The sequence below is a fragment of the Macaca mulatta genome, chromosome 8, assembly GCF_049350105.2.
Source record: "Macaca mulatta isolate MMU2019108-1 chromosome 8, T2T-MMU8v2.0, whole genome shotgun sequence".
Classification (NCBI taxonomy): domain Eukaryota; kingdom Metazoa; phylum Chordata; class Mammalia; order Primates; family Cercopithecidae; genus Macaca; species Macaca mulatta.
In genome coordinates, this window is record NC_133413.1 from 67,004,974 (window position 1) to 67,077,062 (window position 72,089).

The 72,089-nt window shown below is 39.2% G+C and overlaps 2 protein-coding genes and 1 long non-coding RNA gene across 3 annotated transcripts in view; 1 reads left to right on the top strand and 2 right to left on the bottom strand.

Annotated features, from left to right (window-relative positions):
* Positions 1-14,344: 14,344 nt before the first annotated feature.
* Positions 14,345-40,489, bottom strand: LOC144330791 (short-chain dehydrogenase/reductase family 16C member 6-like). Its single transcript, XM_077943642.1, has 6 exons — positions 40,169-40,489; positions 35,527-35,658; positions 28,057-28,156; positions 27,127-27,271; positions 16,006-16,131; positions 14,345-14,471 (listed from the first exon to the last, which is right to left on the bottom strand). The coding sequence occupies exons 1-6, from the start codon at positions 40,487-40,489 to the stop codon at positions 14,345-14,347; spliced, it is 951 nt and encodes a 316-aa protein (XP_077799768.1).
* An 810-nt stretch (positions 40,490-41,299) lies between these two features.
* On the top strand, positions 41,300-45,274 carry LOC114680253 (uncharacterized). The gene is made up of 2 exons (XR_003732359.2): positions 41,300-41,434; positions 41,989-45,274. It is a non-coding gene; the product is annotated as an uncharacterized LOC114680253 (long non-coding RNA).
* Positions 45,275-70,189: 24,915 nt separating this feature from the next.
* PENK (proenkephalin) overlaps positions 70,190-72,089 on the bottom strand; it is a 5,718-nt gene continuing 3,818 nt past the window's right edge. Inside the window, exon 4 of the mRNA XM_015145390.3 lies at positions 70,190-71,174. Coding sequence (XP_015000876.1) covers positions 70,509-71,174 — 666 coding nt within the window. The 3' untranslated portion in view covers positions 70,190-70,508. The remainder of the gene's footprint in view (positions 71,175-72,089) is intronic.

Consider the following 72,089-nt stretch of genomic DNA (forward strand, 5'->3'; position numbering starts at 1 on the left):
AGTTTACAGACCCAGAATTCCTTTAATGAAGGGAAAGCCAGATTCCCTTGAGGAAGGACCCCAGTATACCACCAAAAATATATACTGTTAATCTTTCTGCAATCCTTCTCCAAGGAGACCTCTGGCCTTTTACCAGAGTAACTGTGCATTGCAGAAAGGGAATTATCAGACCTTGGAGAACAACTGGACACTGGCTCTTTTTCATCTTCACTTGCTGGCCATTTACTTCCACTGATCCTGCCCTTGGACATCAGACTTCAGGTTCTTCACCCTTTTAGACTCTGGCTTCCCAGACGCTCTCAGGCCTTCTGGCACAAACTGAAGGCTGCACTGTTGGCTTCCCTGGTTGTGAAGCTTTTGGACTGGGACTGAGCCCACTACTGGCTTCTCTCTTCCTCAGCTTGCAGATGGTCTATCATGGGACTTTGCCTTGTAATCATGTGAGCCAGTTCTCCCTAATAAACTCCCTTTTATATATACATATATCCTATTGGTTCTTTCTCTCTGGAGAACCCTGATTAGCACAGATTTTGGTATGTTATATAATGTGTTTTTGTGATGGTTGGTCATGGTCTTCTGGTTCCATGTTTAGCACATCCTTAGTTACCTCTTGTAAGGTAGGTCTGGTGGTAATGAATTCCCTTAGCATTTGCCTGTCTGAAAAGATTTTTTTTTCTTCTTTGATTATGAAGCTTAGTTTGGCTGGATATGAAATTTTTGGTTGGAAATTTTTTCTTTAAGGATGCTGAATGTAGGCCCTTAATCTCTTCTGGCTTGTAGGATTTCTACTGAAAGGTCCCCTGTTACCCTGATGGAGTACCCTTTGTAAGTTACGTGCCCCTTCTCTCTAGATGCCTAAAATGTTTTTTTTTTTCTTTCACTTTGACATTGGAGAGTATCTTGATGGTGTGTCTTGGAGATGGTCATCTCTTAATGTATCTCACAGATGTTGTCTGAATATGTTGAATTTGTACGTTAACCTCTCTAATGAAATTGAGGAATTTTCATGTATAATATCCTCAGAAATGTTTTCCAAGTTGCTTGCTCTCCCTCTCTTTCAGGGACACCAATGAGTCAGAATTGGTCTATTTACATAATCCCATATTTCTCAAAGGTTTTGTTCACTAAAAAAAGTTTTCTTTATTTTATTCTCACCAAATTAGTTTAAATAACCAGTCTTCGAGCACTGAGAGCCTTTCCTTAGCTTGCTCATTTTGCTGTTAGTACTTCCGATTGTGTTATGAAATTATTGTAGTGAGGTTTTCAGTTCTATCAGCTTGGTTTAGTTCTTTCTTAAAATGGCTATTTCATCTATCTCTTGAATAGTTTTGCTGGATATTTTGGAATGGGTTTCAATTTTCCCCTGAATCTCACTGATCTTTGTTGCTATCCAGATTCTGAATTTTATCTCTGTCATTTCAGCCATTTCCTTCCGGTGAAGAACCCCTTGCTGGGGAACTAGTGTGGTCATTTGGAGATAATGAGACACTCTGGTTTTTAGAATTGTCAGAATTCTTGCACTGGTTCTTTCTTATCTGTGTGGGGTGATGTTCCATTAAGTGTGGTGTAATTGGAGTATAATCATTGACTTTGATTGTAGATATTTTCACAGGGCCAAGGCTTTGTCCAAGACCTTTATCTGTGGTTAACTTCTTGTTCTTGGTTTCACAGAAGGTATATTAGCAAACCATTTTTGGTGTTGAAGCTTGGGCTGTGATCTAGTACACGGCACTTGAGCATAATGGCTGGTAGGTAGGTTCTTGTTTAGCTGTGTGGTTCCTCTGTATTTCTTTGCATTTGTAGCCATGCCCCCTCTCAGTATTCTGAGAGTTTGGGCTCCTTTCCCACTTGAGTGCTGGAAGATCTTGGCTTAGGACTTTCTGGCATGAGCTAAGGCTCTTTGATCCCTCCCCAGCTTGGGGCCAGCAGGGACAAGAACCTTGACAGTTATAATAGCAGAGGACCTTTCACTTTTCTCTTGGAACTCCACTTCAGAGAAACACTGAGCTGCTGTTAATTGGAAAGATAAGCCTGAGATGGGGCAATTGTTGTGGGCCCAAGCCTGGGGGCTCCACCTGGTGATAAGCCAAGAGGATGGGGGATTCACAGGGAAGAAAGACCAGCCTTTTCTTTCTAGGGTGGCTGTGGAATGCTGGAGATGTGAGTATAGCACTTAGGGTCTTTGTTGCTTTCCAGGTCTGAGGTCAATAAGTGCAATACCACTGCAGTGACAATGACAGAAGGGCTTTCAGTTGCCTGTGGGAGCACCACACCAGAGAAGTGCAGAGCTGCTGCCAATGTGAATGTTAATCTGGGTGGGGAGTACTGCAGGCCTGAACCAGGGATTCTTTCTGGTGAAGAGCAGGGCCCTAGGGACTCACAGAGAAGAGTGACTGGGGTCCTTTCTGTTTGGCAGCTGCAGCATGCCAGAGGTCCCAGTGAAGCAACGAGGCCCTTCCTTCCCCAGTCTGAAGACTGTAAGGACCGTATTGCTGCAGCTCCAATGGCAGAGGAGCTGTGGGTTGTCTACGGGATTTCCTTCCCAGAGAAATGCATAGCTGCCAGTGACTAAACTAATCTGATGGCGGCAGGGTAGTTGTGCTGGAGGCCCAGGTCAACAGGCCCTGTCCAGTGAGTAGCAGCGTCCAGGGTCCCATATGGAAAACAGTCTGGCCACTTTTCCATAAGGCAGCTACAGATATCTTTTTCCACCCCTTTACTTTCAGTCTATATGTGTCTTTTCAGGTAAGGTGAATTTGTTGTAGGCAGTATATAGTGGGATTATATTTTTTTATTCATTCTACCAGTCTGTATCTTTTAAGTGGAGCATTTAATCCATCTACATTCAAGACTAATATTGATATTGAGGTCTTGTTCCTGCCATATTGTTAATTGTTTTCGAGTTATTTCACAAATTCTTTGTTCCTTTCTTTTTCTCTTTTTGTCTTTGTGGTTTGATGAGACTTTGTTGTGTTGCCATTTGATTCCTTTCTCTATGTCCTTTGTGTGATTGTTCTTTATAAGAACTGTGAGTTTATATTTCTCTGTGTTTTCATGGTGGCAAATATCAGCCTTTCTTTTCATGTTGAAGACTCCTTTGAGCATTCTTGTAGAGTCAGTCTGGAGGTGACAAAGTCCCTCAGTGTTTGCTTGTCTGGGAAAGACTTTATTTCTCCTTCATTGATGAAGCTTATTCTGGCAGAATATAAAATTCTTGGCTGACAGCATTTTTTTTTTCTTTTAACATTTTGAAAATCGCATCTCATCCTCTTCTGGCCTGTAAGGTTTCTGCTAAAAAGTCCACTGTTAGTCTGATGGGATTTCCTTTATAGGTGACTAGATCCTTTTCTCTTGCTAATTTTAAATTCTTTTTTTACTTTGACTTTAGACATTCTGAATATAATATGCTGTGGTGGAGTCTTTTTTGCAGTGTATTTATTTTACTGGGAATTGCTGGGTCTCTGTATCTGCATGTCTGACTCTCCTGCTAGTCTTGGGGAAGTTTTCATGAATTATTTTCTTAAATAGGTTTTCTTAACATCGTGATCTCTCTTCATCCCCAGCAATACTGATTATTCATATATTCTGTTGCTTTATGTGATACCAGACATCTGAAAGGCTTTTTAATTCCCTTATCTTATTTTTGTCTCGCTAGATTATATCAAAAGATCTGTTTTCAACTTCTGACATTCTTTTGTCTGCTTGGTCTAGTCTATTATTGAAGCTTTTGAATGTATTTTGGTTTTCCTTCAATGAACTTTTTTTAATTCCAGAATTTCTGCTTGTTTTTTAAAAATATCTGTTTCCTTGGTAAATTTCTCATTTATTTTCTGAATTGATTTTCTGACTTTCTTGTATTTGTTTTCAGATTTCTCTTTCATCTCATTGGGCTTATTGAAAATCAATATTTTGAATTATTTATCTGGCATTTCAAGGAATTTTTTTGATTGGGATCTGTTTCTGGACAATTGTGGTCTTTTGGTGGTGTCATATTTCCCTGCTTTTTTGTGTTTTCTATGTTTTTCTGTTGATATCTGTGCATCAGTTGTAGCAGTCACTTGTTCCAATTTTTTGAAATTGCTTTTGCAGGGGAGAATTTTTCTTGAAAATATATGTGAGTTGGTTGAGTAGAATATTTTGACTTTGATTTGGTTGCTTGCAATAGTGTGATCTTTGTATGACTTCTTTGCTAATACACAGGTCAGTGGTATCTTGGTATCTGTAATTTCCTTGGTGGCTTAGGGTTAGCTGAGATTGTGGTAAGTTTTGCTGGGAACTTGGATGCCAATGGTGCCAACCTTTGGGCCCAATAGTGGAAGCAATGGGATGAATATGCCTGTTTTTAAGCCACAGAGCAGCTTACACTGGCTCCATTTAGTGGATCCTAGAGGGCTTATTCTTGAGTTTCTAGATGGCTTGCTTAGAAGGTAGTACCGGGATTGGTGGGCCAAGTGTGTAGGTAGGTTCTGAGGCTGCTGGACAACTGTTGTGGCAGCAGTAGTGGTGGGGAAACCCATGGGTATCCAAGTGGTACATGTTGGTGTTCCTCATAGCTGCAATGGGTTGGGCAGGCTAGTCCCCTGTTCCAAAGCTGCTCATAGTAGGGTGGTGAGTATTGTCCTAAGTGTGCTTAGGAGTATTTCATGCCCTCTGTCCTTGAACTGGCTAAGTGATGGCTGCAGCTGCATCAGCTTGAACTTGGTCCATGGGTGTGACAGAGCCCAGCATTAAACTCTCAAAATGGTGCCCACTGTGGGCTTGTGACCAGAAGGGGCAGAGCCCCCCTTATATGAGCAGCATGGGCAAGAGGCTGTGGGGATTGTGGTTGCTCAAGACTCACAGCAACTTGTGGTAGGGCAGTGGGTATTGTCCTAGATATGTAAAGAAGAACTTGATTTTTCTTTTCCTTCCTTGGCTGGGTGTGGCTATAGCCATATCAATTCAAACGACCTGAAGATGGGGTGAAGCCCAACCTTAAATTCTCAGATTGGCACCTTGGGCCTGTGACCAGGGAGAGCAGTGTCCTTCTTAGCCAGGCAGCATAGGCAAAAAGCTGTGAGTAGTATGGTCTGCTCATTTTTCATTCTCACAGCAGCCTGTGGCAGGGCAGTGGATATTGTCCTAGATATGCATATGATAGCCTAGTTCCATGTTCCCCTTTGGCCAGGCAGCAGCTCCAGCCACATCAGCCCGAATGCAGCCAAAGTGTGGGGTGCAACCCAGTATTAAACTCTCAAAATGGCAGCTTGGGCCTCAAATCAGGGAGAGTGGGGTCTTTGCCAGGCAAGCATGTGAGCAAGAAACTTTGGGGAGTACAGTCCACTAATGTCTTTCTTTCAACAGGAGCCTACAGCAGGGCAGTAGGGACCCTCTCAGGGATACATGGGAGCCCCCAGTCTCCTCTCTACTTTCTTGGAGCAGTGCATCAGCTGCAGCCATGTCTGTAGATCTTCATTATCTAGGCTCTAAAAATGGCATCTTTTGGAGGCTGGTCTAGTCACAGATGCCTGTACGATTGTGTGTTGATCCCCTTTCTGAATCAATGCTCTGTTCTATCTTTAGAAAGCTCTGTATAATCTTTTAAAAGCTCTGTATTTCAGGCCCAAGGCCCAGTGGGCCAAAGGTTTCCCCCATAGCTGAGATCATATAAGCCAACCCTTGGGGGTTTCTCTCTTACTGTTCCTTTGCATCCAGGAGACTCTCTTGGCTCTCAGTAGGTCCATGGTTGGGCAGCCTGCCTTGAACTCTTTCCTTCCTTACTTCTAGTGCTCCCTGTCTCTTTTCTGGTAAATCTTAGTGTTCTCTCCTAGATAATCTGTCCAAAATGTGAGTATTTACTATTCTGGTTCCTCTTTATGGAGGAGGCATATGTACCTGTGTCTAGTCAGCCATATCGATCCTCCTCTGTCTCAGAAATATACACCACAATCAAGTGGGATTTATCCTGGGGATGGAAAGATGTTTCAACATATGCAAATCAATAAGCATGATACATAACATCAACAGAAAAAAAGAACAAAAACCATATGATTATCTCAGTAGATGTAGCAAAGCATTTGATAAAATTCAGCATCCCTTCATAATAAAAACTCTTAATAAATTAGTTATAGAAGGAACATACCTCAACACAAAAAGGGCCATACATGACAAACTCACAGCTAACATGCTACTGAATTGAGAAAAGCTGTAAACTTTTCCTCTAAGAACTAGGAAAAGACAAGGACATTCACTTTTATCACCATTATTTAACATAGTACTGAAAGGTCTAGCCAGAGCAATTAAGCAAAAGAAAGAAAAGGGCATCTAAATTGGAGAAAAGAAAGTCAAATTATCCCCTCTTTGCAGACTAAATGATCTTATGTATAGAAAAACCTAAAGACGCCATCAAAAAACTCTTAAAACTGGTAAACAAAATCAGTAAGTTGCAGGACATAGAATTGACATACAAAAATTAGTGATGTTTCTATACATCAATAATGAAATAGCTAAAAAAGAAATTAAGAAAACAATCCTACTTATAATAGCTACAAAAAATAAAAATATCAAGGAAAAATGTATCTAAGGAGGCAAAAGATCACTTCAATGAAAACCACAAAAGTACTGATGAAAGAAATTGAAGTGGGCCAGGTGCAGCAGCTCATGCCTGTCCCCATGATTCAGTTACCTCCCACTGGTCCCCTCCCATAACACATGGGGACTTTGGGAGCCATAATTCAAGATGAGATTTGGGTGGGATACAGCCAAACCATATCACTCCTCAAAAAACTAAAAACAGAACCACCATATGATCCAGCAATCCCACTACTAGATATTTAGCCAAAGGAAAAGATATAGGTATGTCAAAGAGATATCTGCACACTTGTGTTTATTTCTCCTCTATTCACAGTAGCAGAAATATGGAATCAGCCTAAATGTCCATCAGTGGATGAATGGATAAAAAGAATGTATATATACACAATGGAATACTATTCAGCAATAAAGAGCAATGAATCCCATCATCCCCAACAGTGTGAATGAGCTGGGAGGACATTATGTTAAGTGAAATAAATCAGGCACATAAATTAAATACTGCATGTTCCCATTCATATGTGGAACCTAAAAACATTGAGCTCATTGAAGTGGAGAATAGGATCGTGGTCATTAGAACTGTGAACCCTGAAAATCTGAGACAGGTCTCAGTTAATTTAGAAAGTTTATTTTGCCAAAGTTGAGGCTGTGCACCTGTGACACAGCCTCAGGAGATTCTGATAAAAAGTGCCCAAGGTGGTTAGGGCAGTTTGGTTTTATACATTTTAGGGAGATGAGGTATCAATCAACATATGCAAGATAAACATTGGTTTGGTTTGGAATGGTGGGACAACTCAAAGCCAAGGCCAGAAGACTTCAAGCAGGGAGGGGGCTTCCAGGTTATAGGTAGATAAGAGACACATGGTTACATTCTTTTGTATTTCTGATTAGCCTCTCCAAAGGAGGCAATCAGATATGCATTTATCTCAGTGTGCAGGGGGGTGAATTTGAATAGAATAGGAGGCAGGTTGGCCCTAAGCAGTTCCCAGCTTGACTTTTCCTTTTAGCTTAGTGATTTGGGGTGCTAATATTTATTTTCCTTTCACATTTCCCCCCTTTTCTTTTAAACTGTCTTTTGGAGAAAGCATTTTAGAAGAAAATGAGTCTCTGGTTTCATCTGATCTCTCATAGCTAGGATGGTTTATTTCTAGATGAGCAGGTCCTGAGTTATTAGGAAAGCTCATTTTTAGCAGGTTGTGAAGTCTTACGTTCTATACAGAGAAAATAGGAGGATGAAGGGAGAAAAACAATAATGAAGAAAAGAACAATTCTGGAAAATCAATGTAGGTCACATTACTCTGAAGTCCATATATCAGTAGGTAGGTATGAAAGTGGCTTATGTATGTAAATAGGTTGCTGTTATGTTTTTCTGAAGTTTAAGTTGGGTAGCTTTAGTTCACAGGATTTTACAAAAGCACAGCTTAGTTTTTGGTGACTCCAAATTAGGAAAAATGAAGGAAAAGAGAAGGGAAAAAATGGAAAACATTATTTTGCAGACTTGTGGGCAAGAAAAATTAGAATTTGGTCCAAAGTGTAGAAAATAATAAAAATTGAAACACATTAGGCAAGTCTAGATCTAACATCAGGTGTACTATGGTTTTTGAAACATAATTTTTCTCTCTCCAGCTTCCCATTTTTACTAAAGACAAGTCATGGTAGGACTGATTTGCCTTACTATACTTGGCCTGATTATTTGTATATAGTGCAGCAAGATTAATTTTTTTAACTTAGGCTTTAAAATTGACTATGATCCAACTTTTTTCCGTAGAAGGAATCTCACATAAGACTTTGTAAAAGCTGAACTCAGCCATGGATTTGTACCATCAGATACTTATGAAGGGTTAATCCCTCTTCTCTTTAGGTTTCAAGATAAACTTGGGGGTCCTGGGCCTGTCAGAAAGTGACATTCTTTACTTACAACAGGTCAGGAACCCTGTACGTGGACTGTGTAGAAAAGCTATGAGGCCAGTTTTTCCAAGGGGCTTTTATTGGCTCCATAAGTCAAGTTTGATTCCTTAAAGGAAAACAAACCATTCCAGTCAAAGCCATGGTAAAATAACCAGCTTCTCTAGTTGTGTCCTGTTACAAATTAAAACAGATTCTTATTGCACTTATGCAAATAACTGTATTGCTGTAAGTTAAGAATACTCACAAATAGTTTCCAAAATCTGTAGAAATCAGGAAGAAAGAAAAAAATATGCTCCAACTTTTGTTCATAGGAGTATACTAAATTGTTAAAAGCTGTCAATAGCTCAAAAGAAAGGTTTTCTTGACTTTGAAAAACAAAAGATTAGCAACATTTTAAGCAAAAAGTTAAAAAGATTAGTTCAATCATTTATTAGTTCAGTTCATTCAGTTAATTCCCGTTCTGCCTGATATTCATGAACATTTCAGCTCTCCATGAGTCCTGAAAATTTTTTTCTTTGTTCTGATGTCACAATCTCCATAGTTATCAGAAACCTCAATTCAAGAGCATCTGTTAGAGTTTTTATAGCTTATTATAAAACCACCTTCTAAAGAGGACAAAAACAAGACAATTGTCAGTGGATGACAAAAGTTTTAGGGCTGCCATAATTAAAGACACAATTGACAAGGAAATTTATTACTCCTGTGGCACACAATAATTTAACATAGCAATAATAATAATCATAATTTTTTTTTTGAGACAGAGTCTCACTCTGTCACCCAGGCTGGAGTACAGTGGTGCTATCTTGGCTCACTGCAAGTTCCGCTTCCTGGGTTCATGCCATTCTCCTGCCTCAGCCTCCTGAGTAGTTGGGACTACAGGTGCCTGCCACCAAGCCCAGCTATTTTTTGTATTTTTAGTAGAGATGGGGCTTCACTGTGTTATCCAGGATGGTCTCAATCTCCTGACCTCATGATCCACCTGCCTAGGGCCTCCCAAAGTGCTGGGATTACAGACATGAGCCACCGTGCTTGGCCAACAATTATAATTATTACTAATAATGTAAACAAAGTCATATCAGAATTACAGAAGTTTCTCATAGTTTCGGAACACACACCAATAACATATTTGCACAAATACAGCCCCCAAAACCAAATACCATTTCATATTTGACAATGCTTCCTATATAATTTTTGTACCAAATAAGCCAAATTATGTTATTTTTGGACTTTAGGGAACCTAACATCTTAAAGGATTAATTAGGTCAGTAAAAGACATAATTTATAATTTGATTTTGAAAAGTCTGTCAAATATCAAAGGTTTAAAACACTTGATATCACAAAATAGGATCACAGATCACTGTAAAATAAGTCATTCATTTAACCAAAGTGATAACTCAAGGATTTCAAAAAGGTGAAAACTTTCATTTTTTGAGAGAGGAGACTTAAAGTTCCAAATGAGAAGCCCTAGTAAGAACAGTATGAAACTAATTAAATTTATTCTTCAAAATTTTATAAACAATCTATAAAATTTTAATCTTGACCATAAGATATCACTTCCATAAACCTTTTATAACCTTTATGATCTTTATTAAGGGGTCAGTTAATGCTTCATAAAAACCTTGTTAATCTGACATAGGGGCCTGTATGCTGGTCTTGTATCAGTGTGCCTTTGACATTAATGATTAATTTATAGAGAAACTGAATTTATTTTATTTATCAAAAATTAGCCCTTACAATCTCACATGCCCACCTCTTTGGCAATAGTCCCTGGGCCTTGAAGAGTTAATAGCTTTAATTTCTGGCCCCGTGTCTCAGGAATCCAGTTTATTTTGATTTGCACCTTCTACTGGGCCTGCTGGAAGATGAGGCTTTAATTGCTGTCAGTGTTTAAGATTTAGCAAGACTTGGTGTTCTTTTTAGACTCAAGCAGTCAAAGCCCTGTAACTTAATGTCACAAGTACTTTAAAGGCATACACAGAAAGATACATGGTCATAATAATCTTGATTAAATCCCAGCTACTCAGGAGACTGAGGCAGGAGAATTGCTTGAACCTGGGAGGCAGAGGTTGCAGTGAGCCAATATTGCACCACTGCACTGCAGCCTGGGTGACAAAGTGAGACACCCTCTCAAAAATAAAATTAATCTCAGTTTTTCCCTAAGCAAACCAAAACTCAATAATAATGACATAGGAATTGTTTCGATACCCTGTAAAATCTGTTAGGCCACTTACCAAATGCAAAAGAAAAAACCTTCTGCACTACATAGAATATTATGTTGGAAGAAAACATTTCCTGTAGACCTTTAAGAAAACATTGTTAGCATCAGGCCACAACGAACAGAACTTGAGGAAAAAAACTTATATGAGCTGAAAATGAGTTAAGGGGAGTGTTACTATTTTGCACCTTTGAAAGGGAGAGAGAAAACTGAAAACACTAAGACACAATAACGGTTGAACTTTGTGTTTAAAAAACAAATCTCTTGGTGACTCACACCTGTAATCTCAGCACTTTGGGAGGCTGAGGTGGGCAGATCACTTGTGGTTGGGAGTTTAAGACCAGCCTGACCAACATGGAGAAATCTCATCTCTACTAAAAACACAAAATTAGCTGGGAATGGTGGTGCATGCCTGTAATCCCAGCTACTCAGGAGGCTGAGGCAGGAGAATTGCTTGAACCCAGGAGGCAGAGGTTGCAGTGAGCCAAGATCACACCATTGCACTCCAGCACGGGCAACAAGAAAAAAGCTGCATCCCAAAAAAAAAACAAAAAACAAAACAAAAAAAAAACCACAGAAAACAAAAAACAAAACAAAACAAAACAAAACAAAAACAACTCTTATAATTTATTAAGAGCAAATCAATCCCTTAAGAAAATTTCATTGTTCTATCCAATTATTTAGCATACAAGTTTTTTTTACATCAAACCCAATCTCTAGAAAGATCTATAATTTCCTTTTAGTTATAGACAACTTGTTTCTTGGTTTTTAAAAAAATATATCCACTTATTGTGACTTACACAGACCATTCATGACATGCTTGGACCTTCTGGTTCCTCCTGAACATCTCTCTTTCTTAAAAAGCCAGTCATTTTATTCCAGGACTAAATCTGTACAAGATTATTTCTCATATAAAATTATTTCTCTTTCAGCTTTCTTAGTAAAAACTCTTTATTTTTATAACTTTTTAAACATCTCTCTTATTTTCTGGTTCCTTGTTTAATACATAACCCTTAATTAAGCTTTGAGGCTGGGTGTGGTGGTACACGCCTGTAATCCCAGCACTTTGGGAGGTTGAGGCAGGCAGATCACATGAGGTCAGGAGTTTGAGACCAGCCTGGCCAACATAGTGAAACCCTGTCTTTATTAAAATACAAAAATTAGCCAAGTGTGGTGGCACACACCTATAATTCCAGCTACACAGGAGGCTGAGGCAGGAGAATCACTTGAACCTGGCAGGCAGAAGTTGCAGTGAGCTGATATTGTGCCACTGCACTCAGCCTAGGGGAGAGAGTGAGAATCTTTTCAGAATAAAAAAATAGCTTTGAATTAGACAAAAATTGCTCACCTGTTTAATAAAGGACACAACTTGTTTTTAGAAAGTTTTTCTACAAATATATTTTATTGGAAAATACCCAAATAATGAAATAGTATTGTTTAATTTAATATAACTTTAGTTTCTAAATTATGATGAGTTTTTCTGTAAGTATTTATCCCATTACATTTACTTACTTATTTTATTTTAATCATTTACCTAGATTATTTATGAAAACTGCCATAGTCATTATTTAAAGTTATGAAGCTGCCATTGCAAAATTATAACTGAGACAGTGAAAAAGATTTGACATAACTGACTCCATCTTGCTTCTAACCTCCAAGCTGTCCTTGTTGATTTCTGGGCAAATTTGGGAGGAACTTAGTTTATAGTTTAGCTTTGAAACAAAGGTGATAACAGTTCCTTCCCAAAATAAACCTTACTGCCTGCAGACTAGACTGTCTAAAGCCACAAGATTAGCAGTTATGGTAATCCTACTAAATTCATAATGTAGCTATTTTTATTAAATTAATATCAATGTCTTATTTATTAAATATTACACAGCAAAGATCATTCTGTCTTGAGCTGTGTTTATAGTTTTGTATCCCTATGCCAAATTTTGACATCTTATAGTATTTAGCAGGGATAAGTATGAAATAGCTTAATTAATAAATGCAAACAAAAATGTATGCTGGCAATTCTTAAGACATTTTTTAATATTATTATACTTTACCAGTAATCTTAAAGCTAGTTTATTTATTAAAGATTTCAGTTAAGTTGCATAAACTTGAAAAAGCATTTGACCAGTCTTTTCTTTTTCCAACATAAAGTATTTAATTAAGGTGCTTTTATTTTCTTAAGCCAATTAATTAGAGCTTTTTAAAGTGGTACTGAAACATTGTGTACACAACACATAAATACATAGACATATTAGGCATGCCGATAGAAGTACATCTTATAGATTCAGCTTTGCAAGTAGCAGGATACATTCTTGGCTGAGTGAAGCAAAAGCTGATATGTCAAGTCTTCTGACACCTGAATGAGGGGTTGTGGATCAGTTTATTTAGAAGTAAATGGCCCTTCAAAAACCACTGCTGGTTGTCAATTGAGCTAGGTAAAAATATGTTAATGCTCCTGCAGCATTAAAGAAAAGTTAAACTGTGCTTTGAATACTCCATTTAAGAAGGCAGAGAGATATCAAAATTTTAGAAGGGTTTTACTCACAAACCTGTTAAAAGATAAGTTTCATTTTCTTACAAATTGCTTGTTTGGAATGTTTTATTTTATTTCTGTATTAAATTAAATTTTTTTCTCACTTTTTTTCATCTCAAGTTAAATTATGCTTTTTATTTGCATGAGCATAGACATATTATGTCCCAAATACTAGGATAGATCTGATAAAATGAGTGCTCACTTTTTGGTCAACTGAATATATACTTTAATTTACTTGAAATTTTCAGTTTTTGGTGTTACCAATGCTCAGTAGGTCTGGAGCCCAATGGAGATAAAGCTACACTATTGTATAGTGATTACAGCTCAAGAACTATTCCCAGCCCAGAAGTGAGATTGTTAGGAATGTTTGCCACATAGCTGGCACATGCTGTGCCCATTTCTCACGAGCATATTATGTCATGTATTCAACTACATCAGCTAATATAGCATTTTGTTGAATTAAGTATGAAAATGTTTCATTTTCAAACCAATAGTGTATATAATTCTAATGTGTACTTTTTTAGTGGAATAAAAGAGCTAAGAGCTTGATATATTCAGATGCAAACAAAAATGACAAGTTACAAATGTATTTTATCAAATATTCAGGTTCAATCCCACTAAGAGCCTTGAGATGAACATCTAATTCTACTAGGAATGAAAAGGCAACACAAATATGCCTTTACTTTGTGAGGCAAACATTATTTTCCTTAATTATGAAACTAATATGTATCTTTAAAGATGATGTTGAAAAATTGTCAAAATTAAAAAACTGACTTATAAGGTCATTATTTATAATTATCTCTCTTCCAAAGGTATTATATATTGTCTATTTTAAAATTAAACTAGGGTCAACTTACATTAATATGGTTTTATAAACATATTATGTTCAAAGTCCATTGAAAAGACTGTAATGTCCTCATTTATAAAGCTAAAAAATGATAAGAAAAACTGGACAGATAACTTGAATGCTTAGAAAAATAATTGGTGTGTAAACTATGTCCAGGAAACACAACTGACACTTTTGAAAGCTTTAGTAATCCTTGGTAGACTGCAATCCTTTAAGCATTAGGAGGAATTACGAATAATTCATCCTTGTAACACTTTGATTCCCATGTTTGAGGCTTGAGCTATTGGTGTTTCCCTTCAGTTTCAGTCTGAAGTTCATTTGCTTTCTTTCTCCCTTTGAAAGAAACCATGCAAGTGTCCACTCCGAGGTACTCACCAAGGGCTATCACCATTTTTGGAGACATTATTCTAGAAGAAAAGCAGAGAAAAAAATTATGATCCTTTGAGAGGAGTCAAATAAACTACTTTGCAAAGAGTAACTGCAAATTATACAAAGTTCAAAGTGTCACTTAATGGGAGGATGGAAGAGAAAAGTGCTGTGTCACCCCCAAGTACCATCACCATCCTCAAGGCCAATGGCTCTTGACTCTGGCTACACCTTGGAATCACTAGAGCCTTGAAAAGCCCCATTGCTCAGGCCGCAATTTATCCCTGTATCACACCCCTGAGTTCTGTGGAAAGAGTACATATATCCTTATTTACTAGACTAACAAAAGGTAGCAAAAACTAGAAAAATCTGGACCATTTAAGCAGAATCTCTGGAGGGTAGGACCCAGGAATCTGTAGTTTTAAATGTTCCCTGGGTGATTACAATGTGCACCCAAGATGAAGAACCATTATTTTAGTTCCTTGAGGATAGAGGCTGTATCTTCAGCTCAGTTATGCTCAATTCAGCTCGATGTGGCAAATATTTATGGCATGCTAATTACACATTAGGTATTGTCCTAGGCTGCAGCAAGGAGCAGGAAACAATTCAGACAATATTTTCTGTTCTTAGGGATCATGCAAGGTAGCAAGTAACTACGGGTGTGATGAGTGTGCCAAAAACTAGGGACAGATGTGATGGAATGTACAATGTGGGACTTTGACTTAGCTAAGCAATCAGGTCAGCTAAGGATAAATAGGAAATATGTTGAATAGATATAAATAGTAAAGAAAGTACTGTATTTAAGTACTGTGTTTATCAGTAACATAATTTTGTAATAGTGAATCTCTGCTTGTGCTTTCTACTCTGCTACTACTTATAGCAAAGGAGTAGTATTTCTTGAGGGTAAGACCTTAAGCTCTGTAATCAAATTGGAAACTTCAGTTTGAAACTTAGTTGCGCACATATTATTAGTTGTTTAACCCTGCAAAAATTACTGTCTTTAAACCTCAGATTTCCTAAATTGATAAAACTCACGCAAAGCTATCAGCACAGTAGCTAGCATGTAGTAGTCACCACATAAATGCTAAATGTGGACCTGGGTGGAATCCATTAACAAATACCTGGAACTCATAGCATGGGCCTTGCATGAAGTTGCCGGAGCTATGTCGCAAAATAAAATGAAGAAATTGTAAAATGCCCTTAATATTTTTCTGGCAACATACTTGTGGTTTGTTGTCCCTTGTTTTCAAAGTAGAGCTCTACACTAATCAAACTAAATAGTTGACCAAAACCAAAAACATAAAAAACAAACAAAAAACCCTAAATAATTTGTTACTTGTTTGTGTTGAAACAAAAAATGTGTGTTTTGCAAGACCTAAATAATTGTTAAATTTAGTCAGTGTCTGAAGCAACCAAGACACAGCAATAATCCGATAAGTTGTTTTTGCACTATTAAGGTTCTTCCTCTTACCATTAAATAAATATATAAAGTAGCTTCATATGCAAAAGAGGTAGCAGTGATTGGACAATTGGTTCACAATAACCAGAATGATAGTGAGATCATTATTAACTTACTGTTTAAGAATCAATGTGATATATATAAATTTGGGCATCATTAAATAAACTTGTTCCTCTAAAATAGCATTTACAATTTTTTTGGCCACATACTCCTGCTCCAGTATTGGTAACAGAAACGGATACCTGGAATAACAATAACAAATAGTGATATTATCAGACTGGTATTTTTTGCTGTTATCATAGGGCATTGATTATGAAATTTCAGATATGGAACTATAACATACAGCTGTAAACAGTCAAACAAAGGCCAGGTGCAGTGGCTCACACCTGTAATCCCAGCACTTTGGGAGGCTGAGGTGGCTGGATCACCTGAGGTCAGGAGTTCTAGACCAGCCTGGCCAACATGGAGAAACGGCATCTCCACTAAAAGTACAAAGATTAGCCGGGTGTGGTGGTGGGCGCCTGTAATCCTAGCTACTCTGGAGGCTGAGGCAGGAGAATGTCTTGAACCTGGGAGGCAGAGTTTGCAGTGAGCCGAAATTGTGCTCCTGCACTCCAGCCTGGGCAACAGGGTGAGACTCCATCTAATAATAATAATAATAATAATAATAATAATAATAAAACAAAAACAAACAAACAGAAAAACTAGTCAAACAAAATGCAAATCTTAGGAATTGCCTTGTGTTTTCTCTTATGATCAGTAATAGGACTAATGCCAATATATTTAATTTCCTGCGGTAAACTTTCTGCTTTTGTTGATTTTCTGCTGTGTGATGGTCTAAACATGGAAGTGATTGCTTTTAGATTTTTTTTTTTTTTGAAAGGAGTCTCACTCTGTCACCCAGGCTGGAGTGCAGTGGCACAATCTCAGCTCACTGCAATCTCCGCCTCCCGGGTTCACGCCATTCTCCTGCCTCAGCCTCTTGAGTAACTGAGACTATAGGCGCCTGCCACCACGCCTGGCTAATTTTTTTTTTTTTTTTTGGTATTTTTAGTAGAGACAGGGTTTCACCGTATTATACAGGGTGGTCTCGATCTCCTGACCTCATGATCCGCCTGCCTTAGTCTCCCAAAGCACTGGGATTAGCTTTTAGATTTTTCACTTCTTTCTTCCCTCTCTGTTCCTCCCAAACATCCCATAGGTGTATACTATTAAGAAGCAAAATTACAGCAAGGCGTGGCCCAATTGCTAATCCCAGCACTTGGGAGCGTGAGGCTGAGGCGGATGGATCACCTGAGGTCAGGAGTTCAAGACCAGCCTGGCCAACATGGTAAAACCTCATCTCTACGAAAAATACAAAAATTAACTGGGTGTGGTGGCCCATACCTGTAATCCCAGCTACTTGGAAGGCTGAGGCAGGAGAATCACTTGAACCCAGGAGGTGGAGGTTGCAGTGAGCAGAGATTGCCTTACTGCACTCCAGACTGGGTGACAGAGCAAGACTCCATCTCAAAAAAAAAAAAAAAAAAAGCAAAATAGCAAATATTATCTTACCAAAAAAAAAAAAAAAAATCTCTTGAACGTGTGTGATGTATCAGTTTAGATAGGTCAGTTACAACATTAAGCAGAAATAGATGTTTGTAAAATCAATAGTTGAAATGGATCAGAATGTAAATAAATATCACGTAAGTTATTACTTTGACATTTTATACTTTTAAATTATTCTGCTTAATTAGTTGAACCACACTCGCCTCAAAAATTCTGTTTATTTCAGCTGATTTTGGGAATCTGATCAATTTTCCACAATTGAATGTTGACAGTTAGTCTTTATATTTTATTCTCCTAAAAGTTTTCCAGAACTATAGCCTAAAGGGCTCTAATGCTTATTTAAAAATAGAATCTACAGATCATTGTTTAATTCTCTACCATTTTAGGATTGTGAATCTTTCTTTTTCTGGAGAGTTCTTTTTTAGTTTGTTTATCTAAGGACAACAATTTTATAAAAGTTATCACTTAATGTCACTGACTTCTCTGGCTACCATGCCCCTTTATCCTGGCTGGTCATCTTTCTGTGATCTTAACACTCTAGCTTTTAATAAGACTTAGTCACATATTAACAATTCTTACTAATATTGTTTTAATAATAATGTTAGAAACAAACTAAATAGCTTAAAAACACATGTAGAGTATACTTACATTAGCTATGAGTACATATGTGTATATACATAGGTTTATTATCAATGCTGCTGATATAAAACATGTATAGTACATGATTTACTACTACTAATAAAATATACATTACTTTTTGTTATAAACTCCATATAATCAATCACTTTTCACAGAATGCTTTTGTTAATTTTTGTTGAATTCTTGCATCACATATATTCTATCACACAAATATGACACACTTTGGTTAACCATTCATCAGTTGATGGATATTTGGATTGTTTTTACCTTTTAGCTGTTATGAATAATGCTGCATAAACATTTGTGTACAAGTTTTTTGTGGGGACATGTGTTTTCATTTCTCTTGGACATATACCTAGGAGTGGAATTGCTAGGCCATGTGTTAATTCTGTGTTTAACATTTTGAGGAACTGTCAAAGTATTTTCCAAAACAGTTGCACCAATTTACAGTACCACCAGCAATGTGCAAGGGTTCCAATTTGTCCATATCCTCACAACACTGTTATTGTCTGTCTTTTTTATTGTGCCTTCCAAGTTAATGTGAAGTTATTCATTGTTTTTAAATAACAGCTTTATTGAGAAATAATTCATATACCATAAAATTCACTGTCTTAAAGCATAAAATGTGGTGATTTTTAGTATATTCAGAAAATTGTTCATCACTATCTAATTCTAGAATATTTTCATCACTCCGCCAAAAAACTTCATACACATTAGCAGTCATTTTCTCCTTGTCCTTTCCTTCAGTCCCTGGCAATCAATAGTCTATTTTCTGTCTTTGTAGATTTGCCTATTCTGGCTATTTCATATAAATGGAATCATACAGTATGTGGATTTTTTGTGTCTGGCTTCTTCTTAAAATAACATTATCAAGGTACATTTACGTGGTAGCATGTATCAAATTTCGTTGCTTTTTATGGTTGAATAATATTTAGTTGTATCAATATACCACATTTTGTTCATTCATTCATCACTTGATGAACATTTGGGTTGTTTTCACAATTTGGATATTGCTGCTATGAACATTTGTATAAAATATTTCATTTTCATTTCTCTTAGGTATATGGCTAGGAGTTCAAATATGGTAACTTATTGTTTGCCTTTTTGAAGAACTGTCAAACTGTTTTCCAATGTGGCTGAACCATTTTATAATTCCATTGGCAATGTATGAGGATTCCAGTTTCTCCACATTCTCATCAACACTTGTTATTATCTGTCTATTTGAGTTTAGCCATCTTAGGGTGTTTGAAGTACATTCTCGTTGTGCTTTTGATTTGCATTTCCCTGATGATTGATGATGGTGAATATCATTTTATGTACACATTGAACACCGACCACTTATATCTTTTTTTTTTTTTTTTTTTTTTAATGGATTCTCACTCTGTAGCCCAGACTGGAGTGCAGTGGCACAATCTCCGCTCATTGCAACCTACTCCTCCCAGGTTCAAGTGATTCTCATGCCCCAGCCTCCTGAGTAGCTGGGATTACAGGCATGCACCACCACACCTGGCTGATTTTTTTATTTTTAGTACAGATGGGGTTTCACTATGTTGGCCAGGCTAGTCTCGAACTCCTGACCTCAGGTGATCCACCCACGTAAGCTTCCCAAAGTGGGATTAGAGGCATTAGCCACTGTGCCTGGCCATCTTTTTTTGAAGAAATATCTGTTCAGATCTTTTGCCATTCTTAAAAGTTGGGCTTTTAAAAATTGTTGAGTCATTAAGAATTATTTATATATTCTGGACACAAGTCCCTTGTTAGCTCTAAGATTTGCAAAAATGTTTTCTCATTCTTTGAGTTGTATTTTTACTTTATCGATGTTCCTTGAAGCATAAGAGTACTTAATTTTGATGAATCCAGTTTATTTATCTTCTGTTGTTGCTTGTATTTTGATGTCATAGCTAACAAACCATTGCTTAATTCAAGATCATGGAAATTTACATCATTTTTCTTTAAGAGTTTTATGATTTTATCTATTACTCCTAGCTTTTTGATTTATTTTGAGTTAATTTTTGTATATGATGTAGGGGTTGAGGTTCAACTTCATTATTTTGCATATGGCTATCAAGTTGTCCCAGCAGTATTTGTTAAAAAGGGTATTATTTCTCCATTGAATTGTCTTGACACCCTTGTTGAAAAGCAGTTGAGCAAAAATGTAAGAGCTTATTTCTGGACTCTTGGTTCTATTCTATTGATCTATACATGTCTATTCTTAAGAAAGTTTGACATTGTCTTGATTAGTATAGTTTTATAGTAAGTTTTGAAATAGGGAAGTGTGATTCCATCCAATTTTCTTATTCTTTTTCAAGATGGCTTTGGCTTTCTGAGTACCTTGCATTTCCACATAAATTTTAGAATCCACTTGTCAATGCATGCAAGAAAGGCAGCTAGAATTTTGATAGGAATTGCATTCAATCTGTAGATCAGTTTGGGGAATATTGTGTTTTAATAATATTAAGTCTTCCAATCCGTGAACATAGGATTTATTTTTATTTAAGTCGTCTTTAATCTCCGTTGAAGATGTTTTGTAATTTTCATAGGATAAATTTTGTGCTTTTTTCGTTAAATTATTCCTAAGTATTTTATTATTTTTGATGCTATTGTTAAATTGACTTGTTTTACTAATTTCATTTTTGGATTATTCATTTCAAATGTATGGAAATACAAATGAGTTTAGTACGTTGATTTTGAATATTGATCCTTTGCTGAATTCATTTTGTAGATGTAATTGTGTGTATGTGTGTGTGTGTGTGTGTGTGTTTGCATATGTATTCTTCAGGATTTTCTATATACAAGATCATGTCATCTGAGAATAAAGATAGTTTTGCTCCTTTTTTCCAATCCAAATATCTTTTATTTTATATTTTGTCTAAATGTTCTATTGAACAGTAGTTAAATCGGAGTGGTGAATTTGGATAGCCTTGTCTTGTTCTTGATCTTGGGGGGAAAGCATCCAATCTTTCAGCATTAAACATGATGTTAGCTGTGGCTTTTTCACAGATGCCACTTATCAAGTCATGGAAGTTCCCTTTTATTTCTACTTTCTTAGTGTTTTTATCTTAAAAGCGTGCTAGATTTTATCTAATGCTTTTTCTGTGTGTTTTGACATGATCATGCAGCTTTTGTTCTTTGTTCTACTGATATGATATACTGTATTAAATTCTCTTTAAATATTAACCCAATCTTACATTCCCAGGATAAATCCTATTTAATCATGATGTATTAATGTGATAGGTTGCTGGATTCCATTTACTGGTATTTTTATTGAGGATTTTCGTGTTTATGTTCATAACAGGTCTTGATCTTTGGTTTTATTTTCTTGTGATGTCTCTGTGCAGTTTTAGTATCAAGGTCATCCTGCCCTCATAGAGTGAGTTGGGAAGTGGTCAGTCCTTTTGTATTTTTTTGGAGGTTTTTGAAATATTGGTGGCTATTTTTCTTAAAAAGTTTTATAGAATTTCCCATGAAGCCCTCTGGATCTGGGATTTTTCTTGTGGGAATTTTTTTTTTAGATTACTAATTTAATATCTTTAAGTCTATTCAGATGTTTTTTCCTTCGTGAGTCAGTTTTGTTAGCTTGTGTCTCTCTAGAAATTATTCCATTTCATCTAAGTTATCTAGTTTCTCGGCACATAATTTTTTGTAGTATTTCCTTATGGTCCTTTTCCTTTCTGCAATGTTACCAGTAGTAAGGTCTTCGTTTTTATTCCTGATTTTAGTGGTTTGAGACTTCTCTGTTTTTTCTTTCTTGGTCAGTCTAACTAAAGTTTTGTTAATTTTGTTGATCATTAAGGTTGTTGGTTTCATTGATTTTTCTCTAGTTTTCCACTCTCTATTTCATTTATTTCTGCTACAATTATTACTTATGCTTGATTTGAATTTAGTGTGCTCTTTTTTATAGCTTCTTAAGGTGGAAGATTAGTTTGTTTATTTAAGATGTTTTATATTTTAAAATAAAATTTTCCCTAAGCACTGCTTTAGTCATATTATGTAAGTTCTATGTCACATTTCCACGTATTTGTAAATTTCTCAAATTTTCTTCTGTTTTTCATTTCTAATTTCATTTCGTCTGGAGAACATACTTTGTATGATTTCATTCCTTTGAAATTTATTGATGGTTGTTTTATGGCTCAGCATATAGTCTATCCCAGAGAATGTGTTATGTGTGCTTGAGAAGAATGTGCATTCTGCTGTTGTTTGGTGGAGCATTCTATATATGTCTATTAAGCATACTTAGTTTATAATTCTCTATGCCCTTTGATCACAGGAGCATCCTTTAATAATTCTTTTCTGAGATGGAGTTTCGTTCTGTTGCTCAGGCTGTTGTATAGTGGCACAATCACTGTTCATTGCACCCTGGACCTCCAGGGCTGAAGCCATTCTCTCACTTCAGCCTCCTGAGTAGCTGGGACTATAGGCATGCAGCACCACGCCTAATAAATATGTATTAGAGACAAAGTCTTACCATGTTGCCCAGGCTGGTCTCAACTCCTGGGCTCAAGCAATCCGCTTGCCTCAGTCTCCCAATGTGTTAGGATTGCAGGCATGAGCCATTGTGCCCAGCTGATAATTTTTAAAATTACGTTTTTTTTCCTGGGGCATATAATATGCATCTTTACTTGTCAGAACCAATTTCAGATTTATACTATCTTAATTCCAGTGAGATATAGGAACTTTACTCCTATATAGCTGTAATGCCTCTCCCACTTTTGTGCTATTGTTGTTATACATATTATGTCTATATGTGTTATAAACACATTATTGTAGTTATTACTTTGTAAGTTTTACGTTTTAAAGAAGCTGATCACAAGGTCAGGAGATCGAGACCATCCTGGCTAACCCGGTGAAACCCCGTCTCTACTAAAAAATACAAAAAACTAGCCGGGCGAGGTGGCGGGCGCCTGTAGTCCCAGCTACTCGGGAGGCTGAGGCAGGAGAATGGCGTGAACCCGGGAGGCGGAGCTTGCAGTGAGCTGAGATCAGGCCACTGCACTCCAGCCTGGGCGGCAGAGCGAGACTCTGTCTCAAAAAAAAACAAAAAACAAAAAACAAAAAACAAAGAAGCTGAGAGAATGAAGGAGAACAAGTATATATTTATGGATTTTGTCATATCAACCTCCTTCATTTCTGGTTCTCGTCATCTCTTCCTGTGGATGTGAGTTACCATCTGGTGTCATTTATGTACTTCAATATAATTTTGTCCCCACTCATGTCCTTTGTACTGTTATTGTCAAAAATGTTACATTTCTATATGTGGTAGGCCAAATAAAACTATTATGTGCATTTTATTTATACAATTGTATTTATAATCAATGAAGAGAAGAAAGGAAAAGAAATAGGCATTTGAACTGTCTTTTAAAAATTACCTACTTTGTCATCTTTACTGTCACTTTATTTCATGTGGATTCAGATTACTCTCAGGAGTCACTTGTTTTTATTCTGAAGAATTTCCATTAATATTGCTTGTGAGGCGGTATGCTAAGCAATAAATTCTCTGTTTTGGTTTGCCTTCCTTTTGCTTTCATTTTTGAAAGAGACTTTTGCTGGATATAGGATTCTTGGTGCGTAATTTTCCCACCAGTACTTTGAATATGTTATCGCACTGCCTCTTCGCTTTCATTATTTCTGTTGAGGTGTCAGTCATTAATCACATTTGGGTTCCTTTGTATATGATAAAACTTTTTTTTTTTCCTTTTGCTAGTTTCAAGATATAGGTTTGCTTGCATCTTTTAACATTTTGACTATGATATGTCTGGGTGTGGAACCCTTTGTGTCTACCCTACTTGGAGTTCACTGAGTTTCTTAAATATGTAAATTAATGTTTTTCATCAACTTTAGGAAGTTTTTAGCCGTTGCTTCTTTGAATATTTTTTCTGCTCCTTTCTCTGTATATTCTTTTTTTTTTTTTCTTTGATAGAGTCTTGCTCTGTTGCCCGGGCTGGAGTGTACTGGCTTGATCTTGGCTCACTGCAATGTCCACCTCCCAGGTTCAAGTGATTCTCCTGCTTCAGCTTCCTAAGTAGCTGGGACTACAGGTGCATGCCATCATGCCAAGCTAATTTTTTTTTTTTTTGGTATTTTTAGTAGAGATGGGATTTCACCATGTTTGCAAGGCTGGTCTCAAACTCCTGAGCTCAAGTGAGCCTTAGCTTCCCAAAGTGCTGGGATTACAGGAGTGAGCCACCACGCCCAGCATCTCTGTATATTCTTTTAATGTTACTCTCTTCACGTATGTATTTATTTGTTTAACAGTGTCCCAGATTTCTCTGAAGCTATTTTTTTCTTCATTTTATTTTCTCTCTTTTCTTCTGATTACATAAGCTGTATCCGTGTATCTTCAAGTTTACTCATTCTTTTTTCAGCCAACTCAAATCTACTCTTGAACTGCTCTTGTGAATCTTTCTTTTCAGTTATTTTTCTTTTCTGCTTCTAAATTTACATTTGTTTTTTTCTGTTTACTATCTATTTATTGAAATTTGTTGAGACATTGTCATCATATCTTTTTCACTTCTAAGTTTACATTTGTTTTTCTTTATACTTTCAATCTGTTGAAATTTGATGAGACATTGTCATAATACCTTTTTTCATTTTTCAAACAAAGATCCTTTTAGATCTTTGAATGTATTTATAATAGCTTTCTAAGGTTTCTTTCCTGAGTCCAACATCTGAGCTCCCTTAAAAGCAATTTCTGTTATCTATGTTTTTGCTTCTATGTTACCTATGTTTTTGCTTCTATGTTTATGCTTCTAAGTCATATCTTCCTGTTTCTTTGAATAGCTCATAATTTTTTGTTAAAAAGTAGACATTACAGATAACATACTTTAGAAACTCTGGATAATACTCTCCCATAGGGCTTTTTGTTATGGTTGTTGGCTTGTTTATTTATTTAGTGACTTGGCTGTACTAGTTCAGTGAAGTCTATCTCCCTCTTCTACAGTCAGTGTGTAGTTTTGGTGTCATTCCTCAGAGGATATAATCTTGGGCATGCACACTATCTTCCTGACTGTCAGAGATGACTGTGGTTTTAGCCAGACAATCTTTTACTGCCTCTTTTGTTTGTCTCTTAGTCAAGCTTTGGCTGGTCTGCTTCTACTATCACACCCGCCTCTTAACCTCCACAATTTGCTAGCTGGTTGTCCTGTTCTTTTTGTATTCTGGTTCATGGTCTTACCCAATTGAAGTCAGGCCCCAGAAGCAGAGAGATACCAGTCTTTGAGGAGGGCCTTGACATTCGCCTGGCACCTGGTTACTCTGTGCTATGGAGCAGGAGATAAGGGTAATATAAAACTTACTCTTCCATGACTACTTTACCCAAATTGTCCTTATCAATCAGGATGTAAGAGTTGGAGGTGGAGATGACCGGAACCATTCTGGCAACCAGCTATTGCCACTATCCTGTATGGATCTTCCACAGTCTGGAGCCTGGGATAATGGGATCTGCTAATACTCATTGCCTGGGAAATCTACCTAAAACAAGTATCCTGCCTTAGGAATCTGGGGAAGATGGAACCTGCTACTTGACTGCTGAGCTTAGTGGAGCAGTTCTGTCACAACAAGGAGCTGTTCTGGGAAGAAGAACTGCCTTCTTCACCAAGAGTCCCTTTCTGGATCTTCCCTTCATAAGATGATCAAGCACTGTCTGGCTGAGGTTATTCACACAATATAGGCCTTCTCCTGCATGGAGCTGTTAAAAATGGGATTTGCCAATGTTCCAATGGCTGTCAAACCACCCAGAATAGCATTTTCACCCCCAGGAAGAGTGAAAGAACTGTTACTTTGTTGTCAAGTCTGCTGAAACCATTATCCCAAAAGGCAAGAGGGATTGTCCCAAGCCCTAGAGCTGTGGTCTTTTAGTGTTCTTACTGAATTTCCATAGATTTTATTCAACAAATGCTTCTCGATTTTTTGCATCCCCTTTGATCAATCTCCAGAGATTTTATTTATATATTTATTTATTTATTTGTTTGTTTATTTTTTGAGAGTCTTGCTCTGTCACTCAGGCTGGAGTGCAGTAGTGTGATCTTGGATCACTGCAACCTCCACCTCCTGGGTTAAAGCGATACTCATGCCTCAGCCCCCCGAATAGCTGGGATTACAGACGTGCGCCACTCCCACACCCAGCTAATTTTTGTATTTTTAGTAGAGACAGGGTTTCACCATGTTGGCTAGGCTGGCCTCTAACTCCTGACCTCAGGTTATCTGCCCACCTTGGCCTCCCAAAGTGCTGGGATTACAGGCATGAACCACTGCGCCCGGCCAATCTCCAGAAATTTTGAATGATTGTCTTTGCTAATTTTGACCAGCTTAATAGATGTCTCTTTGGGGAAAGCTTTCCCCTATACATTCTGTTAACACTTGACCACTTGTTTTGGAACTTTCTATTTAATTTTAAAGCTTCACTAGACTCTAAATAGTTTGATTGCCTCTAAGCCAGGCTTTCTGTTGGCCGTCTCCGTGTCCCACAAATACAGCTGATTCATGTCATTTGGATTGTGTCAGTCTCTTTTTTAATTATTGTAATAACTACGCTTGTCCTCATATTCAGTTTATACTTTCCAGTATACTCACTGACTGGCTCCCTATGTAAAAGTTCTCATATTATATTTGCATCCTAGTTTGGACTGTTCTAGATAAATTTAACCTTCATACCAAAATGTCACTCTGCAATACCTCCCCCCATATATTAATCAATTTTACCAAATATTTTATTTCTGAGGTTATTTATACCTTTGTATTCTCTTTAGGAAAAAATTATCTTCTCAATACTACAATGCTAAATATTTTCAAAGTTCTCAGTATTAATTTCTCTGTTACATTTTAATATACTGATTAGTACTTTAGGTTTAAAGTTTTACTAAATCATAAACCTCACAACTATATTATTGTCTTTAAATTGAATAAATTTATAAATATCATACATATTGAAATTTTCTTTTACTAAATTAGTCATTCTCATTGTTTCTTTTATTTCAAAACTTCAAAATCATCAGACGATGACATAGAGTGGAAGATTATTATAAGAGCAAAGATTACTTTAAGAGTTAACTTACTTGCTTATACAGCCTTCAAACATTCCAGTGTTGATGAAGTGTGGGCACACGATGGTGGTTTTAACTTCAGTTTTCTTTGCCATAGTTAATTCAAAAAAGAGAGATTCAGCAAAGCCAAAAGCTGCAAATTTACTTGCAGAATAATCTGAAACAAAGTGAGGAACTATTAGTAATAGAGCTTGACAATTGAAATTATCTTAAAATTTGAATTAACTCTTACATTTAAAAATTGAATCTCCCTGGGCACAGTGGCTCACGCCTGTAATCCCAGCACTATGGAAGGCCGAGGTGGGTGGATCACAAGGTCAGGAGATCGAGACCATCCTGGCTAACACGGTGAAACCCCATCTCTACTAAAAATACAAAAAATTAGCCGAGCGTGGTGGTGGGCGCCTGTAGTCCCAGCTACTCGGGAGGCTGAGGCAGGAGAATGGCGTGAACCTGGGAGGTGGAGCTTGCAGTGAGCCGAGATCACGCCACTGTACTCCAGCCTGGGTGACAGAGCCAAACTCCCTCTCAAAAAAAAAAAAAAAAAAAAGGAATCTCCTTCCCCTTTCTCCGGCTTGTCCTTGGGGACAAAGCATTCCTGTCAGAGTCAATTTATGTGGGCAAACACTCCACTCCTACATCTCCACACTCCACTCTTACGTCTCCACATGCTATATCCAACAAAAAATGGAAATCATATCAGTGTTTCCTAACCCAAGAAGACCAAAGCCAATAGGCATATTCTGTTTTTTTTTTTTTTTTTTTTTTTTTTTTTTTTTTTTAAGAGAATATATCTCCTTCTGGAAATAGAAGAGAATGCTGGCATTATGAATAGAGTCAGCTATTTCAGAGATTTCCCCTTGGTGCAGGAAGAGCTTCTATCTCTCTTGGAAGAGTCCTAATTTCTGAGTTCTGTGACACATGGTGAAACAAAGTACTCACCTGATAGTCCATTAATACCAAATACTCCTGCTATACTTGAAATACAAACCAGGTGACCATGGTTAGCTTTAATCATGGCAGGAAGGAAGGCCTTACAAGTCTGGAAGGTATAAATGCATTTTGTTAATATTTCATTCATTACTATATTTGCTTCATAAGTATTTGATGAATTGACTAATTTAACACATATTTATTTAACACCATAATGTGTTAAATTCTGTGGCAGTAGAAAAGTAGGTACCATATAGTCATTGTTTTCAATGAGATTAGAGGTTATTATGTACTAATCTATATTATTTGATTTCTTTTTCTTTTGAGGTACACTGTACTAATTGAATCAAATGAACATTTTATATTTGTGGTTGGCTAAAAGTCTTAAAACCTAGTTTTCTGGTAAGCTGAACTTTTCCATGTAGTTTTTAGCAATTCATATTAAAATTTAATTGCATTTACCTTCCTGGCTTTACCCTAAACAAGATTTGCCCTTGCCCTGATGGTTTGGCAGAATGGGAGGAATTGTTTAAGGAAAAGTGAATTTCAGTGCAAGCTAAACACACCCAGGTGAGTAAAGCACTACCACATCTTAGATCTATTCTTATTTCAGCACTCCTTTTCTCATTCACTGTGTAAATCCACGTTTCTGATATCATTATCTCACTGGTTGTGTTATTCTACTGGTTCTCTCATCAGTGATTTCAACCTAACCTTTACAATGCTCATGATCTATTTCTATGAGATTGCAACGTTAACATTGTCAGAATTTGGTATTTATAGTTTTGAAGAGTGCCAAGATGTGCTCACCTACAAGGGACCAGTAGAACAGAGAGCAGACACTGGATCAAAGAGTGACACATTTGTTTTTGAGATATTCTTTATCTCAGTAACTTTGTCCTAGAGCTGCTGAACTAATTGACAAGTTTCTGCTTAGATGTGAACAATTGGCCTCTTATGACATTTCCTATCCAAGTGAGGTGGCAATTTATACATCTCTGTCTTATAGTTGTAACATTTTTGTCTTTCAAAAATTAAATTCTTGTTGCATCAGTCATGACTGAAGACTAGTTAGAAATGACAAGAGCTGGTTATTGTCTTTCAACACAAAGGTGTGAAAGATCTGGCCAGAGGCCCAGAGAACATCTCAGTGACTGTCTGGTAGACCCAGTTAGGTTTAAGGACAGGAAGCCTAGGTATAGAGGCCCAGCAGTGGCAGCACTATTGATATCTAAAAGTTTATGAAACTTTCAAGAAAATGAAACTGAGAAATGGAGTTGAAGGTGAGTGTCAGTGCTACCTTTATAAGAAATCCCATGGCTGGGGACAGTGAAACTCCCCAGAGTAAGGGAGAGAAAGCAGTGGCCTACAATAGTTTGTGATACAACTGAACACTGGTGAAATTAAAAAAAAAAAATGATGAGGGTGGGAAGTCACCTGTTCACAGGGATGTAGCCACTTTTAGGAGTTTTGGTTTCTGAGACAGAGTCTCTCTCTGTCACCCAGGCTGAAGTGCAGTGGTGTGATCTCAGCTCACTGCAACCTCTGCCTCCCAGGTTCAAACCATTCTCATGACCCAGCCTTCCCAGTAGCTGGGATTACAGGCACGCACCACCATGCCTGGCTTGTTTTTGTATTTTTTGCAGAAATGGGGTTTCGCCATGTTGGTCAGGCTGGTCTTGAACTCTTGGGCTCAAGTGATCCACTCGCCTCAGCATCCCAAAGTGCAGGGATTACAGGCATGAGCCACAGTACCTGGCCTAGGAATTCAGTTTTGTTTGCGTTTCTCTATCAACTTTTTTTTCTGCAAATGTTTCTGTATGTGTATTTACTTTTGGCTGTGGCTGAATTTGCGGCTAGCTTCTTGTGTGTTCAGTTGAGAAAAGTTCTCCCCCCTAGAGGGGAAAGTAGTAGGTAATGACAAAGGTCTGTTTGAATTTGCAGCCCTATGTACCAGTGGGGCACTTTTTTAGAACATTCTAGAAGATGAATTGCTCATAGGGACCCATAACTAGTGCTCACTAGATGTATATCTATTATTAAAGGAAAGAAAAAGGAGTAAAGTAAGTGTTGAGTCAGCAATTAGTTGCCAAAAATGTATTTTACCTTTTGTAAAATGTTTTTAGTGCCTGAGAAATTAGTAGAAAATTACATATGGATCTAGATTTGTACATTACTCCTAATCAAAGTAAATCTGTGAACAAATCAGATTTGTTTGACAAACAGCTATATGCTGTTTATCAGGATTTTGTTTGATAAACAGCTATATCCTGTTAATTAGGATTTCCTGATTTTATCACATGTGGGATATAATGAAAACAAACATCAGATTTGCTGGATTTCATTTTAATGCATTTATGTAAGACTTTTTTTTTTCATGGAAAAGCCAAATTAATACCCTTTCTAAATTTTTCAATGCTGGTTTATGGGTCAGACAGATTATCTTTGCTTCCACAAAACATTTCTGGTTATAAAGAATACAGATATGCATACAGTTAAATTGAGCTACAATGAATGATGACTTTACTGTCAAATAAAGATTGATGTTTTTGAACTTTAGTGTTGCAAGTTGCTTTTTCTTAGTTACTGCACTTGCATTGCCTTTTATAAGTTTTCAATGTTGTCCCTTTGACAAGCTTTTAATATCAACAGTGATTGTATTGCTCTGTAGTGTAACTTAAATGGCTTGAATATTTCAGGATAATATTAAGTTATATAAATTTATGAGAAATTTTTGGTTACCAATGCAATTAAAAAAATTAAAATTCACAGAGAAAGGGTATTGAGTCACTCAGCACCACTTTGACTTGTTTTTTTTTGTAAAGTTTCAATTGAGATAGTAAATTCAATGTAATATACACCTTAACTTTTAATATGATAAAGTTGTTTATGTTTTAAAGTGATCATTGAAAGCTAAAAATGATATAGGTACATAGTGATACAGTTTTTGTGTGTGTTTAAGCTCATACACACATATAAGAGCATATTAAAATTAATGAACAAAAGAAACAAATATGATAAAGATGATGGACCTGGTAGCTTAAAATCTCTTGGAATATTCCAGTCTGTTATAAACAAGAGGTATTGGAAACCTATTTTTGACCTTTGTGTAGTCTGCCCAGAGAGCACGGATTCTTATCTTGTCAAAATATTCTTACTCTGAGCACTTGAGCCCTAATTAACTTTTTGTTAAATCAAATAGCCAAAAATTTGCCGCATCTGAAAGATCTAAAATCCCTTAATAATTGTACTGTGATGTGCTGTTAGGTATATTTAAAAATCAAAACCAAACTATTGTCACTCTGGCTCTTAAGGCAGCCAATTATAGCTATTCCATAGTTTTTGTTTAGAAAAATAAATCTATAGAGGTGTTTTTGCATTCAGAGTCATCTTTGGTACTTCTTAGGTGACCAAATCACCCATTGTCTGTTCCCTTGGCCTGATTTCATAACACAGCAATTAGCAGCAAGGTCGCTAGAGAAAATGAGGTATATTGGGTATGCTCCACATTTCCTAATTAGCTGAACCCTATTTAGGACCTGCCCTGAGAAAATGTGGGGAAAAATTGTCAACTCCAAAAGAAAACTCAACCTTTTCTTGGATGAATTTATTAATACAAATATATTTACCCAGAGACTGCACACTTGCCAGGACAGTTAGAAAGACCCTGAGGATTTGTCAGTGCTCTTGCTATAATAAGTAACCAAATTCTTATAAAATAATTATGTCTTATATCCCAATAGCAGATTCTGTTTTCTTAATTTGGTATTTTTGGTTATTGAAATGAATTAACTAGAGCCATTCAGTTTTGTCATCAGTAGGTAATTTCTAGTCTTCCTCTTCTTTCCTGGAGGCTTCTAGTACTACAAACTGGAAACTGTGCCTGTTAAGACAGCCCAGAAGGACACACTCAGAGTTGCAGTGTGGCCTGGACAGTGCCAAGGATTGACTCATTGGAATGGGCTTCCCAGTGTAGGCTGACATTGCCACAATGAGGAGGCCCCTGCAAGGTCACGTCTGGGGCTGAGCCAGGTCCATAGAACCTGTTTAGTCCAGGAGCAGATGACTATGTGAAAGCAGGCCCTGACCAGCATCAGGCAGAACAGAATTAATGGTATATGTCTGGGTCACAGCATCAGTGAGGGAAATTTCATGTGGTCAAAGTTCTATTTTCTGATGGGCATGTGAGCAAGCCCCTTTTCTTTCTTGATGTGTTTCCAGTTCTCTCTTCAGGAAGCTAATGCAAAGTGGAACTCAACTTTTTGAATGCTATCTTAATTCAGGGAAAAATATCTTATGGGGATCTTGGTTTAGATTATAAACTAAGTGAAGATTCAAAGGAATGTAAGGATGATAATAATTTTAGTACTTGAAATTCAGACAAATGTTTTCACAATAGGTTAAGCTTAGAAAAATGTGTGGAATGATATTTAACTTATTTTAATCATTGTACACTCATATACAATCAAGCTAATTTTACAGATAATATGAAAGCTATTAATTGCCCTAGTGCACAAACCTACTGAAGGCAGTTGGGTAGATTCTATTGCAATGACTTACTGAGATCCTTCATCTTTCATGGTGATTTGCCTATTTGTACCTGTTCAGTAAGACCCAGGCCTTCTTTTTCCAGGATATAATGAATAGCTTGATAATGCAACCAGAGCACAGGTGTGCCCCATTTAAGAATAAGTTTAATTTAATCATGTATGACAAGCCTATTCTTCAGGGATGATGGTTGCTGTTCATATATTGAACCAGCTGTCTCCTCAGGAAATTGAACTGATACCTGCTTTATGGGTCATAGGTCCCCTGCCAGCCTTACAGGTAGTAAGGGAGGTCACTTCTTGGCAAACCAGTAGCCTTGGCAGGTTTGAGAGACCTCAAGATAAAAAAGCAAATCTCTTACTAGAAGAACTGCAGTACAATTTCTCCCCAGAAGTACTGCAGGCAGCACCCGGTGGAGACATATTTCTTGGGTTTGGTTTCACAGCCTTGAAATAGATAAGCTAGTAAGAGCCGTAGAACAAAATTTTAAAAAGTTCTTTAATTCTTGAGATGAATCAAGAGTCTTTCCATCATCTTCAGATGGAAGTTGACTTCCTGGTTTCAGTGGTTGCTCAGTATCATCTGTCTCTAGGCTTGCTGACACACAACTGGAAGGCTTATGTGTGTTTATGAATAGCTCTGAGCACCCGTAGAGCTGATTCAAGGCAAACAACAGAGCACACACACAACATAAAGATACAAGTTCAGAGGCTACATGAAGCCTGAAGAATGAGAAAGGGCTACTACGTGAGTCAGGAGAAAGAATATTCCTGCTGGAGAGAGAACAGCTTGTACAAAAACCCTCAGATGAGAAAGAGCTTGATGTTCTCTGGAGTTTAATCAGGAAACTTGGCATGTAGAAAGTTAGCAGAAAGTAGAGAGAATGAGAGGTGAGGGACAGATAAGGGAGGCCATGACAGGCAACTGTATGTTATTCTAAGTGCATTTGGAAGTCTCAATATTTTTCAGCTGTGGAGTGAGATGATTATTTGATTAACCTGTTGAAAAGATCACCTTGCTCCCAGATAAAAATGGGTTAGAAGGCAAAAGTGTTGAGGGTGGAAGGCCCTGAGGAGAGCTGTTGGTGAGAGATGAGGATGGTTTGATCTAGGGGCTGGCGGCAGAAGGGAGAGACATGCACTTGGGCATGTCGTGCAGGGACAGCCAAGGATGTGGGGTGAGGGAAGGGGAGGAATCAGGATGATTTCTAGATTTGTGATGTGATTGGAATGAATGCACCCTAGCTCCATTTAGGAAGATGACATTTCCCCTTTCTGAAGGAAATGTTTGGGGTAGGGTAGTACAGGGAAGGAAATCAATGGTTTTCACAAATGTTTCTGGGAAGTATATTATATGGCAAGCACTGTGGTAAGTGCTCAAGGAATATTGGTTAAAATAGGTTAGTGGGGGTTCCCATTAGCTTTTCGGTGACCAAGGAAGAAGACCAAGGATATAGTTCTGAGTTCCATGGAGAGTGGTATAAAAGAGTAGCATGGAAAGAGGGAGGAATCAGGTGACACGTAAAGAAAGCCCATTCCAAGGTCCTATTTTCGGAGACACAGAGGACTGGGGCCATACCTGTCCCCACTTCCCCATGTCTCCCAAGACCCTGGTTTCAGCACCTGTTCCTCCCACAGGCCCCATTTGCCACTGATCCCTGTTCATCCCCTGGCAGCATCAAGTATGAACCCTCTTAGTGGAAACATCTCTGGTAACTCCTCTCTCCTTTAGCCTCTACCCACTTTCTAGAGTTGCACTGACCAAGGAAGTAGCCTCTAGGCATGTGTGGCTATTTAAATATGCATTTAAGGCTGGGTGTGGTGGCTCACAGCTGTAATCCCAGCACTTAGGGAGGCCAAGGCAGGCGGATCACCTGAGGTCAGGAGTTCGAGACCAGCCTGGTCAACATGGTGAAACCCCATCTCTTCTAAAAATACAAAAATTAGCTGGACGATGGTGGGCACCTGTAGTCCTAGCTACTCAGGAGGCTGAGGCAGGAGAATCACTTGAACCCAGGAGATAGAAGTTGCAGTGAGCTGAGATTGTGCCACTGCACTCCAGCCTGGGCAAAAGAGCCAGACTCTGTCTCAATAAATAAATAAACATGTATTTAAATAGATTATATGATACAAAGTTAAAAGTTTAGTGCCTCAATCCCATTAACCACATTTCCAGTGCTCAGTAGCCACAGATGACTAGAGGCTGTCATATTAGGAAGCACAGATGAAGGGCATTTCCCCCATCAAAGACAGCCCTACTGGGCAACATTGTGTAAACCACTCCAGGCCACAGGAAAGACACTCCTGAGTCATGAATTCACTCATTCTCTTTCTGTAATTTTTCCCTCCTCCACACTTCTTCCTTCTGTAAGCATGGGCCACCATTTACCGGTTGCCTGACCTTGGGGAATTCATTTAAATACTTTGGGCCTCAGTTTCCTTATTTGTAAAATGAGAATGAAAAAGGCAACATGGCTGCAAGTACTCAATAAATGGTGGTGATTGTGATCCATCCCAATCTTAATTCCTGTATTAGAATGCCCAGTCCTGCATGCCCATAAACCACCACACTAAAAATAGCCCCTGTCTCTGCACAAGCTCCTTTTGCACTCATGGCCAAATTAAATCTCTCTTGTATAATTGCTGCCACTCTCAGTTTGTATTTAGGTGGGAAGATTTCTGAATCAAGCCTAATAAGTCTTGAGAACGAACTGCAGAGGGTAGAGGGAAGGAAATTACTCTGACAATTTGGAATAAAACAAGATCAGGAAAAGCACAGCAGATAAACCCTGCAAGGATTGAGACCCCACATCTTTCAATGGAAAATCCCCAAATGGTATGTTTATAGAGAAATGCACGAACAAGTGTTTATAGGACTGCATGGAATTTTCGTACTCACCAACAAAAGAAAATGGTAAAGAAAGAGATTTACCCAGAAATGAGAGATGGCGTTTACAAGAAAGGATTTTTCCACCATGTGATCTGGAATATCGAGTAAGAACTTTCCTGTGACTATACCAGCGTTGTTAATGAGGATGGTCACGTCACCAACTTCTTTCCTGACCTGGCCAGAGGGAGGCAAGCATTAGTTCAACTGAGGCGTTGCATTTTCACATTTATTTTCCCAAGTTGCAATTTTTTTTTCTCATTTTTTTCATGTAGTTTCTCTGAAGCTAGATATTTTTATCTTGCATGTAGAAATTCCTCAGCTTTAAAGTAACTTTATGACAAATTATCTTAAAAAAAGAACCAGATTTAGCCAGATTCTGGATTTTTTTGTGTGAAGACGGCCTGCAGCATATTTTCCTCACCTCCCATTTCTGTTACACGACTGCCCGTTCCTGGGTCACTAATGGCAGTGGAGTCTGAGTGACACTGCCTCCCTGCATGTCTCAGGACCGTTCCCTTCAGATGGCCTACAGGTTTTTCCGTAGTACGTCAGCGGGTGTCTGATGCCTGCTTCTGTGGGCATCATCTCCCCTACTCCTCTCTGAGGAGGAAGGCAAGACATATCTCATTCCCTCAAGCCAGATCAGTTTTCGGCATGAACACATCCTAAACATGGATGCCTTTCATCGGCTGCCGATGGACTTCCGTGTTTCTGTGCTCTTCTATCCAACAGACCCTGTCGAATCGAATTACTCTCTGTGACTGATGTTGCCTTGAGTCCCTCAGCTGTGCCGCTCTTACGCCTCTTAAGTCCTCATTCATTTTCCTTCACTCTTCCCTCCTAAGTTGCCCACCTCATCTGCCTGCATAAACCCCAGTATACCACAAGCGCTGCTCAGAGAAGAGTATGCTTCAGGAAACACCTTAGGGACTGGTTTCCTCTCTTCGCCTTTTTGACTCACATTATTATGACTTTGTAGGTGACATTGAGAAAGCTGACCCAATGGCAAACCATGAAGTATGTTTAAACAGCAATTAAGACTTTCCTCCCCTGAACTGGATCTCTCAGCTTATACAACCATCTGTTTCTTTGTTTCTAAACAAGGAGCACCGCCTGCCCTGACTTTGTTTTCTAATTCCTGGTTCATGCACTGCTAGCTGAGCCTGCCAGATAACACGATTTGGAGAATAAGGTAAATATTGCTGCTGATGTAGTAGATTGGAATGAGCTAGGAAACGAATAGTTAATACTGCTGAGCTGATGCTGGGCTGAGGAATTAGACTCCTCTGTTAGGGAGAGAGGCAGGGCAGAGGCAAACATCCACAGGAGACTAACTTTTAAAGAAAGGCATCCCATTGGTTTGGTGAAGCAATCAGTGTGAGCAAGTGCTCATCAAGACCAATGAGGTGGAAACAGAGACCCAAGAAAGAGGTGGAATCTTCAGCTTAATATGTTCCTGAACACTTAAGAAAAGCCCAGTGGCTGCTGTCTGCAGTTTAAGAAGCCCTGAGCCTTAGGGACAACAGGGCCAAGATAAATTTTATCTAGATCATGGGATTTAATTTTCACTGTAACTCCAAGAGGCAGTCTAGGGAGCCATCATTATCCTAGTATACAGATGGGGAAACAGGCTCTGAGAAATTAAGATCTTGCCAAAAGACCCATAGCTTTTGAGAAGAGCAACAGTGATTCATACCCAATTTAAATTCACACAAAAAGCTGTTTTCCCCCAAATTTACTGCTCTTTCTAGTCAAAATGATTATTGCTGTAACAGGCAAGTCTCATGTGTGTGCACATGCACACATACGCACACGTACAAATAAATATTAATGATTGATTGGATCTGGACATTTGAAAATAAATTGTGAACCTGCTTATTTTAACAAAAGCAATTTATTAATATATTGGTTTTCTATGTTGGAGATGAGAATGTTACCTCAATCTAATTTTGGGAAGTTAATGACTATGCACTTTCAGAATGCTGTTATTGCCATTCACCTTTCCACAAATTTCAAGGAATCCGGTAAAGCCTGTGGTTTGTTGAAAGTCTTGAAGTACAACCCTAGTATTTAGGTTTCTTGGAAGTTGCTACATAATTGAAATTATACAAAAAAAGCATATAAAGTAGTTGGCTGAGAAAAATTCTATTTATAGGAGTGCAGAAAAGAACATTTTAATGTGAAAAGATAATTTTAGGTTAAAGTTTTTAGTCTGGTTTCTACTAAGTAGCAAGAAAATGTTGACCAAGAAGGAAAGATTTGTTAGGGGTTGGCAATGGGGCAAAAGGGCAGGAGATTACAATACTTTTGATCAAAGAAAGAGGATTATGAGGGGGTCTTTCCATTATGCACATATTGTTGATGTCCCTTTGGGGATGCAGCATGGGGTCTGTCCTAGGTGATGGGGTCCCTCACTTGTCTGCTCTAAGGCCTGGGTAAGTTCCTTAAGCTCTCTCTGCCTCTGCTCCATCACTAGTAAAATGGAGAAAATGATAGTACCTGCTTCCTTGTGAAGATTATATGGGATGATACTTTGGAAGAAAAAACTTTCTCCAGGGTCCTGATCTGGCTAGTTAGTGGTACTGGGACTGGAGCTCTGTTAGACTGCTTCCCAAGCTCATCCTGGATATATTCGTCTACGAACTTTTCCAGCCACGTGTCTTTCCCTTTACAAATGAGGACTAACTTTGATTCCACTTGCTTTGTACTAAAATATGCCTAAAGATCTACAATACAATACTTGCATTAGCTCATGATGAATTATAAAGAAAAAATCCTGTGGGACCACCAAATAAAGAAGAAGGCAATAGAAAATGATGGATAAGGGTGAAGAGGGTGCTTCAGAAGGTTAAGTGTCACAGAGTAGGATTCAATCAATGTTTTTTGAATGGATCAATAAGTGAATTTCATATGTAGAGCTTAGATTGATTGCCGAAGGGATGGAAAATCCCTTGGATATTCTGTTATCAAAGTGTTTGCACCCCTTTGGGCCATAGCATAGTGGATAAGAGAACACACTTTGGCTTCAACCTGCCTGGGTTTTGGCTAATCATTAGTTTTATGATCTTGGGCAAATTACATATTCATTTTGTTCCTCAGTTTTCTCATTTGTTAGTGGGGATGACGATAATGATGTATACCTAAGAAGGTGGTATTGTGTTGATTAAATGAGTGGTGATGTGTGTAATGTGCTTAGAATAGTAACTATTTGTGATATAGTGGGCTTTTTTTTTTTCTAGTGTGTCTTGACCAATTTGAGGCAATGGCTAGAGGCTGATCAGTTCCCCTTCCTGAGCAACCAGTTAAGTCCACATATCCAAACACTTCCCTTATTGAGTCCTCACACTCTAGGCTGCTCTATGCCCACCCTAGTCACACCAGGGCCAGGTACCAGACAACCAGGGGCAGCCTCTATGCCCTAGAGCCCCCTGAAGTTATTACAATTAACCAGGGCTGAACATGCTTACCCTGCCTTGCCCATTCCTTTCTGAGGAAAACACATAAAGGCCCCCACCACTGGCCCAAACTCCCTGCTTCATGAGTGACCCCAGTGCTCCCCTTCATGGTCCTGCAGGCTGTGCTGTGTTCGCCCCCAGGGATAGTGAGCAAAACAAAATGGAAATGCTCGATTCTGTTTCTTTCTCTCCATCTGCATCCAGCCTCACCACACCGTACTTGAGGTAACATGGCCGAAATGCTACTCAAAAGCTGACCCATTGTTGTTAGGGTACCTGCTAGCTACATAGCAGATGGTAGCTGCAATTTAGAGTATTTGTCAATATTTAATGTGGAGTTAGAACAAATATCAACAGGCTAAGTCTAAGAGGAAATTTGGTCTAAAATATGCTAAATGCATATTTATATTTTTTTGTTTTGTTTTTACTGTATATTTCATATATAGCCTCAGTACATGATGATAATGGATATGATGCATTAGAATCACAAACCATCGGCCTGGTGTGCTGGTGCACGCCTGTAATCCCAGCACTTGAAGTCAAGGTGGGCGGATCACTTGAGCTCAGGAGTTCAAGACCAGCCTGGCCAACATGGTGAAAACCAGTCTCTACTAAAAACAGTATATAAAAATTAGCTGGGCATGGTGGTGTGGGCCTGTAATCCCAGCTACTGAGGCAGGAGAATTGTGTGAACTGGGGAGATGGAGGCTTCAGCGAGCTGAGATGGGCACCACTGCACTCCAACCTGGGCAACAGAGCAAGACTATGTCTCAAAAACAAACAACAAAAAAAAGAGGAATCACAAATCACAAAACATAGAAAGTTAAGTTAAAGCTGGATATCATCTTAAAGATCATTTGGTTCAATCCTTTCGTTTTACAGTTGAAGAAACAGGGACCTAGAAAGGGCCAGTAACTTGTTAAACATTGTACAACCAATGAGCTGCAAAGCCAGGAGGAGGCCTCTTTTCCACCACCTCCGGCCGGTGAATGAGACCCCCGAAAATGCAGCTGGGCAGCTCTGGGCTCAGTCTTCTCAGATTCCCACTTGCCTTGTTTACACTGTTCTCCCTTTTGGAGGTTACACAGTCTGATTTCTGACATGCAGAGTCAAGCAGGAAACACATAGAGAGCTCGAGGGAAATTTATGGCAAACTTCTATCTGTAAAAGTGCATATGAGATGCAGTATTTTCCTTGGGAATAGAAGCAGAGAACACCAGTCAGCTTACCTGATCAGCAACTCTGTAGACCTCTTGTCTGTTGCTACAGTCACACGTATAGGGAAACACTTTCTCACCCCCGTTTTCTTTGGCCAGTCTACACGTTTCCGTGTTGCCTTCTTGATTAATATCCCATAGAACTAAAATGGCTCCAAGTCTGGCAAAACGTATGGCCAATTGCCTCCCAAGTCCACTTCCAGCTCCTGTTATAAGTACAATCTCTCCAGCAACATTCTTTCTCGTCTTGGGAATTATCTTGTAAACCAAAGATTCCAAAAAGTAATATAGAAATTTTCCCAAAACTACGGAGATATCTACAATCACATCCATGTTGATTGACTGCAGAAAGGAATGTCCGAATAAGGAAAAAGGTAACTGATAAATCCATGATACTCCGGCAACAATTACAGTACACAGAGAGCATTTTGCACAAGGAAATTTACCTTTGAGATTTACCTTTCATTCTTCAAAACATACAAATTAACAACAACTGACACAATTGTCAAATTTAAAATTTATATAAATAATGATTATGGAAATATTTTTTGTTAACAAGTACCTTTCCCTACAGGGCACTTTCTTACACTAATCTCATTTAACCCATAGGTAGGTCGGTAGGTCACAGATTACTAGGGCAGTTTTACAGCTAAAGACATAAAATCTTTGAGCCTTGACTTGCCTGGTATTATTTGACTAGTAAACTAAGATGTTGCAAGTACATTAAGTGCTCTCAGGGTTGCAGAACAGTTAAGTGGTGCCACTACAATCCCACAAAGGACTTGGACCTAGGGTTGTGTGACAGGGAGTCTGATTTTCAGTGGGATAGTGAAGACATTGCGAAAAATGGGCAGGGAGGATTGCATTTGAGTTTTAGCTAGAAGGCTGCCTCCAAGACAGAACAAGGAGAAAGGGTATTACAGCTGCCCCTTGTTAACTTATTGAGAATATTAACTATATTCTGAAAGGTATTATCCTTGAAAAATTTGGGGGACTTAAAGTGTTCATTCAGAGATTTCAAGCTTGCAGTCATCAAAAAGATTAAGCTATGAAAAATTCATTGTCTTCTCTAAGCTTATATAGACTTTTCTATTTCAAGCACAACCCTAGAAACATATAGTATATTACAATGATGAAACGAAGCTGTGTTTTATCACCTATTAAAAAATACAGGTATTATGGAGAAGGCACTCTGGGCCACAGGATTTTTGAGTGGAGAAGAAGAGAGAATTGAGACTTCCCTCGTAACTTTTCTGTACGAGAAAGTTTGTTTTCCAGGTAGGTGATTTATCTTGAAAGAAATTCAAGTAGCTTGCTATGAAAATCACTAAATTTCAGCAACATATTGTTATGCTTTGGGACCACTTTGAGGACAAGAGTTTTGACATTTTTTTCAATCCTGAACTAATAGACCACACCCTTAGACCACTGAAAGCTTTCAATTTTGGAATAAAAGAAAAAAGTACAAATGAGCCTTGATAGAGAGAGTGCCAACCAGAAAAGACAATTGTTCCTATGTAGGTCCTGGGGCAGTTGTGGCAACCAGGCAGTTAGAAAAAAAAATTTGTGAAGCGTTCCCATTAGCAAACACTTAAGTGCTAAAATGGAACCATGTGCTTATTTCATTCTCAGAATAGCCTTGTGGGGTAAATGTGAGGCTTAGATGGTGACATAACTCGCTGAGGGTTGCACCATTTGTAGGTAGCAGTGGGATTTGAGCCCAGATTCTATGATTCCAGAACTCTTATTCTTTTGACTACTACACTTGTAACTCCCCAAATGACTTCAGTTAACTGGATCTTGAATCACAAGGATCTTCTTTCATTTTTCAGGCATGTACTGATTGCTTCACGTTGAAGAATAGGCCATGAGAATGGAGGAAGTATTAGTACCATGTTCACCCACATTGTGCAGGGTGGAATGAGTAGGATTCACTCTGCAGACGTGGATTCAACTGCTGGCCCTGCCATCGACTAGTTGAGGGCTTTGGGCAAGGTTTGCCTTTGTGAGCCTCTGTGTATTTGTCTGTGAAGTGGGCATGATATTTACCTCCCAGAAATGCTATACATTTTCAAATATCAAATGTAACAAAGCATTTTATAAATTGTAAAATGCCATGCAAATATTAGCTTCTGTCACTTGCACAGGAGCCTCTTTGAGTATGGCACTGAGTTTGCAGCCAGCTGGCCATAAAGATGCCAAACATGCAGGCATGGGAAGCTTTTCTCTACTGTTTAGCGTTGTGCCTCAACTATGAAATTGCTGAGGAGGGGCATGGGAGACAAGTTTGTTGATAGGTGTAGGACCCCAGTGAGGGGCCAGGACAGGAATTCAGGCACATCTGTGTGGCACACACAAGCACGTTCCCTCCAATCTCTCTTGGCTTTCTCTCGTGTCCTTAACCACCTCTTCTCCTCAATTTGCCAAAAGCCATGCAAGCAAACAACAATTAGCAAAGAGGAATAAAGAGACATTGGAGATGATCACAGAATGACTTCATACCCCTATTTAGAAATTGCACTAAATCATGCTCAGAGAAACTCATTCTCAGCTGTAGACACTTAGAATGTTCTCCCGAGTGGCTAAATAAACTAATCTTACCTGCAGAAATACTGCACTCGGGTAGCACGGGCGTCCTCACAGGGGCTGAAGCAAACAGCACTCGTGTCAGTAGCTAGAAGCTCGCTCTTAAATAACTTTGGGTTTACTATTTTTCAACTGAAATTACTATTTCACAACTTCTGAGATCTCTCTATGTGCAAGATAAAGGCGTGTCAACCGTGAGAATTTCCCTGGGCTTCACCTGTGTTTTCATTAGTGCAATATATGGTATACGGCCTGCACTTTCAACTCCCACAGTGGCCTGTAGTAGAGGTATGTCCTGTGACATAATTTATAGGCATAACACTGCCATTATGTCAGGCTTCCCGTGGGTATCCTGAAATCTTTATTTCTACATTCAGTACACAAACACTTCCTTAGTTCTGTTAGGAAAATGTGAAACACAGTTGCAGTGTCATCTAAACAATTTGATTGTCAGGATACATATTTTCTCCCAATTTGTATTATGAAAACTTACCAATACAGAAAACTTTGGGAAATGGCACATAAATGTTCTAAGAACCCAGACTTGAACCAAGCAGTCAAGCCAAACATTTTACCTTCTTTTTTTTTTGAGATGGAGTCTCGCTCTGTCACCAGGCTGGAGTGTAGTGGCACGATCTTGGCTCACTGCAACCTCCACCACCCGGGTTCAAGCGATTCTCCTGCCTCAGCCTCCTGAGTAGTTGGGACTGTACGCACACGCCACCACACCCAGCTAATTTTTTGTATTTTTAGTAGAGACAGAGTTTCACCATGTTGGCCAGGATGGTCTCAATCTCCTGACTTCATGATCTGTCCACCTTGGCCTCCCAAAGTGCTGGGATTACAGGTGTTAGCCACTGTGCCTGACTGCTTTCTTGTTTTTTTTTTTTTGTTGTTGTTTGTTTGTTTTTTTCAGACAGAGCTTCACTCTGTCACCAAGGCTGGAGTGCAGGGGCCCAATCTCTGCTCACTGCAACCTCCACCTCCTGGGTTCAAGTGATTCTCCTGCCTCAGCTTCCCAAGTAGCTGGGACTACAGGTGCATACCACCACACCTAGCTAATTTTTGCATTTTTATTAGAGATGAGGTTTCACCATGTTGGTCAGGCTGGTCTTGAACTCCTGACCTCAGGAGATCTGCCTGCCTCGGCCTCCCAAAGTTCTGGGATTACAGGCATGAGCCACCATGCCCGGACACCATATTTGCTTTCTATCTCCACCTGTCTATCTCTGGCAACTTATTGAAAATAAGTTGCAGATATCATATTATACTGCAAATACTCAGCCCTCATCTCCTAAGAAGGACTTATTCTATATAACTCCAATAAAATGATGAGACCTGATATAATTAACAATAATTTCATACTATCATCTAATCCATATTCAAATTTCCCCATTTGTCTCAAAGATCCAATTAAGAGTCATGCATTGCATTTGGCTGTGATATCTTTTGTCTGGAACAGCTCTGCTTCATCTTTCTAAAAAATTTATTGATTTATCTATTCACTGACTTTTTGAGGAGTCCAGGCCAAATGTCATGTAGAGTGCCCCATATTCTCTGTTTGTCTTCCTTTTCTCATGGTGTCATTTAACTGGACTTCTATTCCCTATATCTTCTTCAAACTTTAAGTTAGAATTGGAGAGTTGATTATACTCAGATTAAATATTTTTATCAAGAAAATGTCATCCATGATGTGGAACACTTTATTGCAACACATGAAAATGTCTAGTGTCAGGCTGTTCTGTTATTATGATGGTAAATTCAGTCACTAGGGGAAGGCAGCAACCACAAGCTTTATCCATTGTTCGGGCATGTTTCCCACTTTATAATTGCTAGAAGTCTGCGGAATGGTACTTGGTCACCATGTTGACTCTTGCTCCCCATAATCTTTCACCTAATGGTTCTTTAAACTATAGTCTTTATTTTTCAGAGCAGTTTTAGGTTCACAGGAAATTGAAAGCACAGCGTTCCCATATAATCCCCACCTGCCCCAGTCCTCCCAACATCAACATCCCCCACCAGAGTGGTCCATTTGTTACAACTGATGAACCTACATTGACACATTATTATCACTCAAAGTCCATAGTTTACATTAGGGCTCACTCTTGGTGTTTTATGTTCTATGGATTTTGGGATTTTGACAAGCATGTAATGACAAATATCCATGATTACAGTATCATATAGAGTAGTTTTATTGCCCTAAAAATACTCTGTGCTCTGCCTGTTTATCCCCTTCCTCCTAACCCTGGGGAACCACAGACCTTTTTACTGTCTCCATAGTTTTGCATTTCCTAGAATGTCATATAGTTAGAATCACGTAGTACATAGCCTTTTCAGATTAGTTTCTTTCACTTAGTAATATGCATTTAAGATTCCTCTGTGTCTTTTCATGGCTTGATAGCTTATTTCTTTATGGCACAAAATAATATTACATGATCTGGATGTACCACCGTTTATTTATCCATTCACCTACTTAAAGACATCTTTGTTGCTTCTGAATATTAACAATTACAAATAAAGCTTCTATAAACATCTATGTGCAGGTTTTTGTGTCAGCATAACTTTTCATTTCCTTTGGATAAATACCAAGGAGCACAACTGCTGGATCATGTGGTAAGAGTATGTTTAGTTTAGTAAGAAGCTTCCAAACTGTCTTCCAAAGTGGCTATAACCATTTTGCTTTCCTCCAGCGATGAATAGGAGATCCTATTGCTCTGCATCTCCATCAGCATTTGGTATTGTCAGTGCTTTGAATTTTAGCCATTCTAATAAATGTGCAATGCACCTCAAGATTTTAACATCTGTTAATGACCCTTGCCTAAATCAGTGATTACACTTGGGAATGAAAATGCTGATTTTCTGGTTTAGCATTCTTTCTACATTTACTAACTGGCCTTCCTCTAAAACAGGTATCATTTTGCTGTATTTTTTTAAAAATTCTTTCTTGCAATGGAGGATTCTAAAGAAAAGAATGATTCTCACCATGTGGATTTGTCATGCTTTGTGACTCTCAGGGACTCACAGAAAGCTACATGTAGCTGACTGTTACTCCATCATTTTGTATGCCTCATAAAACCTAGCCAATGTCTTGCATATGACAAGCACTCAGTAATTATTTGTTGAATTTCATTTAATTTAATTTAAGAATGAGTCTCAAATGCTATTATGGGTGTGGTCAATGAACTCTCAGTGTACTTACAAGTTCCTGGAAAACAAAAATGATATGAATCAAATATATTATGGCAGAAGAGAAGTGTTTTGAAATACTTTTAAGATTAACTTCCCATAATTACTGCTTTCCATGTCGCTCTCTTCCACTAGACAATGAATTTCTCAAGGGGAAGGACTGGACAAATTAACTTTGTATTCCTAGTACCCAGTGAGGGGCATAACTCACAATCGGTTCTTCATAAATATTTGCTGAATCCATGAAATAAAGTTGTAAGATTGGTTCATTGTTGGACTATATTTTTTCTTCTGTCATTCTAGCATGTCTTTTTAAGCCTGTGGCTTCCTTTCTCAGGTTCACCATGTGGCTGCTAGTGTTCAACAATCACATTTAAGTTCCAACCAGGAAGAAGGGGAAGGCAAAAAGCAAAAAGACCATTTTCCCCAAAGCCTGCTTCTGCTACTTCTGCTTTTAGCTTCATGACCACTGCCATCTTCAGAGGAAATTGAGAAATGTCATCTCTTAGCTGGGCATATTGCTCCTCCAATAACATTAGCATTCTGTTACTAGGTAAGCAGGGGTGGTATTCTGGCACAATCAGTTTGGGGCAAAATTTCCTATTTTTCTATTTTGAAATCCTTAGTAGATTTGTCTTCCCTCTAGTTGAATTCATCCTTCCACTTTGTCTTCTGAGGAAATAATGCTTTGATACACACATCTATATATACATATATGTACATATATATGCATACATAGACATGTACACGAATGCATATATGTATACATTTATATTATATATGCATATAGAAATATATGTTTCTATACATATGAACATAAAGCATATATGTTTGTATTTATATCCATCATCCCTGTATGCAGTCACATATACATACACACATATACACACACATGCACACACACACACCCCTTTTTGTCATAGCTCTCTGGGAGTTCTCTGGGGTTGACTGGGATTGATGTTGAGGAGAAGGTGTGAAAGATCAGAACCAACAAGTGCAGGAGTATAGAATTAGACAGGACTGTCTTCTACAATGTCCAGGGGCAGTTTTGATTGGTACAGTACTAGGCATTCTTACTCAGGTGTTTTCTTGTTTATTCAGTAATAAACAAGTAATAAAAAAGCTTATGAATTTACACTATAAGCATGTATTCCAAATAATAATTTTGTTTTCTCTTGTAATCATTGATGTCAGGTGCCAAGTGTCTGCCCTGCAATAGTTGGCTGACATTTGGGGAGCCAACTGTCCAGCTGCAGAGGAGACCTGAGCTTAGCTAGGCATCTGGACACTGCTGATCAGAAGAGTGAGAGCACAGGTGGATGGGTTATCTATGCGCCTTTGTCTATCTTCATACGTTTGGCAATGGGAGGTTTGTCCTCAAAATCCTGTTCCTGCCAAAACCCTTTGTATTTGCTACTGACAGTGTAATCATCAATTCATCATAGCACACCCACATCCCACACAGCCATGAGGAACACAAGACCCAGGCGAAGAAACAACACTTTGTTTCTCTGGAGCTGAATTGTCTTAGCTTTCAAGGCTCCATTTTTACTTACGGCAGATGATTAATCTTACCATTTCCAAGTTATTCCCTATGTCTTCTAGGTTAAAGCCTAGTCTTTTTTTGGATAGATAAGTCAAAATCCTACTCTCTGCCTCATTCCATTGGGTGGCATTAAGGCATTGCAGGAAGGCATAGGTCTTCTTGGTTGAGTTTCTCTGTGGCTTTTGATGTTGATGTCACACTCCTTTTCACTCTTTGTGGACTTCTACCTCACAGCGTCTCCTGCTGGGATTTCCACCCTGTTCTGCTTTCCAGGGGCCAGATCACGCATATCACTCTGCCTGCTCTGCCCATCAGCAATTTCTTTGCTATCCTTTCTGAGTTCCTGACAGCCCTTTCCCTAAAAATGTGGTGGTTGGCTAATGATGCCCTGTCCGTGTAGTGGCCCATTGCACTTGCAGATTCTGCCTTCCTTCCTTTCCTTGGCTGAGTCTTCTAGGCTGTACATTAAGAAGCTCATAAAATATTTATCTTTCAAGTCTGTATCTTCCAAAGGTTTGTTTTGCAACTTAAATCCCTGTTTTTGACCCTTTGCTCTGGTTGAGTAATTTTTTAAATCATATTTGTGCTTAGTCAATACATCTCAGACACAGGACATCCCACTAGGAGCACTACATTGGGTAATGTTTCACAGGACCTTTCTGTGTAATCCCTTGAGAGTAGGTGGGTCATTTCTGGTCACCTGAGCGGGCATGCAGAGACTGATGGCTGGCTTGACTATGCCTCTCAGATTTTACTATAATCTTTCAATTGTTAACTGTGAGGTAACATTTTACATGAAGAAAAACTCAGGAGCAACACTATGAAAGCCTCATTATGCTGATCTCTGCCCTAGCCCTGGAATAGGAATGCGAAAGATTAAACATCAGAGGGAGAAACGTTCAATGAAAGGAAGAATCCAAACCCAGATGAGATTGTCTCCTGTCCAAAGAGGAGCCAGCATCCTCAGCAAATCTTTTAGTTCCAGAGAATATAGAGCTTTTGACCTAGACACAGACGCATTTCAGTGGCTGAGTTAGGGGTCTAGCAACCTTGGTGAGGGTTTGGGGTTTGCTGTAAGCAGCTAGAGCTGTGCTGCTTAATAAAACAGCCAGTAGCCATCTGCTATGGTCTGAATATTCCCCAATATTTTTATACTGGAACTTAATTGCCAATGTGATAGTATTGAGGTGGAGGCTTTAAGAGGTAATCAGATCATCAGATCATGAGGGCTCCACCCTCATGAATGGATTAGAGCCCTTATAAAAGGGCTCTAGAAAACTAACTAGCTTGCTTTTGTGTTTTTTTTTTTTTTTTTTTTTTTTTTTGCCCTTTCTGTCTTTTCTGCCATGCGAGGACACAGCATTGATTTCCTCCAGAAGATACAGAACAAGGCACTATCTTGAAAGCTGAGGGTGGCAGCCCTCACTAGACACTGAATCTGCTGGTGCCTTGTTCTTGGGCTTCCCAGCATCCATACCTGCGAGAAAAACATTTCTATTATTTATCAATTACTCTGTCTAGGATTTGTTATAGAAGCACAAGTGGACTAAGAGAAATTGGTACCACAAACTGGGATATTGTTAATAACAAATACTTGAAAATGTGAAAGTGGTTTTGGAACTTGGTAATGGATAGAGGCTGGAACTGTTTGAAAGTGCGTGCTAGGCCAGGCATGGTGGCTCACACTTGTAATCCCAGCACTTTGGGAGGCTGAGGCAGGTGGATCACGAGGTCAGGAGTTGAAGACAAGCCTGGTCAAGATGGTGAAGCCCCATCTCTACAAAATACAAAAATTAGCCCGGCATGGTGGTGGGTGCCTGTTATCCCAGCTACTTGGGAGGCTGAGGCAGAGAATTGCTTGAACCCAGGAGGCAAAGGTTGCAGTGAGCTGAGATAGCGTCACTGCACTCCAGCCTGGGTGACAGGGTGAGACTCTGTCTCAAAAAAAAAAAAAAAAAAAAGAAGAAAAAATGCATGCTAGAACAAGTCTAGATTGCTGTGAGTAGAGTGTTAAGTGTGATTTTGGTGAGAGCTCAGAAGAAGAGGAAGAGGTCTTCTTAGAGATTGTCTAAGTGGTTGTGATCAGAATGTTGGTAGAAATATGGACAGGAAAGGCCATTCTGATAAGGTTTTAGATGAAAATTAAGAATATATTGGAAACTAGACAAAAGGTCATTTTTGTTACAAAATGGCAAGGAATTTGGCTGAATTGTGTCTGTGGTTTGTGGAAAGCAGAACTTGCTAGCAACGAACTGGGCTATTTGGCAGAGGTAATCTCCAAGTTAAGTGTTCAGGGTGCTACATGGTTTCTCTTGATGGCTTATGATAAAATGCAAGAAGAGAAGACAAATTAAATATGGAATTTATAATCCTAAAATACAGAGACATTAAAGAGTTGGAAATATCTCAGCCTAGCTATGTAGTGGAAAAAAAAAAAGGCTTTTTGGGGGAGAATACTAATGGTGGCTGGCAAACTACAATACTATTCATCAAGACAGTGGGAGAATGACCCCAAAGGCATTTCAGAGATATTTGAGGCTGCTGCTCCCATCACAGGCCCAGAATACCAAGATTTTGAGGCCACAGTAGTTTCAAGGGAGGGGCCCAGGGCACCAGTGGGACCTTACTGCTCTCTGTCCAGGCCTGCCTCTAGTCTCTGCTTGATACGTTCTGGTGCAGCACTCCCCGGCTGCCCCAGCTGTGCCTCAAGCAGGCTCAAATGTGGCTGGGGTTGCCACTACAGATGGCTCAAGCAGTAAGCCTTGGCAGCATCTGTGCAGTGCCAAATCTTTAGGTGGACAGAGTATATGAGCTGTGGAGGCATGGCTACCTCCACCTTGAAATAAATCTCTGTTGCTTGTAAATTACCCAGTCTCAGATAATTTGTTATAGCAGCACTGATAGACTAAGACACAAAGATCATGGAATTTCTTTAGCTAAGTTTTAGAAAAAATGTGACACACAATTGGAAACATTCAAGCATCAAGACAGGAAGCAACAGTGCATGATATGAGTTCAAGATGATGAAAACTCTTACTGTGCTGTGCAAATAGCCACAGGATTTGAAGTGAATGTAAATAGAGCAATAGAAGAAATAGCTTGCTGGGAATGGGAACACTGCTATTATTGGAGAGACTCCAGCTATGTGTTTAGGGGAACTCAGCAAAGGGTTACTTACCAACATAAGTGAGGAAAGGGGTTGTGACAAAAAGGATAAATATGTCCCAGAGGAAATGATGCCATCAGAAAACCTCACATACAGAATTCTCAGAGGTAATTTTATTATGTTGAAAGCACAATGCATAAAATATTAAAAGCTGATCTGAACTTAAAAAGGTGTGGGAAAATTCAAGAAAGCACAGGAAAGATGCTTTTCCCATATGGTAAATTACATGATGAGAAGAAGACAAGCATGGGTTGAACTTTAATACATGCTTTACAAAGAAATAAAACACTTTAATTCTCAGTGTTTCAAGAGTTTTAAATTGCACTGTACAAAGTAAATGCTAGTTTTACTAGTTTTAAGTTTCCTCATACATGTATAACCAATGATAATAGAGCTTTTAATGCTTTGGCAAAAATTTTTAATGGTTATGGCATAATTGTAATATTTCCCATTTACTGTTGTGATTGTTTTATATGCTTACAACTTGCACTGATATTTTTTGGGTCATTTTTATGGTCTTGCACTACTTTTGCTATGCTTTCAGTGTTTGTTGCCTCCCAAAATCATGTTAAAATGTAATTGCCATTGTAATAGTATTGAGAGGTGAGATCTTTAAGAGACAATTAGGCCGCGAGGGGCTCTGCCCTCATGAGTGCATCGATGCCATTATCACGGGAGTGGAATCCTTATAAAAAGATGAATCTGCCCCCTGCTTGCCTCTCTCTTTCACTCTCTCTTTGCCCTTCTGCCATGTCAGGAAGCAGTAAGAGGGCCTTTGCCAGATGATGACGGCTCAACCCTGGACTTCCCAGCCTCCAGAACTGTGAGCCAGTACATTTCTGTTTATTGTAAATTACCCACTCTGTGGTATTCTGTTACAGCAGCACAAAATGAACTAAGGCAAATGGGCAAAATGAGGAATTTCTTTTTTTTTATTTTTTTATTTCTTTTTACTGTGATTTTTTTTTTTATACTTTATGTTCTAGGGTACATGTGCACAATGTGCAGGTTTGTTACATATGTATACATGTGCCATGTTGGTGTGCTGCACCCATTAACTCGTCATTTACATTAGGTATATCTCCTAAGGCTATTCTTCCCCCCTCCCCCCACCCCACAACAGGCCCCAGTGTTTGATGTTCCCCTTCCTGTGTCCAAGTGATCTCATTGTTCAATTCCCACCTACGAGTGAGAACATGCGGTGTTTGGTTTTCTGTTCTTGTGATAGTTTGCTGAGAATGATGGTTTCCAGCTGCATCCATGCCCCTACAAAGGACACAAACTCATCCTTTTTTATGGCTGCATAGTATTCCATGTTATATATGTGCCACATTTTCTTAATCCAGTCTGTCACTGATGGACATTTGGGTTGATTCCAAGTCTCTGCTATTGTGAATTTCATTATGTAATAATATCTCAATGTATGTTTCCATTTTTTTTAAGAGATGGCATCTCACTGTAGTGTCCAGGCTGGACATGAACTCCTGGATTCAAACAATCCTCCCACCTCAGCCTCCCAAGTAGTTGGGACTACAAGTGCATACCACTGTGCCCAGTGTGTTTTTTAAATTTTGAAATAATTTAAAACTTATAGAAAATTTGTGAAAATGTTACAGAGAACTCCCCTATCTCTTTACCCTAAATTCTTCCTCTATATATGTACATATATAATAACACACATATATATTTTTCATCCATCTTTTTTTTTTTCTGCATTATTGCCCCTTAATCTTCCACTGTGTGTTTCCACAAAACAAGGACACTCCTGCAAAACTACAATACGACCATTTAAATCAGAAGTTGAATATGTAACTCACAGTCTCCATTCAAATTTCTCCAAACACTCCAATGTTGTCTCTTTTTCCCTTTTGGTCCAGAACCTAATCCAATAATCCTGGATTAGGTTCTGGACCAAAAGGGAAAAAGAGATTACTATTGTTTGAAAATATCGACTGGGCACAGTGGCTTATGTCTGTAATCCCAGCACTTTGCGAGGCTGAGATGGGCAGATCACCTGAGGTCAGGAGTTTGTGACCAGCCTGGCCAACGTGGTGAAACCCTGTCTCCACTAAAAATACAAAAATTAGCCTGGCATGGTGGTGGATGCCTGTAATCCCAGCTACTTGGGAGGCTAAGGCAGGAGAATCTCTTGAACTCGGGAGGTAGAGATTGTGGTGAGCTGAGACCACACCATTGCACTCCAGCCTGGCCAACAAGAGTGAAACTCTGTCTCAAAAAAAAAAAAAAAAAAAAAGAAAGAAAGAAAAAGAAAATATCAATAATATTTATATTGATATTATTTGAAAATATCAATGTCAAGATATTTAAAAAATATATACTACCTGGCTCTGCCACCTAAAAGCCTAGAATTCATTACTGCCCCAGTAGTAACAAATTGGATTATCGTTGCTTGTAGTTGACATTCTTTTTAATCTCCCTTAATCTGAAACTATTCCTCAGTCTTTTCTGGGTTTCCACGGAAACCTGGGAAAATTTTGGTTTTCCAAAATTCCAAGACCTTGGCAATTTTACAAAGTGCAGTCCGTTTACTCTGTAGGAAGACCCTCAGCATCCAATATGTCCTCATGTCCATCCAATGTGTCCTCATGTCCAGATATAGGTCATTCGTGCATTTTTGAAAGGAATGCACAGAACTGACAATCTTTCCTCCTCCTTAATCCTGACATTACCATCAACTTCTCATCTCACCTCACTCCTGGAGCCTTTGAGGGGAGGGAGAGGAAGAACAAGAAGAAAACGAAAGAGGAGAAGGAGGAGAGAGAAGTAGGAGGAGGAGGAGAAGGAGGAAGAGGAGGAGGAGGAGGAGGAGGAAAGCCTTGTGAGCTTTGGAAATGACTTTGCTTTCTGGCACAATAAGGTACCTCAGGCCCACCTTAAACTTCTACATCAGAACTTGAATTAGCCATTTCTGTAAGAATTTTCATTCCTGGGTTGGGCGTGGTGGCTCACGCCTGTAATCCCAGCACTTTGGGAGGCCAAGGCGGGCAGATCACCTGAGGCCAGGAGTTCAAGACCAGCCTGGTCAACATGACAAAATCCCGTCTTTACTAAAAATCCAAAAAAAAAAAAAAAAAAAAAAAGCAGAATCGCTTGAACCCAGGAGGTCTCCACCTCCTGGTGGAGGTGAGCAGAGATCGCACCATTGCACTCCAGCCTGGGCAAGGAGAATGAAACTCTGTCTCAAAAAAATAAAAAATAAAAAAGAATTATTCCTTCCAGTGGAATATCAGACACCAAAATCTAGGATCTTGGGTTGCTCATTACTACTGGGGCAGTAATAAATTCTAAGCTTTCTTTCTTTCTTTCTTTTTTTTTTTTAAGTGGCAGAGCCAGATCGTATATATTTTAAAATATCTTGACATTGACATTTTCAAATCAACTTCAACATTGAATCATTTTAACTTGTTTTTTATTCTATATACATCTTTTTCCTCTTACATTGAAAATCTTCCTTCCCATAGCTCTTCATTTTCTTTCAATATAAGGAGAATAATTACAAAACACATAAATATTACTACAAACAACAAAACTGCTGAGGAAGTTCAAAATTCCCCTGAGTTTCTTTTTATTTCTAGAATGTCTTCCACTATAAGCATACGGTTAAAGTACTATGTTCTAAAGGAAATTGAGATACAGGTTCCTGTGTTATTAACTTGATATACACACAGGTACATTTGTTTCAGGTTGTTTAAAATTAAAAACGTTCTTTTAAGATTTAGTTTTAGTTATTGTTTGGAATAGGTAATTCATATTAATTATTCAAGGGACAAAATTATACAGCCAGGTACGCATGGTGGATCTTCTTCTATTCCAGCCATAACTACCCCATCCCATTTTCTGTGCTTTCTCTTTCTCTACGTATATATATACATATACACACAGATGTATATACATATATATACACACACACATCCATATGAATTTATACACACACACACACACATGATTTTGATGTGCCTAAGTTTATCTTTTAACCCTACTGAACTCTGACATGGCCTGGAATCCTTGTCAACCCCTCCTAGGGATTAATCACACTTGGAAACTGGGGTGAAACCTATTGCCATCTCATACCCAAACAAAGCTCTGCTTGATGTTGACTTTCCCAGTTACATGAGCTATTCAAATCCTTGTTGATTCAGCTGCATTCGGCACAAGACAGGGCAGAGACTACTCAGTGGTCTATTGCAAGTTTTCCAGGTGCCAGGAAATGAAGTATCTACCTTGTTTACAATTGCATTTCTGGCACATATTATGTACTTAATAAATATTTTCTGAATATGTGAAATAACAGTCACTATGAAGAGAAGTCTAGTGACCTGAAAACTTAGCTTCTAATGTATTTGGGTTCTGCTCAACATATCCCATCAGATGTGGACACCAAGAAGCTCTCTACAAAGACTAGTGTGGGTCCTTGATGGTCAGTGGTGTTGAGGTGCTCCAAGTTAAAAGTCAACTGACTTCTCTGGCAGTAAGTTCAGTGGGCTGCGTAGTTTCTACTCAGGTGAAGGGAGGGAAAAGATAGTGGCTCTCAAATTGTGGTCTCAGCAGTGAGGTCTCAGCAGCAGCAGCATCCCCTCGGAACTTGCTGGAAATACAAACTACTGGGCCTCACCCCAGACCTATGGAATCAGAAACTCTGGGGTACAGCCCAGCAATTTGAATTTGAACAAAGCCTCCAGGTGATACTGATGCACACCACATTTGAGACCCACTGGGCCATAATCTACAGAGGACTGAGGATCTGTGCCAGGTGCAGAGAAAGGTGTCTGGCCAGCATCAGAGCATAGGAATGCAGGTGAGAGGGCTCACATCCTCAGACTGAAGTGTGGAGGGATTCCAAGCCTGTAGAAGGCGGGAGCGATCAAAGCATGTCTTGAACCTCTGCATGAACTTGGCATACTGTGTAGCAACAGGGGTTCAGGTGGAAGGTTAGGAGATAAACAAGATCCTGGATTATGTTACAGAGTCTTGTTTACAAATACAAAAAAATAAAAAAATAAAAATAACCACAGAAAACAAAAAAAAAAAACAAGTAATGACCCAACTTTTGGAAGTGTAACATCATAATGGATTAGCTAAGAGTTTGATTTATTTTTATTTTACCTGAACCACCTGTCATGGGTTCATTAGTTTACCCATGAAGGTGTGGTAGGCGGAAGTCTAAGAGGGCCCCAAGGTTCCTGCCTGTGGTGTGCACACATCTTTTCCAGGTTATTCAATCCAACAAGAATCGAGGCATTGCTGTGAGGGGATTTTGCAGATGTTATTAAGGTCTCAAGTTAGTTGACTTAAGAAAAGGGAGATTATCCTCCTTGGATCACATCTAACCAGGTAAAGCCATTAGAGGAGACTGGGATGACCAAGTTCTTTCTGACAGAAGAGACTAGAAGGGTCAGGGGATTCAGCGTGAGGGAGATTCTCCATGCTGATTTGAAGATGGAGGGAATCATGTGACAAGGAATGACTGTGAGTGGCTTCTGACAGCCAGCAAAGAAATAGGATTTCAGACCTGCAACCACAGGAACAGATCCCTGCCACTCCACATGAGCTCGAATGAGAAACGTAAGCTCCAGATGTCCTTGTCAGCACTTGGAGCAGAGGACCTAGCCGTGCTGTGCTCAGGCTTCTGCCCTGTAGACTGTGTGAAATAAATAAAGTTGTTTAAATGGCTGAGTTTGTGTTACTGTGTAATATCAAACATAGGAGATCAAGAATCCTAAATTAAAGGGAGAAGAGGACTGCCTGGCGGTTATCACACATCCTGCTAGTCTCGTCCTTGCCTCCATCAGCACAGTGAAGCTTTCCTGATAGGGACTGGTGACCTGGAGGTTGCACCCTCAACAGAACTGGGGACCCACCTGAGCAGGCCAAACAGGCAGCTTTGAAAATGGAAAGGAGGGGCAGGTGTCAGAGGCACTGTAGAAAGAAGTGATTGTGTGACCACTGTAACTGAGGGATCCAATGGTGGACATAGTCTAAATGCCTTTGCCTGTCATTTAACGTCTTTGTAATTTGATTCTAACTAGTTTTTCTGGATTTTTTTTTCTGTCACATAAGTTCTGTGCCACCTAGCTTACCCACAGTCCAAGGAGCAAACTGTTTATATTCCCAGCTCTGACACTTCCTAGCACTTTTCCCAGCTTGGAATGCGCTCTCTTCTCTTCTTCCACAATTGACAATTGACAGTCCCAACTGATGTTTAGAGACAGAGAGAGGCAGTGGCCCTTCCATGTGTTGTCTTCTCTAAATACTGAAAAAAGAAGTGCCAAATAAGAGTCACCCCAACTATGGCTTTAAAAATTGATTAAATTACATTTTTAACCCAGAAAATACACTGTTGTATAATTTTGATAACGACACAACTACAGGATTTATTTTTTAAAAAAGCATTAATTCATGATGCTTGCTATATATTCTATAATGAGCATAATCTTCTTCCAGAACTTTGAGTGGTCTCTATGACAATGTATGTAAGATTTAGTAATGTGAGGCCCAGGCCTGATTCCCACCTCCCAGAACCTTCCTGGCCCCATCCTGCCTAAACACCACATTCTTAGATGAGTGGGTCCTCCATCCCATCACAGCTCTGATTCCATTTTCTCCATTGCAGTGCACAGTGACAGCACTTTTCTTGAGTTATTGTCTGATCTGTTTATTTTTGCCTTCCACTGATAATCACTTTTAAGTACATATGCCATTTGTGTGCTATTCATTCAGCTGATTTCTAAGGCATTCATTTATTTAACCAAACCTGTGCCATGGTGGTCAGCTGAGCAAATCATCCCATCACCTAGGTATTAAGCCCAGCATGCATTAGCCATTCTTTCTCCCACTCCCGACCCTCTGGCAGGCCCTAGTGTGTGTTGTTCCTTCTCCCTATGTCCATCACGTGTTCTCATTATTCAGCTCTCACGTATAAGTGAGAACATGCAGTACTTGGTTTTCTGTTCCTGCATTAGTTTGCTATGGATAACAGCTTTCAGCTCCATCCATGTCCCTGCAAAGGACATGATATCTTTCCTTTTTATGGTTGTGTAGTATTCCGTGGTATATATGTAGCACACTTTCTTTACCCAGTCGATTATAGATGGGCATTTAGGTTGATTCCATGTCTTTGCCACTGCGGATAGTGCTGCAGTGAACATATACGTGCATGTATCTTTATAATAGAATGATTTATATTCCTTATGGTGTATACCCAGTAATGGGATTGCTGGGTCGAATGGTATTTCTGGTTCTAGATCTTTGAGCAATTGCTACACTGTCCTCCATATGGTTGAACTAATTTACACTCCTGCCAATAATGTAAAAGCATTCCTTTTTCTCCACAACCTCACCAGTATCTGTTGTTTTTTGACTTCTTAATGATAGCCATTCTGACTGGTGTGAGATGTGGTTATCTCACTCATTGTGGTTTTGATTTGCTTTTCTCTAACGATCAGTAAAGTTAAGCTTTTTTTCATTGTTTAAGAAACATTTTTCAAATACCTGTTTTGTTGAAAGTTGTCTACTAGGCTCCAGGGATTATAGCTATGACAAAGCACCAAGGATTATTTTTTTTCTTAGTAAGTCTCATGGGAGAGAGATAGAAAACAACTAATTGAACAAAAATATTTAATTCTAGTTATACATGATGGAGGAAAAATGCATTGTTCTCAGAGAATCCAAAACAGATCCTACCTAGAGAGATTGATGTGCTTTGTTACCCCATAGAATTTCACGTTATAGGGATACAGTATCTATTAATTAATTGCTTAATTAGCAAACCAGGATTTCTGCCATTCATAAAGTACATAAAACCTAACTCTTGACATGAAATAGATGCAAAAAGTCACAGTAGATTTAAAGATAAACACATTGATAGTTTTTTATACTTCAAGTTTATTGTGAATAGATACCTGGTTTCCTTTTACCTTTTGGAACTTACTGAAATATGTCCATGGTTCTGAAATAGAATTGTAGGGTAATGGATCTTTTGAAGTTATTTGGCCTATTGCCAGAATTTTGACATCAAAGTAAAGTTCAACAGTCAGCCAAACACTAAGAAACCACACTGGCTAATAAAATGGCCTAGAAGACTTGATAGAACACTTACCATTTGGGGCTGTTGTGAAGTTTTCTTAATTGTACAAGCCATCATTGAAATTTTTACAACATAATAGTACAAGATTAATTGTAACAGACATAGTTTGCCCAGATGATTTGGACTAGATTAAAAGTGATAGCAAAAAATTAATAAAAGTGATTTTGAAGAAATATTTTTAGTTGAATATAGAAATGCAAATCGGTTCCACTATCATAAAATTTACAAAGGTGTTTCTCCCTTATTAGATACTAGGTTTTGTTTTTCCGTAACATCATATTTTATGCAGAGCACAACATGCAGCCAGTCTAGGCCTGCAGAGCTCGTGAAACTAAAATAAAGACGTCCATTTCAATAATGTCCCAAACGAGACTGATGGCTATCATCCCTTCTTAACTGATCAGTAAGGAATCCAGAGCTTGGGGAGGTCATGTGTAATTCTCACAAGTGACCCAAAGCTAGACCCTAGTACTCTTTCCACAGCATCACATCTGAAAAATTTACACAATTAAATACATATAAAATTAAAAACATGCGCATAAGTAAAACCGACTCTAAGAGAACAAAATCCATTTAAGAGAAGTAGGAGTTGCAGAACACAGCTTTCTTTATCGATTCTGTCAAACTCCAGGGACTTAGGGGCGCTAGAGAGTTACACTTTATTAAAATAATCCATGAAAATTACTGTGTGTGTGTTTTCATTCATAAAATATCATCTCTTTCCTGAAGTTGAGTCCTCCTTCCTGTAAGCAGATTTGAATGTTGTTATAATATATTTTGATGCACTCTAAGAAGGGAGGAAAGAACACGGAGTGGAAATGGTCACAATTCTGGTCATCTGAGGAATGCGAAATCCCTCTGACCCTGCAGTGATTTCACCAGTCCCATTTTTCTACTTGTGGTTCTGCAAATGGCCAACCATACTGAACAGCCTGGTCTGACTTCAGGTGCCAACCTCCACATGGAGCTGCTTCTGAGAACTTTTTTCTTCTGCAGTCTCAGGGATTTTTATCTGCTCATTACTACATGCTAGGTCTCAGCAGCCACACAGTTAGGGTCCCAGTAGGAAACACCCAAATTAGGATAATTCAAGTTGAGTTTAATCAAGAGACTATTTAGAGAGATGTAGACAGGGCATGAGGAAACTGCATGGGAGAATGAAGTGTCCAGCGGCTGGTGACAGAAGGTTGCCCTGGGTCTGAAGGAGCAGAGACAGGGAGCATTACCAGAACTGAAGGCAGAGAGGCAAGATGGAGATGAATCTGAGACCTTTAGTCCGGGGGCCCAACTAGCCAGTGACAACTCTGCAGGGAAGAAGCTGGAGGTATAAATAATTCATCATTTACTCTCTAATCTGCTGGTGTTTTCACTCACTCAAACCCAACAGGAAGCCAGAGAGCAATGCAGCCCATCCATGTAATCTATTTAGGTAGCTTCTGGGGGGTGTGGAGCCAAGTAGAGGCTGTTCGTCAGACAGTTGCTCACAAGTCTGTAATGCAACCTGGTCACTTTAAGAAAACCAAAGCGTGGCCATCAGTTCAGGCAAAGCTTGACTTTGTTTCAAGTCAATGGGTTTTGAGCTCTTAGTAGAATTTGCTTTATTTCTGTCTTCAACTTCAGTAGTTCCATAGCCCTCCCTCCCTCAATATCTGCTGAGCGAGCTTGATGTTGGTTTTGTAACCTAGAACTTACACTTTGAATACCTTTTCAGGTGGACACAACCTAGAAGAATGTCTAATAACTATTTGTTAGAGAAACGAATAGGCATAACTTGCTTGACCCTGTCTCAACTAATCCTCTTAGTTGAACTTGTCTCTGGTTTGGTCAGTATGTTTGTTTTCTCATAACCCAAGTGCTCTATTTGATTGACAGCCCTCACTGCCTTTCAAGGCTAGATCCTATCCCTATCCTGTTTGGATGGGAGAAGAGGGACCGTCTCGGCAAGGTGCACTTGAGAATACCAAAGTCTGGAAGTATTGACTTTTCCACCGTCTTTCCTATTCTTTTAAGAATTTTTACCTTCTCCCCCAGATTTCTACTTTTGGAACATAGTTTCAATGTAGCCAAATTTCTCTCACAACAAACATAATTTAGGTAATATTATCATGCCATTTAGCACACTAAAGATTAGGTAACTTGCCTAAGATTACACAGTTAGTTGTTGGAATGCCAACATTGTAACCTAGGCAGTCCAGTTCCAGAGCCTGTAGTTACTTTTATCTATTGCAAAAGAGAGGAAAGATAGCATCTAAGGGTTGAAAGGTAATTCTGCTTTGAGTTCTTTGAGTTCTTTGAAAAATCGCAAAACTACTTTTCACAATGGCTGAACTAATTTATGTTCCCACCAGCAGTATATCAGCATTCCCTTTTCTTTGCAACCTTGTTGGCATCTGTTATTTTTTGACTTTTTAGTAATAGTCATTCTGGTGTGAGATGGTAACTCATTGTGGTTTTGATTTGCATTTCTCTAATGACTAGTTATGTTGAACATGTTTTCATATGCTTGTTGGCTTCACGTATGTCTTCTTTTGAGAAGTATCTGTTCATGCTCTTTGTCCACATTTTAATGAGGCTGTTTTTTGCTTGCTGATTTGTTTAAGTTCCTTACAGATTCTGGACACTAAGCCTTTGCTGGATGCAAAGTTTGCAAATATTTTCTCCCATTCTGCTGGTTTACTCTCTTGATAGTTACTTTTGTCATATGCATAGTTTGCAAATATGTTCTCCCATTCTGTAGGCTGTCTGTTTATGGCTGTGCAAAACCTCTTTAATTAGGTCCCATTTGTCAATTTGTTGTTGTTGCAATTGCTTTTAGTGTCTTCCTCATAAAATCTTTGCCAGATCCTATGTCCAGAATGGTGTTTCTTAGATTATCTTCCAAAGTTTTCATAATTTTAGGTTTTATCTTTAAGGCTTTAATCCATCTGGAGTTGATTTTTGTATATGGTTAATGAAGATGTCCAGTTTCAATTTTCTGCATGTGACTAGCCAGTCATCTCAGCACCACTTATTGAATAGGGAGTCCTTTCCTCACTGCTTGTTTTTGTTGACTTTGTGGAAGATCAGATGGCTGTAGATGGGCAGAATTATTTCTGGGATTTCTATTCTGTTCCATTGGTCTATGCATCTGTTTTTGTACCACGATCATGCTGTTTTGGTTACTGTGCCTTTCAGTATAGTTTGAAGTTGAGTAATGCAATGCCTACAGCTTTGTTCTTTTTGCTTAGTATTGCCTTGGCTAGTAAGGCTCTTTTTGGTTCCATACGAATTTTAAAATACTTTTTTCTAATTTTATTAAGACTGTTGTTGGTAGTTTGATAGAAATAGCACTAAATCTGTAAATTGCTTTGGGTACCATGGCCATTTTAACAATATTGATTCTTCCTATCCATGAGCATGGAATTTTTTTTTCATTTGTTTGTGTCCTCTCTGATTTCTTTCAGCAGTGTTTTGTAATTCTCATTGTAGACACCTTTTACCTGCCTAGTTAGCTGTATTATTTGGTATTTTATTGTTTTTGTGGATATTATGAATGGGATGGCATTCTTGATTTGGCTCTCAGTTTGGATGTTGTTGATGTATAGGAATGCCACTGATTTTTTGTTTGTTTGTTTGTTTGTTTGTTTGTTTGAGACAGAGTCTCACTGTGTCACCCAGGCTGGAGTACAGTGGCACGATCTTGGCTCACTGCAACCTCTGCCTCCTGGGTTCAAGAGATTCTCCTGCTTCAGCCTCCTGAGTAGCTGGGATTACAGGCATGTGCCACCATGCCCAGCTAATTTTTTTATTTTTAGTAGAGACAGGGTTTCACCATGTTGGTCAGGCTGATCTGAAACTGCTGACCTCGTGATCTGCCTGCCTCAGCCTCCCAAAGTGCTGGGATTACAGCCCTGAGCCACCACGCCTGGCACCACTGATTTTTGTACATTGATTTTGCATCCTGAAACTTTGCTGAAGTTGTTTATCAGATCAAGGAGCTTTTGGGCAAAGACTATGGGCTTTTCTAGGTGTAGAGTCATATTGCCTGCAGACAGGGATAGTTTGACTTCACTTTTAAAAATTTCAATGCCTTTTATTTCTTTCTCTTGCCTGATTGCTCTGGCTAGGACTTCCAGTAGTATGTTGAACAGGAGTGGTAAGGGAAGACGTCCTTGTCTTGTTCTGGTTTTCAGGCAGGGAACATTTCCAGCTTTTGCTTACTCAGTATGATGCTGGCTGTGGATTTGTCATAAATAGCTCTTATTATTTTGAAGTATGTTTCTTCAATGCCTAGTTTGTGGAGGGTTTTTAACATAAAGGTGATCCAGCAATTCTACTTTTAAAAGTTAATCCTATGGAATATTTGCAATATGTATTACTACTACTACCATTACTACACACACACACAGGTGCCTTTTACATAGAATGGGATATATAGTGCATATGTATTTATAAGGATGTTTACTGAAGCACTGTTTGTAACATGAAAAAATTAATTACTAGTGGAGTTGTTAAAAACAAACCCAAAGCACATATATGACACAATTCCATGCAGTAGTTAAAGAGCATCAGGTAGACTCACAAGTTGATGTGGAAATGTTGCCAACATATACGAAGTGGAAAAAAAAGGTGGCAGAATAAAGTGTACAGAATTATTTTATTTGTGTTAAAAACAAAAATAAAACTCTGTGTGTGTGTGTGTTCGTGAATGCATGTGTGTGTATTCATTAATAAAAACAATATATTTAGATTAAGCACCAAACTGTTAACAGTGGTTACTTCTGTGGGGGTTACAGAAGGTGAAAGAGGAATTTCACCAATAACACTGTATAAATCTGCATTTAAGCATTGTTATGAAGAACAATTATGGCACTTAGAACTACCCAAAATCACCTTGTTTACTTGTTGTTCATTGTCTCACTCTACCCATAGAATGTAAATTTTGAGAAAGCAGATAATCGGGTGGACTTTTATTTTCAGTAGCTTCTGAGCTGAGGATAGTGCATGGCCTATAGTAGTGGTCCCCAACCTTTTTGGCATCAAGGGCCAGTTTTGTGGAAGACAATTTTTCCATGGACTGGGGTGGGGTGGTTTCCGGATGACACTGTTCCACCTCAGATCATCAGGCATTAGTTACATTCTCATAAGGAGTGTGCAACCTAGATCTCTCACATACACAGTTCACAGTAGGGTTGGTTTGCACTCCTATGAGAATCAGATGCTGCTGCTGACCTGACAGGAGGCGGAGCTCAAGCTATAATGCTTACTAGCCTGTCATTCGCCTCTTGTTGTGCAGCTGGGTTCCTACCAGGCCATGGACCAGTACTGGTCTGTGGCCCGGGGACTGGGAACCCCTAGCCTATAGTATATGCTCCATAATTATTTATTCAGTTAGTAATTTGCGTAACGAAAAGGAAATAATGACTTTCTGAGCAAATTCTCTATTGCTAGTTCCAAATTCACCTAAGTCTCCATCCCGCCAGACAATTCTTTAACAAGAGTGGCCTCTCCTATCACCTCACTGTTGATTTCAAATTGTGTGCCTTCTTCATGGCCGATCCTCTACTCAGTCCTTTCTGGATACTTTGAAGATCTAGTATTCTACTTGATTGATAAATTGAAAGAGGAATTTTAGAAATTTAGCTCTTTCATGTCTACAACTCCCTCTCCCTTCCGATTTCTTTCTAGATCAATATCAAAATGAGACTAAGCAAGGTGGTGGCCAGCAAAGGGTCTGCCTGAGGTCCTCCAGAGTTCTCTAGGGAAGAGAGCAACAAGAAACCCCAGGGGCGAGGCGAGAGACTAAAGCCTAGTGGCTGAGGGAAGGGGGTGCCTCACTGTGGGCCTGGGATGGAGTGGCTCCTTGAAATGACTCAGTTGTCAAAACCTGTGAATCCCTTAGAAGTGGGATGTGCTCCTCACCTTGCTGGGGAAGGTCCTGGGAGGACCTGCCCAGTTGTCCTAATCCCAAGGAGTCTGCAAGGAGACTGGCAGAATGGTAAGGCTGACTATGGGAGAGGGCTGTTCTAACCCCAACACTCCACTCAGGACTTCTAAACACAAAAGCTGGAAGGAAAAACAGAAAGCGTATCCAGTATTTTACTAGGCAGTAAATGACAAATTAGCATTGTCATGGAGTCAGTCTATAGTCAGGGTGATGGATAGGCTTGTGTGGATTGTAACAAGGTGATGAAAAATGATTCTTGAAGGCAATTTATAGCTTAAAGAACTCATGCATTTGATGGGTCTAAGGCAATTCACTGCAGAACAGAAAATCATTCAGATATGTACCCTGAAAAACACATTTGAAAAACAAAACAGTAAGGATATCCAAATGATCAATTAACATACGAAATGATGCTTGATCTCACTAGTAATTAGGGAAATGTAAATGAAAACAGAATGGCCTACTTTAAAAAGACTGACAATATGAAGTACTGGTGGGCTACACGGCAAGTAGAAGTCCAAAATAGTACAAATTCTTTTTTTTTTTTTTTCCGAGACCGAGTTTCGCTCTTGTTGCTCAGGCTGGAGTGCAAAGGCACAATCTTGGCTCACTGCAACCTCCACCTCCTGGGTTCAAGTGATTCTCCTACCTCAGCCTCCTGAGTAGCTGGGATTACAGGTGCACACCACTACGCCCAGCTAATACTTTGTATTTTTAGTAGAAACTGGGTTTCACCATATTGGCCAGGCTGGTCTCGAACTCCCAACCTCAGGTGATCCACCTACCTTGGCCTCCCAAAGTGCTGGGATTGCAGGTGAGAGCCACCGCACCCAGCCTAGTACAAACTCTTTAAAGCTTTCAGGCACTATAAACGACAGTTGGATATATGTATACCCTATGATCTGGCAAGTCTGCTCTCAGTTAAGTACCCAGGAGAAATGTGTCATGTATGCTAAGAGACACAGTGGAGGATGTTTACTGAAGCACTGTTTGTAATGTGAAAAATACTAATTGCTAGTGGAGTTATTAAGAATAAACCCAAAGCATATACATGGCACAATTCCATGCAGTAGTTAAAGTGCATCAGGTAGACTCACATGTTGATGTGGAAATATTGCCAAGATACATGAAGTGAAAAAAAGTGGCAAAATAAAGTGCATACAATTACAACAGCATTATTTGCAATAACCAAAACCTGGAAACCATCCAGGCATCCACAAGCAATGAAATGGAACTGTTGTATTTTCATAAAATTGGAATACTCTGTGGCAATAAAAATAATGAACCACGTCGATATGCAACACCATGGATGAATCTCACAAATCCAATATGGAGCCAAATAGATGGGAGTCGGGGGGAAGTGTGTTTCCATGTCTATAAAATTTAAAAACAGGTGAACTAATCCATGATTTTCAAAGTCCTGAGGGTGGTCACCTTGGGCAGAAGGGAAGAATGGTTATCTGGAGGGGCCACGAGTGGGGTTTTTGAGGTGCTGGTGATACTCTCTTTCTCGCCCTGGAGGGTGGTTCATGGGAATGTTTCCTTCGCAGCAATTCAGTGAGAAGTGCCCTCATGATGTGTGGAACTCTTTGTGTTTATGTTATACCTGATAAAAAGGTAAGAGAAGAAGGATAAGCATGAGACATGGATGGGTGTGTTTAGGCTATTGCTAACCTCCCCTGCAGATGTGAGTTTTGCACTCCCTGCAGAGACACACGTGCCTGGCCAATAATATAATTGCATGTTTTGTTTTGTTTGTATTTTTCATTCTCAAAGCTATTGGCGAGCCCTGTGAGTTCTGATTTTTAGCATAGGCATTGATAAAGAAAATGTATTCATTGCATTTTTATTAGAAAACACTGAAAGTTTTATAGAATTTTTTTTCCAGGTAAACCCAGATGTTTTGACGGATGCAGAATGATGGCAGATAAGTAGTATATTCTTCTCTCAGGAGAATGAGGAGAGATAAAATTTGTTCTTTGTGGGAGACAGTGAGGTTTAAATATGTCAGTATATCCTGCCACTCTCCTGCTCTCAGCCTTGAATAATTTTCTATCATAATGAGAATAAAACCCTAAGCCCTTGTCCAAGGCTTCACAAATCCTGCTGCTTCTCCACTAATCCACCATGTCTCCATTTTGAGGCATTGCACTGGCTCTTCCTTCCATTCGGAGCCTCTTCCATCAAATATTCATTGGTTGAATGAATGAATTGATCTACACGGGGGTGCTTCTGTACATTTCAGGAAAAGAAGGAAAACAAACGCATAAATAAAAATGGCCAAAGCTTTACACCCCTCCCCTATCTTCTCCTAAGAAATCGTTTTAGCTCAAGGCTCAGAGTCTTCATGTGTTTTATTTTTGGACTCTCTCTCCTGTCTCTCAGACCAGTTTTAGGTTCACAGCAGAATTGAGTGGCAGGTACAGAGATTTCATCTATGCTCCCTGTCCCGGCACATGCACAGCCTCCCACATGATCAATAGGCCCCCGCCAGAGAGGTCCAGTTGTTAGGGTTGATGAACCTGCACTGACACATCATTATTACCGAGTGGCCATAGTCTACATTAGGGTTCGCTCTTGGTGTTGGACCTTCTGTGGTTTGGATAAATGCAGAATGACACGTGGATAACTCTTTGATTACACGAGTTTTCCAGGTTTGTAATAGGAAACCAAAAAAGTGAAGATGAGTGTGAGGTGGCTTTGCAAGCAGTTTCTGCCTCATGGGATAAAACTGTCAGGAAAGGAGCCCCCTGCCTGGTGACCAGGATGGAGGCTCATGGATGGTATCTAATATCTGAAAGACCCAGGGGTGAAGTGGGTGTGTGCGGGGGGCGGGGCGGGGGAGCCCAAGATCCATGTGGAAGAGCAATCATGGCTGCTAACCCTGTAAGTGCTGCTGTGCGCTGGCCCTGGCTTAAGGACTCTACACCCTAACACATTTTACTTATCACAACAACTGAATGAGGCACAGAGGAGAAACCAAGGCAGGGAGAGCTGCAGTTCACACAGCTAGCTGGGATTTCGATGCAGGCCGCCTGGCCCCAGAGCTCACAAATGAACTCTCAGAGGGAGCCCAGAGGCGGGCACAGGCTTGGTGGTAGCAGTGGGAGGCCTGAGTGGGTGGGAACGAGCCCCAGCTCCGGGAGAGCGCGGAATGGAGCAGCAGCGCCCTCTGCAGGTTGTAGGTCTTCCTTCTTCTCGTTCCACGTGGTTTTCTCTGAGACCCTCTCAAGTCAGCGGCGGCTTTGGGTTCATCTCACCCTAAGTCCTAGTCCTAGGTTAGTCCCCACCTTAGCCTGTCTCGTGTTTTCAGAACTCAGACATTTGCGCTGAGTATGCACTGAGTGCCACAGTCAAGAGTCCGGCTAGCGGCCCTTAGAATAGCAACCCAGGGGGCCTGGGCCCCTCAGAATTTAAATAGGAAATTCTTAAAAGCATCAAAGCCCTTAAAAGTTGGAAAGCAAACTTCTAATGCTGGAATTTCAAATTTAAGGCCAGACAGGTCAGGAGAAATTTGGAGAGTGAGGCCTCCGCAGCCCCCTCGAGTCAAGATTTGTGGACGACCGCCGGTACTTACTGCTGAGGACGTCTGGAGGAGGGAGTCCTGCGTCCTGTAATGCCCGGGGTGGGCGCACAGCCTTGGTTGGCATCGCTCCGCCGCCTGGAGAGGAGTCATCTCCGATTGCCCCTTCCGCCTTTCCTCGTGTCCCAACCCCTCTCCTCTGTTCCTTCCTCCCCTGGGCAATTTTGAAGCATCCTCTAGGTTCCCGATTCTACGCCAGACATGAGAGAGATGAGGAACTGCAAGTGTGTGAGGCTGTCCCACCCCCAGCATCGTGCAGCCCTTGGCGGAGGCGACGGGCGTGTGGGGGAGGGAGGGGCGTTGGGGGACGGGGGGTGAAATGGAGCCGCAAGCAACGGTCTGTTAACTACCATGAGTGCCTTAGCCCAGTCTACACCTCTTCCGCAAAAGAGAAGAAAGCCTCCTAGATAAAAAACTGTACTTGGCCAGGCGTGGTGGCTCACGCCTGTAATTCCAGCATTTTGGGAAGCTGAAGCGGGAGGATCGCTTGGGGCTGGGAAGTCGAGGCTGCAGTGCGCTAGCCATTGCACTCCAGCCTGGGCAACCAAGTGAGCCCCCATCTCTTAAAAAAAAAAAAAAGGGAAATAAAAGAAAGAACTGTGCTTGCTTTAAAAGATGTATTTGTCTGATGGTGAACTTGTGTTATTTTCTCGCACATATTGTATGAGATATGTAGGTATACATATTGTACCATTGTGAGATAATGGTATTATCTTATCAATAATAATTGCATTATCTTTTTTCCTCCGGGGCTTTGCCAAGGATCAGGAAGGTTGATGGAGTTGGGGCTCTGTGAGTGTGGGGCCCTGTGATTCCTTGCACTAATTCTGGGAGATGGGTCTCCCAACAGCATGATCATGCGAATGTCCTGCGAGCCCTCGTGGGGCTGTACATAGAGAACAAACTGCCAAGCACAGTGCAGCTGCCTTATCAGATGGGGCACACAGGCTTGCACAGTGAGCATCTGGGCAGCAACCTTGGTGGACTGCAGACCAGAGGCTCATCCCCCACTTTCCTGAGTTGCTAAATTGCAATGTTTTGAAAAACACAAAAGAAAGGGTTGGTGGGGGTCCTGGAAAAATGATTTAGTGAATAGGGGTTGAGCTGTATGTTGTTTCAGTTAGTAAAATGAAGAAAAGTTACATTTCTTATATCTGAGTGTTGTCTCATTAATATGAAGTAGTCATAAGCACCTTGTGTTTTGGGGATTTACCTTACAAACACTCACAATCTCTCTCCTCATTATCTGGTCACCAAATTCATTCATTCATCACACATATATCCATTCATCCAATATTGGAGAATCTGCTACAGTCATAGTGTAGAGGTGTACAATGGTGACTAAGATGTAGTTCCACGTTCTTACAATTCTTACTAGTGACCTGGATAGGAGATAAGGAACTGCAGTGAAAAGGATACTGACTGGGCACAAAAAGTTTGGGGTTTTAATCCTGTTTTTATCCTTCAACTGCTGGGAAACTTTGGGCCAACTACACAACCTTTCTTGGCTTCCCTTTCTTCATTTGTAAAATTGGATTAAATTATCTTTAATTTCTTACTAGCTTCTAAAATACTTTACTGAAGAAGACATACACATCTGATGTAAATGCAAGTGTGTGTGTGTGTGTGTGTGTGTGTGTGTGTGTGTAATGAGGGCATAGCTGGCTCCTTTATTAGGCTTTGGGTTTTCTTCATGTATCTGATTTCCAGAAATGAGAGTGAAAATACATTTTATTTTGCTCCCGTGTGTTTACTCATCTAAGATTTCATATATGAGGAATTAAATAAAAAATGTTTTTGCGACCTTGGCTGAAAGAGAAGGACCATGATTATTACGTCAAAAGCAGATGGTTCTACTGTTCCTGAGTCTAGGATTGATGTGGAAAACCAAAGGTAAATGAGAGCCTTGGAGAAAAAGGGACTTACAAGGATATTATGCACTTGGGGTAATAGGTTTATTATCTCTATATACAAGTAAGCATTTATTGATGTTTGTCAAAAATAAGAGACAAGATAACAAAAACTATTTTAGCATGAAAAAGAGATAGCTGCAACAGACCAATACTGAGCTTAAGGACTCCAAAAAGAGCACAGAACCTGAAATGACAGTTTTCAGGTTGTACAGTTATCCAGACAATGAAGTCAACTATACAAGGCAAGCAACAAACACATGACAATAAAACACCATCAACAGTTTCTCACTGGAGGATGGAGGGAGGCTTGCTGGGGCCTGGGGCCACTGGTGGGAAAGGGTATTAAAATCTCATAAATCCTCCATATCTTTTTTCCATTTCGGGAACTTCTTTGGAGTAACTTTCCCCTTCTTCGTTGGAGGGCAGAGCCTCGGCAAAGCGCTTCAGGAAGCCTCCATACCGTTTCTGGTAGTCCATCCACCACTCTGGGCGGCCCACTCTTCTCATGAAGCCCCCATATCGCTTCTGCAGCTCTTTGGCTTCATCTTCCAGTTGGGGGCTTCTCTTTAAGCCTCTCATGAAGCCCCCATATCTCTTGCTAACTTCTTCCTCATTATCACTGCCATCCTGGTGGTGGCTATGCTCTCGGTTGTCCCCTGTTTCCAGAAGCTCTTTCAGCAGGTCTGAGGAATTGGCCAGCGAGTCATCCTCCTCTGCATCCTTCTTCATGAAGCCCCCATACCGCTTGGCGAGGATCTCACTTCCATTGGCCTCTTCTTCTGGCTCCATGGGATAAAGCTCATCCATTTTCTTCATGAAGCCTCCATACCTTTTCATGAAGCCCCCATACCTTTTGGCTAGCAAATGGCTCTCTTCTGGTTTGCTGTTTTCTCTGAGGGTGCCGGTGCCATCTTGAGGAAGCTCTGGTTTGGACAGCTGCAGGAGCTCCTTGCAGGTTTCCCAAATTTTCAGAGAAGGCAGTTTTCCTTGACATTCCATTATGCAAGCCTGGGAAAACAATTTGATGTAATGATAAAAAGAGGCTTCTCTGATTTCATTAAGTAAATGAACTTTTGTGGACCAAAATATGCTTGCTTTGACATAATAACTCCCTTATTACAATAAGGTCATCTCCAATCTCTTATCACAACTTTTCATAAGGCTGAGCATGCAAATGAAACAAAATTTGGAAAGGGGAAAGTGCGGGGGTGGTTAACTGAATCCAGTTAGGAATCTGCCTTTGGATTTTAAAGCCATAGAAATTTTAAAGAATTTTTAAAAAATTTTTTTTCACCTACTTTTAACTTAGATTGACTGCTTTCACAATTTAATTTCACTCGATAATTTTCCACTTCTGATATAATTTTGTTTAAGATTTTTTTAACCAAAAAGGAGAAATTTTTATTACCTAATCAGGGATATTTCCTCAAAATTCCTTTTATCTTCTTGTCTTACAGATAAAATCAATATTAATAACATAAGGGTCAATTGCTTTCTTGTGTTAATATTTTACCTAAAATGGTATCTAATATTCCTGCAAATACTTTCAATCTTCAAAGAAAAACAACAATTTCAAAAAAGTTTATAAAGACAGACATCCTAAAAACTCAATTTAAATCTTATGAATTATTTGCATTCTTATTAATTTGCTAATTTGTTGAAAGTACAGATCTTTTTGTTTTTTCCTTTTTTCCTTGCTGGATACAACAGACTTTATTATCTTGAACAAAATGTCTGTAATGATGAGGTCAGATATAAAATTATACAAATGCAAGTGCACAAATTATTCATGTTTATTTTCTTCACATTTAGTCACTGTTGTACAGAAAAAGTATTTTCCAATGGAAATCATGGTATTTGATAAAATAAGAATCATCAGTATACATTCTTTCCTTTTTCTTATACAAATACTAAATTCAAAAT

Bases quoted from the DNA above. Each gene is read 5' to 3' on its own strand.
- LOC144330791 (XM_077943642.1), bottom strand. From the start codon at position 40,489: ATGGATGTGATTGTAGATATCTCCGTAGTTTTGGGAAAATTTCTATAT. The intron at 28,157-35,526 runs GTAAATCTCTTT...TATACCTTCCAG, and splicing joins ACGCCATCTCTCATTTCTGG to ACTTGTAAGGCCTTCCTTCC. The intron at 27,272-28,056 runs GTGAGTACTTTG...ACTTTGTTTCAG, and splicing joins TGGTATTAATGGACTATCAG to ATTATTCTGCAAGTAAATTT.